This window comes from Rutidosis leptorrhynchoides, chromosome 6, assembly GCF_046630445.1.
Source record: "Rutidosis leptorrhynchoides isolate AG116_Rl617_1_P2 chromosome 6, CSIRO_AGI_Rlap_v1, whole genome shotgun sequence".
NCBI classification, from domain to species: domain Eukaryota; kingdom Viridiplantae; phylum Streptophyta; class Magnoliopsida; order Asterales; family Asteraceae; genus Rutidosis; species Rutidosis leptorrhynchoides.
Window position 1 is genome coordinate 3,748,625 of NC_092338.1, and position 72,089 is coordinate 3,820,713.

Sequence of the window (72,089 nt, forward strand, 5' to 3'; positions counted from 1 at the left end):
TCATTTTTCATAAACATACGTCCCATGCATAGAGACAAAAATATCATTCATATGGATTGAACACCTGGTAACCGACATTCACAATATGCATATAAGAATATCCCCATCATTCCGGGATCCTCCTTCGGACATGATATAAATTTCGAAGTACTAAAGCATCCGGTACTTTGGATGGGGCTTGTTGGGCCCGATAGATCTATCTTTAGAGTTCGCGTCAATTAGGGTGTCTGTTCCCTAATTCTTAGATTACTAGACTTAATAAAAAGGGGCATATTTGATTTCGATAATTCAACCATATAATGTAGTTTCAATTACTTGTGTCTATTTCGTAAAACAGTTATAAAAACAGCGCATGTATTCTCAGTCCCAAAAATATATATTGCAAAAGCATTTAAAAATGGATTAATGAAACTCACGCATATAAATATTGTAAAACAGTTAATAAAGCATTTGCATGTATTCTCAGCCCAAAAATGTAAAGAGTAAAAGGGAGCAAATGAAACTCACTATACTGTATTTTGTAGTAAAAATACATATGACGGCATTGAACAAGTGTAGGGTTGGCCTCGGATTCACGAACCTATATCATTTATATATATATATATATATATATATATATATATATATATATATATATATATATATATATATATATATATATTAAAACATATAATTTAACATGTAATAATAATCAACTTAGTATATATGTATTATTTATATAATATATTACTTATTTTAAAATAACAAGAAATTTGTTATTTCAATTGTTATATATATCTATATATCTGTTATATTAAAATAGTAAATTAAATATATCATATATTTTAGATAACTAATTAATATTTATTATAAAATTATAAATATAGTTAGATTATATGCATTAAATATATTTTTATATAACTAATAATTATTTGATAAAATTATATCAATAATAATAATAATAGTAGTAATTATATTAATGGTAATGATAGTAAAAAAAAATGGTAGTTTTACTAATAGTGAAACTTTTAGTAAAAATGATAATTTTACTAATCATGATAGTCTTAATAAAAATGATAGTTTTAATAACAATGATTATATAAAAAAAATGATATTTTTTAATAATAATATCGATAGTCATAATAATCTTCGTGCCAAATTCCTAACTTTTAAATATGAACTCGTTAGTTCTAATTCGTAATCATAATTTTCATCGTAGATGTGTTAATATAATTATAATCTTCTTCCGTATCATCTTTTACTAACATTTCCATATATTCAAATTTAGTCATAGTTAACCTCTTTTATATCCATAATAATAATAATAATAGTAATGATAATAATAATAGTGATAATAATAATAATAATAATAATAATAATAATAATAATAATAATAATAATAATAATAATAATAATACCTTGAATATTAAATATGTCCAATAATGTTTAAAGAGTCCAAAATTTTGACACATTTGTTTTGATAATTGGATCCCTAAAATAGCCCATCAAAGAGCCCAGTAAAAAAAAATACGGTTTTCTTTGAGTTAGGTTTATGTTGAAGTATAGGGGATCGAGCAAAGCACTCATCAGTTCAATAAATCATGGTTTCGATTTTCTTCTCTGCTCATCATCGATTATCTTCCATCATCATTTCATCATCATCGACCTTCTTTACCGTAATAGAAACCAACAGAAGGTTGCAGGAATTCGATGGTGATTGCCGATGGGTTTGATGAGGGTGTTGATTAATCATGCTTTATTTTCTCAAATCATAATCATCATCATCTCCATCAACAATCGATTTAAGGGTTCAAGGGTTTATTGATTCATAAATCAACAATCGATCGATCAAGCAGGAACCAGAAATCAACACAAAGGAAGGAAAATTATATAACTGTTCAAGGGTTCTTCGATTCATAAATCGACAATAAATCGAGCAGAAATCTTCAAGGTTTGGTAAGTTATCAATTCCTCCTTGTCAGTCTTTTATTATTTTCGGTAATCTTCATCAATCGATCAAACATTTTATTCAATAATTAAATCAAGTAGGTAATTGATTCAATGATATTTTTATTAATTTCTTAAATCTTTTTAAATGTCCCGCCTTCTTATTTTATCGAATTAAGGCAACAATTAATAGTGTTCTTGGTGGGTTTGATGATTTCATTCGAAATAAGAACAGGTAATATCAGTTGCAGTACACTGGACATCAAATAACAGGTTAGCAATTGAATAAATGATGTTTTGTCATTAGGAGATAAAATTTAACAAGTTACAGTTGTATTGTTTGGTATTGTTCGATGGTTTATGGAGTTTTGGTGGTGGAAACTAATTGACCAGAACAGATAGCAGTAGTAGTGAATGGTGATCTTGTAGTGGTGATGTTTGATGATTTCAAAGGTGGTCGTGGCTTGAGGTGGTATTCTTTGAAGGTGTAAAACATTGACCAAAGCGTTTGTAAGTTTTGAGAATTTGTTGTGATCGGACGATTAAACAGAAAGTAGTAGTCTAGTGACAGTTTAATGATGATGATATAAGGGTAGCTGTACTTTGCGATGAAGACGAGTTGATAACCGATTCCAGAGACAACGATGGTATATGTGTTTTCTACTCTAAACTAAATATGTTCATAAAATATAATTATTGCTTGTTTCATAGATTGTTAAATGATGGTGCAGTAGCTTACTTGTGTTTTATCGTAGATATAGCAGTAGAAGGTTGTCCGATGGTGGATTTCACGATGTGTGTTGGCGGTTTAGTGGTGGTTGTAATGGTTAAATAGGTGACGAGTTATGGTGGTAATGATATAATGAAGGTGGTTTTGATAATCGAACTTGGCGGTTTGTGGTGGTGATCACTAGTACCCGATGATAGTTGTGGTGTTGTGAGTACTTCCAAAACGGATAATAGCAAGAGATAGCAACAATGTTGATGTTGGTTTAGGAGAAGAGAAAATGTTTTTGTATCTTTATGTATATTATCTTTCCCATATCTATAGGTTATATGTGCATGTGATTAAATCTTAAACAGAAAGAAAGAAACATTATTAGTGCGAATTTTTCAAAACACATATAAAAATAATTGATTAATGAGTACTTTTCCTACTTTACAGAACATGCAATTTTAACTCTAGTTAATCGACAAAAATTCACAGAGAAAGATGGAAAGTTGATGTGGAAGTATAACATATACAATTCAATATTTGGTTTCATATATATATTTAATTAATTTAATATTAATCATTAATAAATATGAATACATTAATAATAATAATACTGTAATATTATTAATAATAACAAAATAATAATGCTATTAATATTAATAATAACTATTATAATAATAATAATAATTTTAATAACAATGATAATAATAATAATATTATTATTGATAACATTAATAAATTATATTATTTTTATAATAATAATAATATATAATAATAATAATAATAATAATGATTCTTTATGATAATACTTAAATATTTAATCTCATCATTTTTATATAAAATTTGTCACTAATGATTAAAGAAAAATTAATTCAATTATTAGTACTCATTTCCAAGTAAAATATAAAAAGTGTTAAAATTTAATAATTAGGTCCCTAATATACTTTTATTTATATATAGATATGTTTTAAATAATAATTATTATTATTATGATATCCTATTTTTATATTTTATTTTACATAATTAATTTTGATAACAACAACATATAATATTTTAAATTATATTTTCAATTATAATTATATATCCATATATTTAAATATATATATCTACTTACTAATAGTGGTTCGTGAATCGTCGGAAATGGTCAAAGGTAAATTGTATATATAAAATAGTTCAAAATTTTTGAGACTCAACATTACAGACTTTGTTTATCGTGTCAGAATCTTAGAAAGATCAAGTTTAAATTTGGTCGGAAATTTCCGGGTCGTCACAAAACACTCCCAACAAAGACACTCCTCCTTCCATTTTTTTATTTTCTTTTTGAATTATTTTATATTATCAAAAAATTACAATTATTTAAATAAAACTAAACTTTTATTAAAAATTAAAAAACATTACAATAATTAAAATAAAAAAGTACATTAAAATAAAAAATACAATTAAAAATAAAAATACAATTAAAAATAAAATTACATTAAAACATCAATTAAAAGACCTATTCTTCATCGTCGTCTTCTTGATCCTCTTCGTGATCTTCTTCATCCTTGTCATCGAGAATGTGTGAAGGTCCGGCGTCATCTTGGTTGTTTGGATTTCTTGTGGGATCATGTCGTATGCGATAATTTGGTGGAAGATTATGTATGTGTTCTACAAGCATATGTTTTAGTAGTTGATGAATGCCCGCATCTCTTATTTCCGCGTCCACTCGCAAATGCGTTTCAACCCTTTCTTGGAATGATCTCGGTGGTCGTCGAACCGGACGATAATTCTCCTCGAGTCCACAAAATGCACGGCCGTTGTCATCGGTTATCATATTATTTAATATCACACATGATAACAAAATCCTTCTAATTTTGCGGATATAATACGATTGTGCCGGACGTTGAACAATTTGCCATCGGCCTTGTAGTTTTCCAAATGCTCGTTCAATATCTTTTCTTGCCGATTCTTGATACCTTTTGAATTTTTTTTGTTTCGGGTCTATCGGATTTTTGAACGACTTAACTATTGTAGACCATTCCGGGTAAATTCCATCCGCCAAATAATAACCCTTAGTAAACGTACATCCGTTAACCGTATACGTACATGGTGGTGTATATATATAGTGTGAAAAAGGAAAAAAAAATTGTTTGGTGTGTATATATAGTGTTAAAAAGGAAAATAAAAAATAAAAAAAATAAACTAGCCGTTGAATGAGCCGTTTGGTTTAATTCAAACTTTTTTTTTCCTCACCCTTTTACGTCCACAAACATGCTCACATTAGACAATCGGCTGGACGAAATGGGCTGGGCGAATCGAGGGCGGTGGCTGGGCGGGGTTGGTGCCAACGGCGCCCAGGGTGGGCGGTTCACCTGGACGAACCGTTGGGAGAGCTCTTATAGCAACATACTAAAAGCCTTTTCTGTTGTAACTAAAACTATAAAATTAGATTGCTACAATAGTTAACAAAGTAAAAGTAAGTCCGTGTGATTGGTAAAATGGATAAAGTATCTTAGCAGTCTTAGCAACTAACCCTAAAATACGTAAAAAAAAAAAAATACTTATACAAAATGAATTCATTTTAAACCCATATAATTACGTTATAACGAATCAAAATAGGTCAATGATATGTAACGGGTGTGGTGGTGATCCGAAGCTTAATAGTTTTCATCTTAGAATGGGACCACCATGAAATCAACAACTCTGGTGATACCTTAACCACCAGAACACAGACAATGCCACAAACACCATCGGACCAACACCAACGATTGAATGAACGGCCCAGATGTCAACCAAAAAGTTCATATCCCACACTGTACAAGCTCATCAGGATAAGGTCGAGCTTTTGTCCAATCGAGTTCTATATTTACCATATCAACCTTGGTTAAGGGTTTTGATTGAACCCCGAGTGATACTTACAAAATCGAGTCTAGCCAAAGATAGTGAAGCGTCTGATATGCTATGTAAATAATTGAGCCTGGTTGTTGTTGGTCTTACCATGTTAAGCAGGTGAAGTATGCTTTCAACTAGCAAGTTTCTAGCCAACAGTACCACTGTAGCATTCATGGAACACATGAACTATACAAAATAATGATATATAGATTAATGATCAGATTAGAATCATATATAACGTAATGCTAGAGCAGCGGTATTTGGGACTGCTTATTTCAGAACATTTGTCTGCTTAATAATAAGCATGTATTATTAAGTGTTGATTCTTTTTTAAATTAGTTAATCGATAAGCAATTTTTTAAAGAGTGTTTGGATCCTTTTACATGATAGAATCAAGAATTTAAGAGTCGACCGAGAGTCTGTTGCTACTCAATCTTCATGAGATCCTAAGTGTGAAATATTTCCAACAATGCAAATCATAAATAAAAATTAAGCAACCTAAAATATGGCCCTTCACCAACAATTTTAGGCTATCAGAATTGATAGTTTTTCTACTGCTAGAAGATACCATATTTTTATCCATGGCGAAGCATATCTTATCCATATCCATATATATAAAAAAGACAGAACCGTACCTACAAAAGTGTGTGATATTCACCTGGCTCATACACTTATGGATCCATAAGCCTCAAGGCACCACTACATGTAACTTTTTTGACAAGTACAAGCTATATAATAAAAGCAAATCTTTAGTTGCACAAACAAGTTTTAATGGAAGACATTAAAAATGATCAAAAATAAGTGCATACCAAGGTTCCAATCACTAATAGAGTTGCTACCGAATTTTAGTAATGCAGCTTGATGGTTCTTTGTAGGGTGACCATTCACTTGAATTATTTTTCAGAATTGTGATTAGTTACATTTTATGTGCCGGTATAGGCTAATCTTTCTTCCATGTGGGGGCATGTCACATCGAATGCGCTTTGGAATGACGAAGGTAGCTCTGATTTCTCATAAAATACCACAAATCTGATGCAAAAAGATGACTGGAATTTTATAATAATAGGTATGGAAAATAAATATTGTACTAAACCATTTCTACTTACAAACTAATTGCTTGACCTGTCCTGATTGTAGACTTTTTCCTCTTTGCAAAACTTAAGTGCTAGTAAAGTTTGTGTGATAAGATGTTCTGCCTTCGCTGGAACTACCTTGACACATACAAAACAGAGACTTGACACAACAAAATTTCATACATCAGCTATATATATAAATCTATAAGATACTAATCCCTTCAAGATCATTAGCTTATATATTAGAAAATCACAGATCAAAACCTAACTTAGGAATCAAACACCAGATACTGATTTTAAAATAAAAAATGCAGCATCTAAATCAGGGCTTAAGATAACAAAGTATATAGATTCGCCGAAATATGTTAATCACACTAAAACCAAATTAATACAAATTGACGATATGTAAGTATGTAAATAAAAACGATGATGAACGAACACATAATTGAATCATTAATACACCCAAAATCATAACAATACACTCATGAGAAATTTACCTTGAAGGACTTATCTCTAATTTTTTCATCGGATTCGAACTTTCGGCGGGAGCATCATACAATATTGTGAAATTTTGGTCTTTTAGAACATTTGTGGTGGTGTGTGGTGTTTTGTTCATGTTGGTTGGTTTTTGGTGTAAGTGTAGTATTGGTGGTGTTGGTTTTGATGTGGAATAAGAGTATTGTGATTATGTGTTAAAATATAATTGGTTAAGTATTAAAATAGGATAAAAATTAATATTTTTAAATTAATAAAAAGTTAATATAATCAAACCAACGGACGTTGCCTTCTCCGTTGGATTGAAGCCAACGCCGCCCACGTGGCAATCGAACGCCTCGCTACGCCTCCTCCTCCCGTTGCTTTGCTGTCATGTTGGATCCAACTCGCGTTGCTTCACAAGATGGTCTTAGAGTCAAGGTTGCAAAACTAGGAAGTAATCGGTTGTAATAACATTGGAATGAGTAACAGGCGATTCGGAAATTAAGCGTGGATTAATAAAATTGCAGTATCTTTTATAAACTTAAATAAAAAATATTAAAAGTATTATGTGTAAATACAGAAGAAAATTATAAACATACACATAAACTAAAATATAATTGTGTAAAATCATTCATTCATTTTGTTAATTACAATATTTTTATAAATTGTTAAAAGAAATTACAATATTTTTTATAATAATAATATTTTTCCGACTTAAACCGTGAACTCACCTACGTGTATGGATTCTGAGAAAAAAACGTCACAAACCACGACGTACCCTAGTTAGAACCTAATTGATTGGATCGTCGTTCCCTCAAGTTACGCAGCTGGTAACTGAATACGAAGTGTCGCCCAAGTAATATAGTTTCATTGGTTGACTTTGACTTTTATAAGCATGTGCAAAATAAAGATCCCTTTATTAATTAAGGAGAATGCATTGCTATAAGTCAGTTCAGGTCTTCATGACTATTTTATTAAGATTTTTTTACAGATTGTATAAAGAAATTGTAAAATATAATTAGAAAAGTTAAAATATAAATATATATTGTGAATTACATTATATTGCCACAAAAGATAAACGGATTTCAGTTCGGTGTTACATATCATTAATCATCTTCGCATGTTGTGGCCGGTCGCAATTAAAATCCTTCTGACGGAGTAGCCCGCAATCATTATCATTATCCCACAAATATTCGTATGTGAAAGCTATGCTAATTTACATCAAAAGCAATTTAAAGGGACGCTTAGTTATTTAGATTTAGATACCTAAAATTTGAAGGTATAGTACTACAGTTTTAAGGGTATCTACAAGTTAATTAGTTCACGCATTTCATTTGCCCTTTTAACATCTATAAATAGGGACGCTAACATTGACAACAAACACAAACTCAATACATAGGATAACATTTCAGTAGATATTTATATTTTCATTACAAACAACTTATAGTTAAAAGTTTTTAAAGTTGTGTGCAGCTGCAAGTCTGATCTAGAATGGCTCGGTCATTGGTTGGTTATGTAACGATTATTTTAGTGTTGATGATGGTGACATTTGGTGAAACTGCGAGTACTCCACCAGCGATTGCTAAAAACCCTGTCCAAGGAAGTTGCACCAACGAAGAGTTTAAAGTATGTAAGAACTTGGTGCACGTGTGTCCCAAGTTTTGTCCAGATGGTTGTACCCATCATTGTCAATCCTGCAAGCCCATTTGCATCGGGTCTACTACACCATCACCTCCTGCGGTGGATCCTCCCATCGTTACTCCACCACAACCACAACCACCAACTCTGTTGTAGTATGGAGACGTTAAACAAACAAGAAAAACAGAAACTGATGATGATGCGGCGCATCATCAATGGATGCGGCGCATCATCAATGGATGCGGCGCAACCATGGCACGTTTTAGTCCGAAGGTTTTGGATGCGGGGTTTCAAACTGATATGACGCATCAAACAATGGAAAAGCGGCGCATCACTCCTCAGATGCGGCGCATCTGAGTCTGGGCATTTGAACCTGCAGTTGCAAACTTGAATCTGTCGTGGAAAAGCAAGGTGATGCGGCGCATCACCCATGAGATGCGGCGCATCGACCTGGAAATCAGCAAGTTGATCAAGTTGCTCAAATGGGTTCTGTATTTTATTGACTAACCTTTTGCTTCAGGTGCAAAGTGGGTACTTTACACCTTGAATTGAGGCTGTGATCATGCTAATTCAACGGTGTAAAGCATGGCTAGTTGGTTCTAAGTTGATGATTACTAGCACACTTGAAGATCAAGTTGTAGTTTGGTTGGTTTCTTGTTTGCTCTATATATAGAGCTCATTCATAGTCATTGTAACACACCACACACAAATTCTCAGTAATAAAACTATCTCTAGTTGGTCCGTGGACTAAAGCAATCACAACGATTGCATATAACCACGTTATATCTTGTGTCGTTCTTACATTTCGCATTTATATCTTTCGTTCATTAAGTGGGTTTGAGTGATCTTGATAGAATCACTACTCGGCTAGTAATCTTGTAGAATTACTAGCGTTGTTTGGGTCCTAATATCCTAACAACTGGTATCTAGAGCACAAGGTTTCGTTAAGGGAACGATGGCGGAAGATGGAAAGTTTAGAATCGACATATTCGATGGGAGAGACTTTGGCTTTTGGAAGATGCAAATTGAAGATTACTTGTATCAAACGAAGCTACACCAACCCTTGTTAGAGACCAAGCCCGAAAGCATGGACGATGCCGATTGGACGCTTTTGGATCGTCAAGCTTTGGGTGCTATTCGTCTTTCACTTGCTAAGAACGTTGCATACAACGTTGTGAATGAGAAGACGACGTTTGCTTGCTTAAAAGCACTCTCTAACATGTATGAGAAACCTACCGCTACAAATAAGGTATTTCTCATGCGTCAATTGTTCAATACTAAGATGAAGGAAGGTACGAGTGCAACGGATCATATCAATGAATTTAATAATATCGTTTCAAGACTTGAATCGGTAGTAATTAAGTTTGATGATGAACTAAAAGCACTTATCTTGCTTTCATCATTACCGGAAAGTTGGTCGGGTACAGTTACCGCGGTTAGTAGCTCTACGGGAACTACTAAGCTAGCGTTTGAAGCTATAAGGGATTTGATTCTTGGTGAAGATACTCGTAGGAGAAACTCGGGAGAATCAACGTCCGGTTCTTTGTTAAGTACCGACAACCGGGGTAGGAAATTTGAACGCGGTGAGAAGAACGGTAGGAAGAAGTCTAAGAAGAGAAATCCATCGAAAGATAGAAGTGAAGTTACTTGTTGGGGTTGCAATCAAAAAGGGCACTTTCAAAGGAATTGCAAAAATGGTTCCGCGAAAGGTGTGAACTTGGCCGAAGGGGATAGTGATGATGCACTTTTGTGTAGTGTTGAAAATTCTATGGAGTCTTGGATTTTGGATTCGGGAGCTTCGTTTCATGCTACTCATGTCAAAAGCATGATGAAGAATTTTCGTTCATATCAAGGCAAGGTGAGATTGGCGGACAACAAGCAACTCTACATAGAGGGCATTGGAGATGTTGTTTTGAAGACTACTCTTGGTTCTAATTGGACTTTGAAGAACGTAAGGTACATTCCTAAATTGAAAAGGAAACTTATTTCGGTTCGTCAATTAGATGATGAAGGTAATGCGGTTACTTTTGAAAACTGCCAATGGAAGGTGGTTAAGGGTAGTTGTGTAGTGGCTCGTGGACATAAAAGGGGAACTCTTTATATGGTTGAAGTGTATGATGAAGACACGGTGGTTGCTACGGTTAATGTTGAGTCCGAATCAACTCTATGGCACCGAAGACTCGGGCATATGAGTGAGAAGGGTATGAAGATGCTTGTTTCGAGTGGGAGGATTCCTGATTTGAAGAAAGTAGAACTTGGGTTTTGCGAACCATGTGTTTATGGAAAGCAAAAGAATGTGACTTTTGGGAAATCGGGGAATGCACCTAAGTTGGAGAAATTGGAGCTCGTTCATACGGATATGTTTGGTCCAACCAATGTAGAATCACATGGAGGTTCTCGTTATTATGTCACCTTCATTGACGATTCCACTCGAAAGGTATAGGTTTATTTTCTTAAAGCCAAATCCGATGTGTTTAATACTTTTGTGAAGTGGAAAGCTATGGTTGAAAATGAAACTAACTTGAAAGTCAAGTGCTTGAAGTCGGATAATGGAGGAGAATATGGTAGTCTTGAGTTTAAAGACCATTGTGCAAAGCTCGGTATTAGAATGTTGAAAACGGTACCGGAGACACCGCAACACAATGGAGTCGCCGAACGTATGAATCGTACGTTAAATGAAAGGGCTAAGAGTATGAGACTACATGCCGGTTTGCCTAAAATGTTTTGGGAGGATGCGGTTAACACGGCGGCTTATTTGATAAATAGGGGACCCTCAACACCGTTGGGTTTCCGAATCCCGGAGGAAGAATGACAAGGTAAAAAGGTGAGTTATAGTCACCTAAAGGTCTTTGGGTGTAACGCATATGTCAAGACCAGAGATGCGGATAGTGTAACAACCCAACCCATATGCAATCGAAATATGCAAAATAAAAAAAAATTGTACAGCATAGTGGCGCGGCGCGCCACTTACCTGCGCGGCGCGCCAAAATGGCATGTCCAACTTTTCCTTTTTTGTGAAAAAGATCGCCCACTTCCCGACATATTTAGACGAAAAGCTTTTAACAACATATTCCAATATGTAAAACTAACACGATTCAAACATAAAATAAGTTTTACAAAGCGGGGCCCACATCGGCCCGAATTAAGAGTTTAATACATAACGAGAGTTTCGATCACAAAAAGTTTAAATACCAAACGACCCTACGAGCATGGTGTTTGGGGTTAAACTACCCAAGTCTCGGTCAAACTCCAAAAGCTAATATCTCCAAAAGCGTCCCCTAACACAACGGGATCTCTACTCCAAACAAACGCCCTTACCCTTGTCCATACCTGAGCCTATAAAAAGGTAAACAACGAGAGGGTAAGCAAAGCTTAGTGAATGCAATAATTACACATACATATATATAACCCATTTATTTGCAATCACATTCCATAAATACCTCGTACGAACTCGTAACTCAATTAGCATGTCATCGTACCCAAAACACTTAACAAGTCGTACGTTATCACAAAACCGCATTAGCATATACTCAACACAATGTATATGTATATATATATATATATATATATATATATATATATATATATATATATATATATATATATATAAACAATATGCTAAATAATCGACAATCTCAATATGGTTAACCATAAACGCTATGGTGCTACCGGCTCGTGGTTCACACCATACGCAATTGAGTCATACTCTTTTATAGTGCTACCGGCTCGTGGTTCACACTCGATGCTACCGGCTCGTGGTTCACATCTTATTTTATAGTGCTACCGGCTTGTGGTTCACACTCGATGCTACCGGCTCGTGGTTCACATCTTATCGCACACATGTTATGGCACTACCGGCTCAATGGTTCATACCATAACACCCGCAAATAAACACGTCATATACACATACGTATAATTACTCCACTCACCTCAAAGTCTCTTGTGAAAGATAATCAAGCTCGGAAATCTTCAATGTAACGTACCTATTACATTATACATAATATCAATCACAAACTCAAGTTGGCCAACCATCTAAAACTCCATTCTAGTGTTATCTTGACCCATGGTGCAATTTCGACCCATTTGCACCCTTAACCCTAATATTTGGGTTAACATCCCCGAAACCCTAATCATTAGCCAAGTTAGGTTTAAAACACATTTCAACGCGAGGTTTATGCATTACACACAAACATTAACTTAAGTTAGGTTTAAAACACATTTCAACCCGAGGTTTATGCATTACACATAAACATTAACTATCTTAGGTCCATTTTAACCCATTTGACCAAATTAAGGTCAACACACCCATTTCGGGTCATCCACAAACCCACACAACGCCCATTTACTTATCTCTAGGTGTGCTAGTAATTGACTAACTAATTTAAGCTCGTAAACATCAATTAATACCTTGAAAAATCCTAGTTAGTCATCTTTGAGTCTACATGGCCCAAATTCACCCAAAACACCCAATTCACTAACAAATGGGTTTTAAGTTCATCACTTACCCCAAACCCTAAACCTTAATCAAATTAAACAAGAAAAATAAAGTTAGAACATACCACCACACTCAAAATGTAGCTAGGAAGTAGATGAACAACTTTAGAACTTGAGCTTAAGCAAGATTCCTTCTTCTTCTTCCCCAAAATGAGTTTTCCCTCACTAGAATATCACTCTCTCTCTAGAAATTAAATGGAGGTGATAAGGGTTGTTGAAGATGGAGTAAATGAAGCTCCAAGAGTGAATCAAGGCCTTAAATTCGGGCCCCTATGTGTAATTACCAAAAATCCCTCAAAATATCTAATTTAAAAGAAAGGAATCTGTCACAGACCAATGGCGCGGCGCGCCAAAGACCTGCGCGGTGCGCAGATTGCCCAGGTCAGATTCTTCTTTATTTTAAAATGTACAACGAAACCCCCACTTCAAGCATCTTATTTACACTTATGTACACAACAAATATTTGGGTCTTACAACTCTCCCCCACTTGAATCGGAGCGCGTCCTCGCGATCCAAGCCGCATGACAAGAGGGAAGATAAACCAACACGAATTCTTCGAGCTCCCAAGTAAACTCGGAACCTTTACTCCGACGCCATTGAACTTTAAAAGTTCTCACCTCTTTATTTCTCAACCTTTTGACCTTCTCATCGAGTATGGCAATCAGCTCCTCAATATATTCTAACTTGTTGTTTAGCTCAATTTCGTCTAATGGTACCCAAGATGAATCATCTGCAAGACACTTGCGAAGATGGGAAACATGGAATGTATTATGGATCCCCGCAAGCTCGTCGGGTAATTCCAAACGATACGCGACTTCAGCAACACGAGCTAAAACCTTAAATGGCCCAATAAACCGAGGAGCTAACTTTCCCCGTTTTCTAAACCGAATAATGCCTTTCCATGGCGAAACCTTAAGCATCACCATGTCACCTTCTTGAAATTTGGTCATTCGCCTACGCTTGTCGGCATACGATTTTTGTCTATCTTGAGCCTTTGTCAAATGATCCCGAATCATATCAATCTTGCTATTCGTCTCTAAAACCAAATCGGTACCCCCGATTTCCTTTTGTCCCATTTCACCCCAACAAATTGGAGTTCGACATCTTCGCCCATAAAGCATCTCATACGGTGGCATCCCGATACTAGTATGATAACTATTATTGTACGAGAATTCCACCAAAGGTAAGTGCTCGTCCCAACTACCACCAAAATCAATAATACACGCCCGTAACATATCCTCCAAAGTTTGGTTCGTACGTTCAGTTTGACCGTCCATTTGAGGATGATACGCCGTGCTCAATTTCAATTGTGTACCCATATCTTCGTGAAACTTTTCCCAAAACCGAGATGTAAAACGGGTATCTCGATCCGAAATAATAGATATAGGAACACCGTGTCAAGAGATGACTTCCTTGATGAACAACTTAGCCAAGGTCTCCGACGATATCGCTTCCCAAATGGGAAGAAACAAAGCACTATTCGTCAATCGGTCAACTATCACCCAAATTGAATCAAATTGGGTTCTCGCCGTCTTTGGTAACTTTGTGATAAAATCCATGGTAATGTGCTCCCATTTCCACTTCGGGATTTCTAACGGTTGTAATTTACCATACGGCTTTTGGTGTTCGGCCTTAACTTGCAAACACGTGACGCATTGCTCAACATACTTAACAACATCACGTTTCATGCCCGGCCACCAATACTCCTTCCTTAAATCAAGATATATTTTTGTTGCGCCCGGATGAATTGAATACTTTGACTTATGTGCTTCATCAAGTAGCACTCGTCGATAATCCCCCATCTTAGGCACCCACACTCTTCCTTGAAAAGACAACAAACCACGCGAGCCCATAGTAATGAACTCCGATTGTCCCATGATTCGTTCCGCATGCTTGTTGTGAACGTAAGCCTCTATTTGAATCACACCAAGTTTTTCAAGAAAATCGTTAGTAATAATCATACGTAACAATCCCAATCGTAACGCCGGGTGATGACTCTTTCGACTTAACGCATCCGCGACCACATTCGCCTTGCCCGGATGATAAAGTATTTCACAATCATAATCTTTCACCACATCCATCCACATACGTTGACGATAATTCAAATCTCGTTGATTAAAGAGATGTTTCAAACTCTTATGATCCGAATAAATCGTACTCTTGACACCATATAAGTAATGGCGCCAAATTTTCAACGCATGCACAACCGCCGCCAACTCAAGATCATGAGTCGGATATCTCGTTTCGTGTTCCTTTAATTGTCGAGAGGCATAAGCGATGACTTTACCTCTTTGCATTAGAACACACCCGAGCCCATTTAATGAAGCATCACAATAAACCGTCATGTCTTCCACTCCTTCCGGCAACACTAACACCGGAGCTTGACACAATTTCTCTTTTAGCAATTGAAAAGCAATTTCTTGCTCGTTCTCCCAATTAAATCTGGCGTTCTTCCTCGTCAATTTCGTCAACGAAGAAGCGATCTTAGAAAAGTCTTGGATAAACCGACGATAATAACCGGCCAATCCGAGAAAACTTCGAATTTCTGTAGGCGTAGTCGGTCGTTCCCAACTCTTCACCGTCTCTATCTTACCCGGATCTACTTGAATACCATTTTTGTTCACAATGTGGCCAAGGAATTGAACCTCCCTTAGCTAAAATTCACATTTGGAGAACTTAGCATACAACTTTTCCTTCCGCAATGTCTTTAACACACTTCGTAAATGATGTTCATGTTCCTTCATACTCTTCGAATAGACAAGTATGTCGTCAATGAACACAATTACCGACTTGTCCAACATAGGTTGGCACACTCGGTTCATAAGATCCATGAATGCCGCCGGTGCATTCGTAAGACCAAAAGGCATAACTACGAATTCAAAATGCCCATAACGAGTTTGAAAAGCCGTTTTCTCAATATCTTCCTCACGGACCCGCATTTGGTGATAGCCGGACAGTAGGTCGATTTTAGAGAAATACGTTGCACCTTGGAGTTGGTCAAACAAATTGTCAATCCGAGGTAATGGATAACGATTCTTAATCGTCACTTTATTTAACTCCCAATAATCGATGCACATCCGCATACTTCCATCCTTCTTTTTCACGAATAAAACCGGAGCGCCCCATGGCGAAGCACCCGGTAGAATAAAACCCTTCTCAATCAACTCTTGGGTTTGATTTAACAACTCTTGCATTTCCGTCGGCGCTAAACGATAAGGTGTTTTAGCAATGAGGGTAGCCCCCAGAACCAACTCAATGCGAAATTCAACTCGTCTTTCCGCCAGAACACCCGGTAACTCGTCCGGAAAAACGTATTCGAATTCACTAACCACCGGAATTTCACGAATGGGTGGTGGCTCATCACGAGTATCAACAACATGGGCAAGAAAAGCCATGCCACCACTATTAAGGAAACGACGTGCCCGTGCAAAAGTGCATATCGGCACAAGTCTTCTACGCTTATCACCGTGAATAATTAACTCTCCCCCACTTGGGGTCTTCACACGAATAAATTTTTCGTGGCATGCGATATCGGCCCTATTATGATCGAGCCAATCCATACCAACAACGATATCAAAATCACCCAAAGTCATGGGGATAAGATCTATCTTAAAGTTTTCGGCACCAAAAACGACATCACAATTTTTACACACATCAACCACTAGCACCGTTTTGCCGTCCGCTATTTCGACTTCAACCGGACGACTTAACTTAGCTAACGGTCTATTAAGTTTAGGCACAAATTTTGGAGATACAAACGAAAAATTTGCACCGCTATCAAATAGAATCATTGCCGGATTTGAGTTAACCATAAAAGTACCTGAAACAATTTCGTTGGATTGCTTGGCCTCATCATTGGTCATCAAGTAATTGCGACCCCTAGCCGTACCCGTCGCTCTCTCCAACTTCTTCACATGATCATTATTCAAATCGGGACATTCCAGCCTCTTGTGTCCCTCTTTACCACAATTATAACAAGTAAGCTTGGTCGACGCCTTGGTACAATCACGGGCTATGTGCCCTCTTTGATTACAATTATAACACGTGGGTCCGAAACCTCCGGAAGCACCCTTCTTCACACTATTAACGCTTTCGGAGCCTTTCTTGTTCTTTTTATTTGAAAAGTTTGAATAACTCGAACCTTCAAACTTTCTCTTTGAAAAAGTGAAATCGCTTTTTCTTGGAACCTCCGGCTCAAAACTCCTAGCCAATTCGTATAAATCTTCAAAAGACTTAGCCATACCCTGGCTAATCTTACCCTTCAACTCATCACCTAAAGTATGGTAGAAATCTAGCATCAACTTGTGATCATTACCAACATACTCCGGACAAAAACGAGTCTTTGCCAAGAAGGTAGACTTGAGAGTAACCAAGTCCATTGAACCTTGTCGCAAATTGTGCAACTCGTCCCAGATTTTATCAAGATTGGAAGAAGTTCGGTATTCTTGGGAAAATTCCTTCTTAAACTCCTCCCACGTCAAGCACATGCATTGCTCTTCACCATATAATTTGATTTTATCGTCCCACCATAACTTGCCCTCTTCGCACAACATGCTAGACCCATACCTTGTCTTCTTATCGGGAGGACACTCCGCGGTACGGAACGCCCCCTCGATATCGGAAATCTAACAAGTGCTTTTCAATGGATCCCTCACCCCATTAAACATCGGAGGTTGAGTATCCTTGAAATTTTTGTAGTGGAAGTCCCGCCTTCCACCCCCACCATTACCTTCACCCCCACCATTACCTTCACCCCCTTCGCCTCGAGGATAAATGTTTCTAGCCTCTAAAGCCTCCTCTATTGCGGCTTTCATTTGTTCATTGATCATTTCGGTCACTTGCCCATCAACTGACTCTTGGAAGACCTTTCGGACATCGTCAAGAAAATCCTTCTTTAGCCTTTTAAAGATGGCCTCAACCTTGGCCGTGAGTTCAACGTCCTCACTCGTACTTCCGTTGTTGGTGTCGTGTCCATTTCTCATCTTCATTCTATAAAACGAAGTAAATTAAGCAACAAAACGAAAGGGCTTAACACATATGTATATACATATACACCACACTACCCCATCTTGCTCAACAATCGCCGTACATCGCTTGTTTGACACGATTTGAACCCGTAACAATGGTAGCTAATCATTGTTACGCGATCACGTCGCATTAATTCGCTAGTACAACGTCTATCTCGCTTGATGATTGCTAAAACAACACAAAACAGTTAGTGCAAGGTTAATTCACATAAACACTAGCACTAGCAATTCCCGTTCCGACCCAAAGTCCTACAAGTCCCGCATAATGCGCACACACAATAAAGTCTAAGTCTAGGCACCTATCTCAAGTCGCCTAAATCCCTTAGACCATGCTCTGATACCACTTGTAACAACCCAACCCATATGCAATCGAAATATGCAAAATAAAAAAAAAAATTTGTACAGCATAGTGGCGCGGCGCGCCACTTACCTGCGTGGCGCGCCAAAATGGCCTGTCCAACTTTTCCTTTTTTTTGAAAAAGATCGCCCACTTCCCGACATATTTAGACGAAACACTTTTAACAACATATTCCAATATGTAAAACTAACACGATTCAAACATAAAATAAGTTTTACAAAGCGGGGCCCACATCAGCCCGAATTACGAGTTTAATACATAACGAGAGTTTCGACCACAAAAAGTTTAAATACCAAACAACCCTACGAGCATGGTGTTTAGGGTTAAACTACCAAAGTCTCGGTCAAACTCCAAAAGCTAATATCTCCAAAAGCGTCCCCTAACACAACGGGATCTCTACTCCAAACAAACGCCCTTACCTTTGTCCATACCTGAGCCTATAAAAAGGTAAACAACGAGAGGGTAAGCAAAGCTTAGTGAATGCAATAATTACACATACATATATATAACCCATCTATTTGTAATTACATTCAATAAATACCTCGTATGAACTCGTAACTCAATTATCATGTCATCGTACCCAAAGCACTTAACAAGTCGTACGTTATCACAAAACCGCATTAGCATATACTCAACACAATGTGTGTGTGTATATATATATATATATATATATATATATATATATATATATATATATATATATATATATATATATATATATATAAACAATATGCTAAATAATCGACAATCTCAATATGGTTAACCATAAACGCTATGGTGCTACCGGCTCGTGGTTCACACCATACGCAATTGAGTCATACTCTTTTATAGTGCTACCTGTGACGACCCGGGAATTTCTGACCAAATTTAAACTTAATCATTATATGAATTCGACACGATAAGCAAAGTTTGTAAAGTTGAGTCTCAAGAATTTTTGAACTATTTTTATGAATTCATTTGCCCTTCGACTGTTCTCGACGATTCACGAACAACTAGTTATAAATAGTTACATATATATTTAAATACATATATATTTAAATATATATATATATATATATATATATATATATATATATATAATAATAATAATAATAATAATAATAATAATTTGAAATATTATTTGATATATATATGAATTAAATATTAGGAAATAAATATATAATATATATATATATATATATTGAGAAATTGAATAAAAACAACTTGTTATATCCTTTATGTTACTTGTAATATCATTACATATTATTATTAACATTAAAATTCATTATTTTGTTAACCTTAATGATATGATCATTTACAACTTATAGTTATTATTATTACTAAGATTAGTGTTATTAATATTATTATCATTATTATAAGTTCTATTATTATTAGTTGGTATTGTTCTGATTAATAATATTATTAATATGTCTATTATTATAAATTATTGTATTTTTATTTTATATTATTAATATAATAAGTATTTCATAAATATTATTATTAATATTTGTATTTATAAAAATCAATTACAGAATCAGTTTTGTTTTACATTACTATAGTACAAATTAGTTATTGTTCTGTCACTAATAGATTCCAGCTGTGTTTTAAATCAAACACAAGTATCCAAATTAGTATCACATCAAAATAACAACTAAAGTTGAAGCTAACAACTAAAGTTGAGGGTGCATTTTTTTTCTTTATTATTATCTTATCTTTACACATCCAATTTCACTAAATTGTCTATCTCTATATTATTCATATGTATGAGATATATACATACACCTACACTAGGAACAAGAGTTCCGTTCATCACTCACTCTTCCCTTTTCTTGATCAACCATCCACCTACGCCACCGGTCACAACCATAATGACATAACCAAACTATTTTCTGTCTCCATCTTACTCGACCCATCACCATGACGAATTTCCCAAACTACAATTGAACCCTTTGCTTTGATTGTTTGTTTCTTGTTCGATTGACAATCCCATGAAAACTCGACCGCCACTGCTCGAAAGGAAAACCACAAAGGCAGCTGCTGTAACAGCTGCAGACTGTTTTCTGTTTTGGTCATTCGAAAGCTCACAACACAACCACACAACCTATCAAACACGTGCATTTACCTTCTTGTTTATTTCTCAAGTCGAAACCCACCCTAAAACCCAGTAAATCCACTTTTGTATCCAGTCCAAGAAATCAACAACATAAACCCCATATCGATCACCACACCAAATCATTCACCACTACAATATATACATATATCTTTTGACCACCATTTAATTCATCCACATATATTCTTTATCAATATATATATACCTATACACATACATAATACTTCACACTCGAAAACCATAAACAACCTGTAACTTATACCTGTTTCTATCCGAAACTCACCAAAGTGTCACCTATTCCTGTGATACTTAAACACCGCTACTCCTGCTGTCTTCAAGCCTGCAAACAACATTAAAACAACTATGAGTATGTATTTTTTTTCTGTTTTAGTTACGGTTCACTACCAATACTCAACTAAACCAGCAACGAACACCAACTAAACTCCTCAGTTTCTTTTTCTTTCAATCATACTTTGGAATTACAGTTTATTACTGTCTTATGCACTTTAGAGGCAGAAGAAGAAGAGCTGATACTGCAGCAGCTGGAGTTAACGAGTCCTTTGATCCAACCAAATCGGGTAATCAAACAGCCTTATTAAGTTCTCAGCCTAAACTCGTGAACCCACTACCCCCAACCGTGTCTGCACCACTGCCGTACCAACATCACTGGGTAGTGGCTATACAATGAAACCCATCTAATGCTACGACCGCCGTTCTGTTGGAGCTTGAATCAAAACCAAACGTCAATTTAATTGCTACTGCTGTACAATTTCTGATTACATGTCACCTGAAACTCGAACACCACAAATCCTTTTTATCTTATTCGATTACTATCAATAAACCCACCAAGAACATCATAAAATACTACTCTTGATTCGAATAGATGGGTATACAGAAAATATAGATGAATTTAAGAACTTAAGAAAATAATAATTGAATCGAATACTTACTTGAATCAATTGAGTAATCGATTACATAATAGATTGATGATGATAACGATTAAGGATGATTAAAAACAGAAAATGACCTTGAACGATGATGGTGATGAATCGGTGACTTGATTATACCTTGAGGATTATTGATTGATCGATTGATCGATTTGGAGAACCGGAGACTCCATGAAACAGGATTCTTGCTGCGTCTACTTTCTGCATTACTCGACCTGTTTCTGCTTTACTCGATCTGTTTATGATTAGGGTTAAGAACTACCCTATCAGTTTAATATTAAATGGATCACCTAATCTATTATTGGGTCGAACTTTGTTTGGGCTGAGATCCATTGGAAACCTATTGTTGGGCTGAGTTGAGAAGAGAGGGAAGTATAAAAGCGAGCTATATATTAGATATTGTGGTGTTTAATTCAAGATAAAATGTTATAGAGTAATGGTCTTGGGTGGTGTCGGGTTCCGAGAGGTCGCGGGTTCGAGTCACGCTTGGGGCTTAATTTTTACAAAAAGCTTTAGAAGAAGGGTATACACTTTATTCTTATTCTTTTTATTATTATTATTATTATTATTATTATTATTATTATTATTATTATTATTATTATTATTATTATTATTATTATTATCATTATTATTATTATTATTATTATTATTATTATTGTTATTATTATTACTCTCATTATTATTATTATTATTATTATTATTATTATTATTATTATTATTATTATTATTACTACTGGTATTGATATTATTTGTTGCGGTTATAATTATGATATAAAAGATATATATAAATAATGAAATATTATGATAAAAGTAATTATTGTTATATTTAATGATTATGAACATTATAGTATGAATAAGATAAGTTAGGATTATAAATACTTATAATATTATTAGAAATAGTAAATCATTATTGTCTAAATTATCATTTTAACAAACAAATCTTTTGTACACTATATATATTTATAACATATACTTGGATTTTATTAATAATTCACATAACAACTAATGATATTTCATAAATACAATACTAATCACATATATAGGTATATAGATATATTAATATCACTAGTTATATAAATATTAATAGTCATAATTATATATACACAAAATCGATATATATATATATATATATATATATATATATATATATATATATATATATATATATATATATATATATATATATATATATATATATATATATATAATATAACTTAAGATATAATATAACTATACGTTTTAAAATGGAATTTAGTATAAATTCTATATAACTATAAACATATATATAATACATATTAATAAATGAAATTTTATGATCTACATTATACGTATTAATAGATATACAATTGTTATAGGTTCGTGAATCCGAGGCCAACCTTGCATTGTTCAAATGTCATCATATGTATTTTTACTACAAAATAAAGTATTGTGAGTTTCATTAATCCCTTTTTAAATGCTTTTGCAATATATATTTTTGGGACTGAGAATACATGCGCTGCTTTTATAAATGCTTTACGAAATAGACACAAGTAATCGAAACTACATTCTATGGTTGGATTATCGAAATCGAATATGCCCCTTTTCATTAAGTCTGGTAATCTAAGAATTAGGGAACAGACACCCTAATTGACGCGAACTCTAAAGATAGATCTATCGGGCCCAACAAGCCCCATCCATAGTACCGGATGCTTTAGTACTTCGAAATTTATATCATGTCTGAAGGAGGATCCCGGAATGATGGGGATATTCTTATATGTATTTTGTGAATGTCGGTTACCAGGTGTTCAATCCATATGAATGATATTTTTGTCTCTATGCATGGGACGTATGTTTATGAGAAATGGAAATATTAAATCTTGTGGTCTATTAAAATTATGAAATGATTATTTATGTTAAACTAATGAACTCACCAACCTTTTTGATTGACACTTTAAAGCATGTTTATTCTCAAGTATGAAAGAAATCTTCCGCTGTGCATTGGCTCATTTTAGAGATATTACTTGGAGTCATTCATGACATATTTCAAAAGACGTTGCATTCGAGTCGTTGCGTTCATCAAGATTATTATTAAGTCAATTATAGTTAGATATATTATGAAATGGTATGCCTGCCGTCAACTTTCGATGAAATGAAAGATTGTCTTTTCAAAAACGAATGCAATGTTTGTAAAATGTATCATATAGAGGTCAAGTACCTCGCGATGAAATCAACTGTTGTGAATCGTTTATAATCGATATGGACTTAGTCTGGATGGATTAGGAAGGGTCTCTACAGTTGGTATCAGAGCGGTGGTCTTAGCGAACTAGGTCTGCATTAGTATGGCTAACTGATAAGTCGTTAGGATGCATTAGTGAGTCTGGATTCCGACCGTGTCTGCATGTCAAAAGTTTTGCTTATCATTTCGTGTCGAAAATTACCTGCTTATCATTCTTATAGAATCACTTGCTTATCATTCTTAGTCTAGACACATTTTACTGCATTGACTGCATGAATAGTGTATAGACAAAATTTATATCTTAGCAAATCTGTTACTGTAACTTTGCCTGACAACTTCCGTAGACTCCTCCGTAACTTATGGGATTTTAGTATTATATATGCATATGTAAATTATGTATTGTAGGGTACTAATCTACATCCTATAATCTATTTCTTATCGAAAATCCTTCATCTGATCGTATGAGATGAATCCTGCAACAAGTTCGAGTCCCTCAGATTCCGATAGCTATTCCGATAGTTATTCCGAAAGCTATTCCGACATAAATGTTCACCTAAGCTCCGAAAGCAGCGTCACCGGCATGAATCAACCAATCAACCATTATCAATTCATCTGATGGATTCGTAGTCGACTTAATTAATGGAGACGCGCAGAAGGCAATCCCTTCCACCAACCGAATTCACCTCTTGACAATGAACCTGAAGCGTTTACCGGCGAACCTGTTCGAGACAGCATTTTCAATCTCATTTCCAGGGTAACTCGGCAAGATTATATTATATCCACAATTTTGAACCTTATTTCATCCGCTCGTTCCGACCGACAATCATCCTGGAGTAATAAGTCAACGAACTTCGCGCTTGAATAATCAATTCGGAGAATATGGTGCAAAATGTACCAGCTTCAGCCACATCACCAGCACCAACAGTACCATCAATAATCCATGCTTCAATATCACTATCTGTACTTCGAGTATGATCTTCGTTCTACGTATCGTTCTACCTCATTTATCTTCGTTCGACATGGCGAATATGTAATCTCTAAAGTTTTAGAGATTATTTATTCTAGTTCCAACCGAAAACTAAATGAGTTTAATATATTATTGACTCATTAAATACATGCTTGCATCTGAAGAAAATATATATGTATATATGTTTTCATAAAGATTGTGATTAAAAAGTCTTTTGTACAAACTATTAATGATAAAAATATTTTAACGGGTAGGTAATACCCGAGGAATATTTAGATTTCACATTAATAAGTTACAATGTACATTCTTCGAATCTGATTCAACAGTCATTTACTATCCTACTTACTCCACAGATATACGTATCTGTTCACCAAAGAATAACTATTTTCATTCCAATTAAATTTCACATACGAGTTTCTGCCGATCAAAACCCAAGTCAAGATTTGACAAGTAGCATAATGAAGAAAATAATAAACAAAATAAAATTTATTAGTAACCAATTAATTAACTACGTAAAACTTTAAAACTATGTTAACTGTTCCCAGCTAACTGTTACTATATGACTATTTCCTTAAAATATACTAGTTTTGGTGGAGCTATTGAACTATTGGACTATTGGACTACTATTATGGACAATTAAAAATTATTAAAAGAGTAGAAAATATTAAATACAACACATTTCGACTTAAAAGATTGTAAATAAATTTCATCTTCTACAATTAAATAATTCCTCAAGTTGCCACTTGATTTCATCTAAAACCTCATTTGTATCTTGACGATTTTAATCTGCGTTCAAACCTTTCATGATTCTTGAAAACACCTCAATCGATAGGATGAATCAACCACACTTTATCTACGGAAGGAAAGATTTATGACTATAGTTATGCACCTGAGAAATTCTCGAAAACTGAGTAAAAGTTTAACACGTAGCCGCGTTAGATCCTTTGGCATTTATTAGCAAAAAAATAATAATAATAATAATAATTTTGCGATCCCTTTTCAAAGTAGCCAATTTTGTCACAGCTCCAGCAAGTCAACTTCGACTTTTCATTCGAAGTAGCCTTACTATAATCCTGATATATATACGATTACCCTTTTGATACCGGAGAATTCTTTTATATTCCACCATATTATTAGCAGACGTACCAGCAACCTCGTTACTTCTTGGCTTAAATCTCTCTGACAAATCATTATATTTATTCATTGAAACCCTATCATATACTCATTCGCATCTTGTAACAAGAACTGCCATACCAATTACCGGGAATCAGCAATCAGTATTTTAAAAACTCACATCATATCTACATCAACAGTTATATGTATAACATTTATCTCTTAGAATTATGATCTCACTCTGAAATTCTGAAAAGCACTCAGTCACAAATCAATACTATGAATGTTGAAAAAGTTGAATGAAGCAGCAGAAACCATAGACAACCGTAAACGACCTTAATCATCGGAAGTTTGATGATAAAGAATAGTATGTTGGAAAAGCTCAGAAAAGTTGGAACTGGAAAATGGATTGAGCTAATCACGAAGGAGACCAAGGACAAATACAAGGACCAAACCCTATATTCAAAGAATCTAGGTAATTCTGAATCCGATGAAATCTTTAGAGAATATCTTGCTCCAAAGTCATATTAAAATCTTGCGGAAAATATTTCTCCATCAACCATCAAACTTAGAAATTCCAAAATATCATCATCAATATCTTCGATATTTCTGAGGATATTTTCAAAAATATTCTCGTTCGAAATTGTATACCTCTTCGTGCTTCCTGTGTATCATTATATTGGAAACATTCAAGAGAAAATTTAGTACCGAAAACCAGATTATGCGAAACTATGAAGAAAGCCGTGGACAAATCACAAAGAATAAGTTTGACTTCAAAGAATCTAAATGATTCAATGTCTGCTGAAGTCTTTAGCGAATATCTTGCTCGTTACTCTAAACTCTTGCAGACAATAGTCTCCATCATTCTCTGATCTTAGATATTCAAAGATATTATCGTATCTTTCATTATAAATATCCTCCATATTTCTGAAGATATTTTTATAATTATTCTTATCTGAAATCATTAATCTTTTAGTACTATCAGTGTTACATCATATAGAAACTATTAATTTCTATATTCTGTAAACTTTCAAGCTTAAAATATGAATGTTATTGAAGTAATGTTGGGGACTGATGCATGAGTTAGTATAATATAATGACACTTGATCAACGTGATTATATTACAGTAAGACATGCTGAGTTTCTAAATGGGACATGATGATTCACAGATTATAACGTCATCATGTGCCATGTTACACGACTTTTACATTTTGTCTGATATATAAACATATCAAGAACATATTTTTCTTGATAGTTCTATCTTTTCCGAGGAATTCTGGTAATTTGACAAATCAAGATCGTGCCATTAAAATTTTCTTCCTGGAACATTAATCATATTCCTTCCGAAATTCATATCTACGAATTCTGGACCATATTTCGCTTGACTTAAAGTCGGGAGGAGAAAACAAAAGCACGAAGCTTCAAAATATCAATGGAAATATAAATCACAGTAAATTGGAGAGAGTATTAACTGTGGATGACAATGATTATAGAAGACAGAAGATGGAATTTCGAAATATAAAGGAAAAATATAAAGTCCGATAACAACACATAAATTACAAACCGTGTATGTCAATATTTATCGCAACATAAAGACACAGAAGAATTAAAAATACTATAACCCCAAGGGCGAAGTAGAAGAAAACAGATTCCTCCGGCGGTAGTAGAAAAAGGAGAATGATTGTTGCGATAGTAAGGATAAGGACAAGAATTAGAACTGGATTAAGCATTTTCAAAATCTTTGAATTTGGGAATTGAGTATAGAAGTGGTGAAAACTAATGGAACGGAAAAGGTAAATTTATAATGGAAATATCAGACGTAGTAATCTGGATAGATCATCGCATTAAATTAAAGAGATCCTAATTTCCTTAAATCTCGAAGAATCAGATCTTATAGATTTCCAAGATTTTCTTTTAAATCCCTTGAATTCCGAAATTCAACCATGACTACGTCACCGGTTAAGACGAATTTATATTTACTCATTTCACTCTTTTGTGATAACTTCAATCGTACACTTCAAATAATCGAATTGTTTTATCCATATTACTCAATGGTGATAAAACTCTACTTATCAACTCATATTCGTCATGAAAATATTTTTATTGTTAGCAATGACCTTCTCACTCAAATTTCGGGACGAAATTTCTTTAACGGGTAGGTACTGTGACGACCCTGGAATTTCCGACCAAATTTAAACTTAATCTTTATATGAATTCGACACGATAAGCAAAGTTTGTAAAGTTGAGTCTCAAGAATTTTTGAACTATTTTTATGAATTCATTTGCCCTTCGACTGTTCTCGACGATTCACGAACAACTAGTTATAAATAGTTACATATATATTTAAATACATATATATTTAAATATATATATATATATATATATATATATATATATAATAATAATAATAATAATAATAATAATAATAATAATAATAATTTGAAATATTATTTGATATATATATGAATTAAATATTAGGAAATAAATATATAATATATATATATATATATATATATTGAGAAATTGAATAAAAATAACTTGTTATATCCTCTATGTTACTTGTAATATCATTACATATTATTATTAACATTAAAATTCATTATTTTGTTAACCTTAATGATATGATCATTTACAACTTATAGTTATTATTATTACTAAGATTAGTGTTATTAATATTATTAACATTATTATAAGTTCTATTATTATTAGTTGGTATTGTTCTGATTAATAATATTATTAATATGTCTATTATTATAAATTATTGTATTTTTATTTTATATTATTAATATAATAAGTATTTCATAAATATTATTATTAATATTTGTATTTATAAAAATCAATTACAGAATCAGTTTTGTTTTACATTACTATAGTACAAATTAGTTATTGTTCTGTCACTAATAGATTCCAGCTGTGTTTTAAATCAAACACAAGTATCCAAATTAGTATCACATCAAAATAACAACTAAAGTTGAAGCTAACAACTAAAGTTGAGGCTGCATTTTTTTTTCTCTATTATTATCTTATCTTTACACATCCAATTTCACTAAATTATCTATCTCTATATTATTCATATGTATGAGATATATACATACACCTACACTAGGAACAAGAGTTCCGTTCATCACTCACTCTTCCCTTTTCTTGATCAACCATCCACCTACGCCACCGGTCACAACCATAATGACATAACCAAACTATTTTCTGTCTCCATCTTACCCGGCCCATCACCATGACGAATTTCCCAAACTACAATTGAACCCTTTGCTTTGATTGTTTGTTTCTTGTTCGATTGACAATCCCATTGACAATCCCATCACCATGTGTATATATACCTATACACATACATAATACTTCACACTCGAAAACCATAAACAACCTGTAACTTATACCTGTTTCTATCCGAAACTCACCAAAGCGTCACCTATTCCTGTGATACTTAAACACCGCTACTCCTGCTGTCTTCAGGCCTGCAAACAACATTAAAACAACTATGAGTATGTATTTTTTTTTCTGTTTTGGTTACGGTTCACTACCAATACTCAACTAAACCAGCAACGAACACCAACTAAACTCCTCAGTTTCTTTTTCTTTCAATCATACTTTGGAATTACAGTTTATTACTGTCTGATGCACTTTAGAGGCAGAAGAAGAAGAGCTGATACTGCAGCAGCTGGAGTTAACGAGTCCTTTGATCCAACCAAATCGGGTAATCAAACAGCCTTATTAAGTTCTCAGCCTAAACTCGTGAACCCACTACCCCCAACCGTGTCTGCACCACTGCCGTACCAACATCACTGGGTAGTGGCTATACAATGAAACCCATCTAGTGCTACGACCGCCGTTCTGTTGGAGCTTGAATCAAAACCAAACGTCAATTTAATTGCTACTGCTGTACAATTTCTGATTACAGGTCACCTGAAACTCGAACACCACAAATCCTTTTTATCTTATTCGATTACTATCAATAAACCCACCAAGAACATCATAAAATACTACTCTTGATTCGAATAGATGGGTATACAGAAAATATAGATGAATTTAAGAACTTAAGAGAATAATAATTGAATCGAATACTTACTTGAATCAATTGAGTAATCGATTACATAATAGATTGATGATGATAACGATTAACGATGATTGAAAACAGAAAATGACCTTGAACGATGATGGTGATGAATCGGTGACTTGATTATACCTTGAGGATTATTGATTGATCGATTGATCGATTTGGAGAACCGGAGACTCCATGAAACGGGATTCTTGCTGCGTCTACTTTCTGCATTACTCGACCTGTTTCTGCTTTACTCGATCTGTTTATGATTAGGGTTAAGAACTACCCTATCAGTTTAATATTAAATGGATCACCTAATCTATTATTGGGTCGAACTTTGTTTGGGCTGAGATCCATTGGAAACCTATTGTTGGGCTGAGTTGAGAAGAGAGGGAAGTATAAAAGCGAGCTATATATTAGATATTGTGGTGTTTAATTCAAGATAAAATGTTATGGAGTAATGGTCTTGGGTGGTGTCGGGTTTCGAGAGGTCGCGGGTTCGAGTCACGCTTGGGGCTTAATTTTTACAAAAAGCTTTAGAAGAAGGGTATACACTTTATTCTTATTCTTTTTATTATTATTATTATTATTATTATTATTATTATTATTATTATTATTATTATTATTATTATTATTATTATTATTACTCTCATTATTATTATTATTATTATTATTATTATTATTATTATTATTATTATTATTATTATTATTATTATTATTATTATTATTATTATTATTATTATTATTATTATTATTATTACTACTGGTATTGATATTATTTGTTGCGGTTATAATTATGATATAAAAGATATATATAAATAATGAAATATTATGATAAAAGTAATTATTGTTATATTTAATGATTATGAACATTATAGTATGAATAAGATAAGTTAGAATTATAAATACTTATAATATTATTAGAAATAGTAAATCATTATTGTCTAAATTATCATTTTAACAAACAAATCTTTTGTACACTATATATATTTATAACATATACTTGGATTTTATTAATAATTCACATAACAACTAATGATATTTCATAAATACAATACTAATCACATATATAGGTATATAGATATATTAATATCACTAGTTATATAAATATTAATAGTCATAATTATATATACACAAAATAGATAAATATATATATATATATATATATATATATATATATATATATATATATATATATATATATATATATATATATATATATATATATATATATATATATAATATAACTTAAGATATAATATAACTATACGTTTTAAAATGGAATTTAGTATAAATTCTATATAACTATAAACATATATATAATACATATTAATAAATGAAATTTTATGATCTACATTATACGTATTAATAGATATACAATTGTTATAGGTTCGTGAATCCGAGGCCAACCTTGCATTGTTCAAATGTCGTCATATCTATTTTTACTACAAAATACAGTATTGTGAGTTTCATTAATCCCTTTTTAAATGCTTTTGCAATATATATTTTTGGGACTGAGAATACATGCGATGCTTTTATAAATGCTTTACGAAATAGACACAAGTAATCGAAACTACATTCTATGGTTGGATTATCGAAATCGAATATGCCCCTTTTCATTAGGTCTGGTAATCTAAGAATTAGGGAACAGACACCCTAATTGACGTGAACTCTAAAGATAGATCTATCGGGCCCAACAAGCCCCATCCAAAGTACCGGATGCTTTAGTACTTCAAAATTTATATCATGTCCGAAGGAGGATCCCGGAATGATGGGGATATTCTTATATGTATATTGTGAATGTCGGTTACCAGGTGTTCAATCCATATGAATGATATTTTTGTCTCTATGCATGGGACGTATGTTTATGAGAAATGGAAATATGAAATCTTGTGGTCTATTAAAATTATGAAATGATTATTTATGTTAAACTAATGAACTCACCAACCTTTTTGGTTGACACTTTAAAGCATGTTTATTCTCAGGTATGAAAGAAATCTTCCGCTGTGCATTGGCTCATTTTAGAGATATTACTTGGAGTCATTCATGACATATTTCAAAAGACGTTGCATTCGAGTCGTTGCGTTCTTCAAGATTATTATTAAGTCAATTATAGTTAGATATATTATGAAATGGTATGCCTGCCGTCAACTTTCAATGAAATGAAAGATTGTCTTTTCAAAAACGAATGCAATGTTTGTAAAATGTATCATATAGAGGTCAAGTACCTCGCGATGTAATCAACTGTTGTGAATCGTTTATAATCGATATGGACTTAGTCTGGATGGATTAGGACGGGTCTCTACACTACCGGCTCGTGGTTCACACTCGATGCTACCGGCTCGTGGTTCACATCTTATTTTATAGTGCTACCGGCTCGTGGTTCACACTCGATGCGACCGGCTCGTGGTTCACATCTTATCGCACACATGTTATGGAACTACCGGCTCAATGGTTGATACCATAACACCCACAAATAAACACGTCATATACACATATGTATAATTACTCCACTCACCTCAAAGTCTCTTGTGAAAGATAATCAAGCTCGGAAATCTTCAATGTAACGTATCTATTACATTATACATAATATCAATCACAAACTCAAGTTGGTCAACCATCTAAAACTCCATTCTAGTGTTATCTTGACCCATGGTGCAATTTCGAACCATTTGCACCCTTAACCCTAATATTTGGGTTAACATCCCCGAAACCCTAATCATTAGCCAAGTTCGGTTTAAAACACATTTCAACGCGAGGTTTATGCATTACACACAAACATTAACTATCTTAGGTCCATTTTGACCCATTTGACCAAATTAAGGTCAACACACCCATTTCGGGTCATCCACAAACCCACACAATGCCCATTTACTTATCTCTAGGTGTGCTAGTAATTGACTAACTAATTTAAGCTCGTAAACATCAATTAATACCTTGAAAAACCCTAGTTAGTCATCTTTGAGTCTACATGGCCCAAATTCACCCAAAACACCCAATTCACTAACAAATGGGTTTTAAGTTCATCACTTACCCCAAACCCTAACCCTTAATCAAATTAAACAAGGAAAACAAAGTTAGAACATACCACCACACTCAAAACGTAGCTAGGAAGTAGATGAACAATTTTAGAACTTGAGCTTAAGCAAGATTCCTTCTTCTTCTTCCCCAAAATGAGTTTTCCCTCACTAGAATATCACACACTCTCTAGATATTAAATGGAGGTGATAAGGGTTGTTGAAGATGGAGTAAATGAAGCTCCAAGACTGAATCTAGGCCTTAAATTCGAGCCCCCATGTGTAATTACCAAAAAGCCCTCAAAATATCTAATTTAAAAGAAAGGAATCTGTCACAGACCAATGGCGTGGCGCGCCAAAGGCCTACGCGGCGCGCAGATTGCCCAGGTCAGATTCTTATTTATTTTAAAATGTACAACGAAACCCCCACTTCAAGCATCTTATTTACACTTATATACACAACAAATATTTGGGTCTTACAGATAGAGACAAGCTTGAGGCTAAGTCGAAAAAGTGTACTTTCATTGGCTACGGGTCGGATGAAATGGGCTATCGTTGTTGGGACAATAAAGCTAGAAAAGTAATTCGTTCGTGAGATGTTACTTTTGATGAAGATTCGGTCTATGGCAAACCAGAAACGGGGAGTCCTAAACCGAGTCAAGTTACTTTTGACGATGTTTCTATTGATGATCTTGCAGGTTCTAGTGGGAGTTTGGGAAACAATGAATTGCCGAATGACGGTGAGGTGTCGAAAAATGCTAATGATGGGGATGATTCAGAAAGCGGTGATGATTTTGAACATAGTGCGAGTTCTAGTGATGAGGAGGACACAAATGAAACCGGTCCAACCATCCCGATTACTCCTACACCAAAACGCTCGACTAAAGTGCCCAAACCTAATCCTAGGTATTCTCCATCAGTAAACTACTTGCTCTGTACCGAGAATGGTGAACTCGAAAGTTACTTTGAGGCAAGAAAAACCAAAGAATTTATACAATGGGAGCTTGCCATGAAAGAAGAGATGGGATCACTTGAGAAGAACAAGACTTGGTCACTAGTGAAGTTACTTCATGATAAAAGGGCATTGCAAAGCAAATGGGTGTACAGAATCAAGAATGAGTTAGATGGCAAGAGAAGGTACAAGGCTCGTTTGGTAGTCAAAGGCTTTCAACAAAAGGAAGGGGTTGACTACAAAGAGATATTTTAATCGGTAGTTAAAATGACTACTATCCGTTTGGTACTTTCTATGGTTGCATTCGAAGACTTACATCTTGAGCAACTAGATGTAAAAACTGCATTCTTACATGGTGATCTTGTTGAAGAGATCTACATGAGGCAACCCGAGGGCTTTGAGGTAAAGGGTAAAGAGAAGTGAGTTTGTAAGCTAAAGAAAAGTTTGTATGGATTGAAGCAAGCACCTCGGCAATGGTACTTGAAGTTTGATGATTTTATGAAGAAGATTGGTTTCTTAAGATGTGAAGCGGATCACTGTTGCTACTTGAAGAAACTCAAGTATTCTTATATAATCTTATTGTTGTATGTTGATGACATGTTACTTGCAGGTTCTAACATGTCCGAAATTAACAAGTTGAAGGGATTACTTTCCCGTGAATTCGAGATGAAAGATCTTGGTGGTGCTAAGCAAATACTTGGCATGAGTATTGTGCGTGATTGTGTGAAGGGTACTCTATACTTGTCTCAATCCAAATATATTGAGAAAGTAGTAGAGAGGTTCAATATGGAGAATTCAAAGGCTCGTTCTATGCCTTTGGGTAGCACGATTAAGTTATCGAAAAGTCAATCACCAAAGACGGTAAAAGACAAAATGGATATGGAAAAGGTTCCATATGCATCGGCCGTGGGTAGTATTATATATGCCATGGTTTGTACAAGACCCGATATTGCTCAAGCAGTGGGAGTTGTAAGTCGTTATATGTCTAATCCGGGGAAAGAGCATTGGGAAGCGGTCAAATGGTTGCTTCGTTATTTGAAAGGTACTTCTAATATGGGATTGTGTTTCTCTAAAAACTATCTCATACTTAGAGGTTATGCGGATGCTAATTTGGGTGGATGTGATGATTCGGGGAAAAGCACAACGGGTTATGTTTTCACAATGGGGAAGACGGCGATTAGTTGGTTAAAAAGAGTGTTGATTTGTCAACCACCGAATCCAAATACATGGCTATTGCGGAAGCTTCTAAAGAGCTAGTGTGGTTGAAGAACTTCTTAGGCGAGTTGGGTAAAAGACAAGACTAATGCGTCTTGTATTGTGATAATCAAAGTGCGGTTCATCTTGGAAAGAATCCGGTGTTTCATAGTCGAACGAAACACATCAAGATAATGTATCATTTTATTCGACAACATATAAATGATGGCACTTTATTCTTGGAGAAAATCCTTGGTACGAAGAATCCTGCCGATATGTTTACTAAGGTAGTTACGACGGAGAAATTGAGGTTTTGCATTACCTCAATTGGTCTTCTCATGAATTTATGAGAGAAGACCCCAGCTAGAGATGTGAATGGTGTTACACGTTTAACAAGTAGTATTGAAGACCTTTTATCGAAAGTCTACTCATCCGAAGTATGTGTTGAGCGCGCGTGTCCCAAATGGTATTTGGCGGTGATCGAAGGTGGTTCAATGTTCTTGGTTAATTCATTGATATGATTGGAGTTTTGTTCAAAGTCTCCAAGTGGGAGATTTGTTGTAGTATGGAGACGTTAAACAAACAAGAAAAACAGAAACTGATGATGATGCGGCGCATCATCAATGGATGCGGCGCATCCATGGCACGTTTTAGTCCGAAGTTTTTGGATGCGGGGTTTCAAACTGATATGGTGCATCAAACAAGGGAAAAGCGGCGCATCACTCCTCAGATGCGGCGCATCTGAGTCTGGGCATTTGAACCTGCAGTTGCAAACTTGAATCTGTCGTGGAAAAGCAAGGTGATGCGGCGCATCACCCATGAGATGCGGCGCATCGACCTGGAAATCAGCAAGTTGATCAAGTTGCTCAAATGGGTTCCGTATTTTATTGACTAACCTTTTGTTTTAGGTGTAAAGTGGGTACTTTACACCTTGAATTGAGGCTGTGATCATGCTAATTCAAGAGTGTAAAGCATGGCTAGTTGGTTCTAAGTTGATGATTACTAGCACACTTGAAGATCAAGTTGTAGTTTGGTTGGTTTCTTGTTTGCTCTATATATAGAGCTCATTCATAGTCATTGTAACACACCACACACAAATTCTCAGTAATAAAACTATCTCTAGTTGGTCCGTGGACTAAAGCAATCACAACGATTGCATATAACCACGTTATATCTTGTGTCGTTCTTACATTTCGCATTTATATCTTTTGTTCATTAAGTGGGTTTGAGTGATCTTGATAGAATCACTACTCGGCTAGTAATCTTGTAGAATTACTAGCGTTGTTTGGGTCCTAATATCCTAACAAACTCCTCAATCACCTCCAACTCTGACCCCTTCACCTCCTGTATGGTACCCTACCCCACCTCCTCAGCCAATGAAAGCCAAGTGCATGAACAAAGGTTATACACAATGTTACGCCACTGAGCATGTATGTCCCACATCTTGTCCTAACCAATGTGAAGTTGATTGTGTTGCATGCAAGCCAGTTTGCAGTAACTACTTCATAATTAAACCCAAATTCTACTTTTTCATATCGTTTGAGCACATATCTTGGGGTCGAAGCACTTATTTATAGTTTAAAACATAGTTTGTGTATAATAACGCACAACAATCCATATATTCATTCCCCATTTCTAAATGAACAGAGAAATAGTAGAGTTTAAATGACCTTTAGCAAAATTTGATTGTGTAATTAACTAGTCCATTTATTACTACTTAATTCATATAATTGGGAAATTAGAGTTTTGAACCTAGGCATCAACTTTAATTGCAGATTGTGATATGCCGGGAGCAGTGTGTCAAGATCCTCGTTTCATTGGTGCTGATGGCATCACTTTCTACTTCCACGGGAAGAAGGATAAAGATTTCTGCTTTGTTTCTGATAAAAACCTTCACATCAATGGTCACTTCATTGGAAAGAGGAACAAAAACATGGGTAGGGACTTTACTTGGGTTCAATCCATTGGTGTTCTCTTCGACAACCACCAAATTCAAATCGGTGCTCAAAATACTTCCACTTGGGATGATGCCACTGACCGTATCTCCATCACGTTTGATGGAGAAACCATCCTTCTCCCAGAGACCGAAGGCGCATAATGGCAATCTTCTTCCTCATCTGCATCGATCACTAGGATCCAGGACACAAACAATGTCGCTATGGAAGTTAAAAACCTCTTCAAGATCACTGCCAAAGTGGTCCCAATCACAAAAGAAGAATCAAGGATCCATAACTATGAAATCACGGATGACGATTGTTTTGCTCATCTTGACCTTAAATTCAAGTTCTTCTCTTTGAGTAAGGAAGTCGACGGAGTTTTGGGACAGACTTACAAGAGCGACTACGTGAGTAAAGTGAAAATGGGAGTTCTAATGCCAGTGATGGGAGGAGATAGAAAGTTCAAGAGTGGGAGTTTATTTGCAACTGATTGTTCAGTCGCCAAATTTAACGGAAACCATGAACAACAAGTAGAAAGTGGTTCTGTTTTGAGCTTGGAGTTGCCAAGCTTGAAGTGACAAAGTGGATTGGATGGGCGAGGTGTGGTGTGCAAGAGATAGATAGCTTCTTAATTAATTAAGTACTCGTATTTTATATACTTGTATGTATACGTACCTACATTTTACTGCATTTAATTTAACTATTACCTAAACGTGTAATAAATGATAAAGCACCAATAAGGAACTTAACCTAGGTTCCAAGTGAAGGGATTTGTATGAAATTTCATAAAACTATTTAGCAGCGGAAGCATGTACAACAATTTTTAAACCTTTCAAAAAACTTCCCACCAAGGATCCAATTGCATGTTGTTAAGAAAACTAAATAATAAATAGTGAGTTTAAAGACTACAACCTTTGAAGACTTTGAACTTGAGAAGTTATGGATGCTAAGAATACTAAGAAGCCAACGTAGCCTTCCTCTATCGGTAATCCACACGAAAACAAACTCCAATATCAACCGGATGCTAGTCCTTCACAACCCTTGAAAACTTAATTTCAACTACTAACTCTTTTACTTACTAAAAGACTTTCTTAGAAGTTATTTTCATGAGAAAAAATGAAAGCACATGGAAGCCTTTCTTTTCAATTGTGTATCTCCGTATATCTTGCAAATGTATGTTCTCATACATTTTAAAGAAACACAAACAAGTCATAAAAGGTAATGCTTAATCATTTCATTATAAACAATTAATCATGAAAGATAATGCTTCATCATTTCTCTTTTACTTTTCTCCCACTAATATAGTGCAAGGTTATCATGAATTCCACTATAACTATAATATAGTTATACAATGTATACTTTTACATTACATAATCAATAATTAACAAGATATAAACAAGTAACTAATATACTTGTTACTTACATATATACATGTTTATACATATGTATGGATATTCATTTATATACAATTGTAGTATTATTATTTCAATTAAATAACAATGTCACAATATGTATAATAAGGTTGTAATATAAGAATCATATTCAAATATGTAATTGATATTTATTTGCTCATATTGTGTGACCCTATAGGTTCAAATGTTATTAGTAGTATAGACATAAGTTGTGTCTTGGACATTAATAACTAACACCAAGATCGTGAGGATTTTACACTAGGTGCCTCCAACGGTTGAAAGATAGTATATGAATCAAATGATGAGTCTTCATTGCTATGTTATTGGATCAACAAATTGTGCTTGAAAACTATTCACAACAAATTGTTCTAATTCCTCATACAACATTATGTACTTTACTATTGGATCAACCTACCTTATTCTAATCACAATTACTGCTTCGTATGAGGTGGCTAGCTTGTTTTATTATGTTATCGTTAACATTCATCAAGTATTATATAACACAAATAAAAAAATATTTAAATTCGAATAAATAAAAAAAAAAGTTCAAAAGTTAAAATTAGAAAGTTTTTTTAGGAAGGAAAGAGTAATAAATAGTTTGAATAATTTCATCCGATCCAACCAGGCCTACTTGATTTATGACCCAGTTTGACCCAATAAAGCATTAAATTGCGCTCATCTCACCAATCACTTGTTTAACAGTTTATGTAAACCACGTTAAAGAGAGAGTTATCGAGAAGCATATCAACAAATAAAAAGTGCAAATAAAACATCAATATAAATATACGTTGTATATTACAAATTAAAAATAAATTGTGCTTATTACTCGTAAAGAAACTGAGCAAGGTAGAAATAATAGAACTTGTCGATAAAAAGTGTTCATTTTTCCAACTTATACAATACATACAAATAATTAAATTAAATATTTAATTAAGACACAGGTTTAACATCACTCACAACAAGTCTACATCAATAAGGTGGGGGAGGATACATTCCTGGGTATTGAGAACCTGATAATGAAAGCAATATCTAGATTTGTTAGTAAGGTTTAATGATACTAACATTTTGAATATAATAATAAAAATATATACTTACGGAGTAACAAATAAAATAGGAGGTGATGATAATGAATCATTTGCCCTTATTTACTTTATTCAGGTCTAGCTTTGATGTTAAACAATAATAGTATAAGATCATGAAGGGTAGTTTACCTGCAGCAGCAGGGGGATAATGTGATCCATTATAAGCCGGATTTGGTGGATACGGTGAAGGAGGATAAGTAGGTGTCTGATGAGGTGGATATGGAGCCGGTGGTGGATAAACACTTGAATTGTGTACTGGGTATGGAGACTGAGGATACGCTCCACCTGCTGGTGGATAAGATGTTGTCGGTGCAGGTGCAGCAGGGTACGTGGGGCCGGGTGGTGGTGCATAGTACATGGATGGCGGAGGTGCATTATGTGGAGCCGCATATGATGGAGCTAAACCTTTTGATGGTTTTTGAGCATAATTATGTGAAGGATTCTGCACAAGAATGTATATACTACTGTATTAATTAACGAAAATAATCTCAAGTTTGTTTATAATTTTTAATGACAACAGAATAACATTTATATATTTAGTTAGTAATATATATATATATATATATATGAAACAGTGAAACACCACTTACATTGACGTTAGAAAAATGCATTATCAATCGAACCTCTCCAGCGTGCCTGCATGTACAAGTTCAGATTTTGAGTACATAATCATAACCAAACATCAATTTATTGATAAGTAACAATCTGGCTAATAAGGTTTGTCAATGGTCAGATCAGATCTTGTTGATCAGTTGACTAATGTATGTATCTATGTAACAAAGCTGATTGATGCATATATATCCGGATATAGAAATCTGTAACACCGGAAACAAAATAAAATAATTCAAAATTTTAGGCTTTTAAACTGGGAGCAAAATAAAATAATCCAAAATTTTAGGCTTAAAACTTGATGGTCCACTGGGGCACCTGGCACCCCTTGCCTGCATATCTCATACTTACAGTATTATATTCTCAGTTGACCAATGATAGAAGACCGATATGCTCGAATAGGTCTTTATCATTGGAGTTAGCGGTCGACTTGAATAAACCGTATCAACCAATGTCTTATGTAAATACAAATTACTTACATACCTGCCAGATTTAGTCTGTAATGGCCAGCTACTATCATCAAATCCTTGAGCAAGAGCCTTTGTTATAGGAATCCTGTTATCAAAAATCTTTTGTTTCATTACTAGTAAATATGGAGTACTATCTTTTTATGTCATGTTAATTACTTGAAAGTTGAAACCTAAAGTTATATAAAAACAAAGTCTATTAATTGATTAATTAAGTGCTAAATATACTTACTTTCCACCACCAATGTACTCATCATGTGTGAGCATATTGCTGTTCCAGACACTAACATTTAGCTCCCTTATTCCTTCAATTAAGTTATACACAAATTTCTCTTGGAATCTAGGGTTCTTTCCTCCATCTATATATATCCATCCATTCCATTTTAAAGTTTAAATAAAACTAATAAATCATTTCATATTCATATCCATATACAAATCAAGGATCAGGTTATTACCTACACAGGTGCGCGTAGAGGATTTATTGCTACCATATTCGATACTGACAAAAGGATCTTGCCTTGAGATCCATTCGGTATCTTTCAGTTTATTGCACCCAACAACTAATAATAATATATTCCACACATAAATAGCTAGGTATCAGATTTAATCCATAAGATCGAAAAATTCCATATCATCAAAGTAATATATACCTTACAAAGTACACGACTTTCGGGTGCTATAATAACAGAACACGAAACCTACACTACTACACAAATGGAAATAGAAACACCTAAAAGAGACCGTATTTTTTTGATGATTCTTAAAAAAATATGGTTTCAAAAGCCAAAAAACCGGTTTATTGTAGAAAACCAGCTCTATGTTTAGGAACCAGTTACAAAACCGGTTCCAAATGGTCAAAAAACTGGTTTTGATTCCCCTTTTTTGTAGCATGGCCATTAGTTACATCGATACGCATATAGTGATAATGATCACTAGATATGAGAATGTATACCAGTAACTAGTAAACCGTGAGGGAGGAATGCATGTGAATACATCAAATTTAGGATATCTCAAATTTATTATGATCTATTGTGGTGTATCAAACTTTAAATTTTTATCTAGAATCTATCATATGTATATGTATGTATCAGGTGATTTATTCAACCGGTACGGTAGCCAATCATTTTGATGACATGAGAATTGTATATAAGTCATTACATCATCAGACGAAAATCAAACAAAGGGCTAAACTGAAAGTTTGATACATACACAATAGACCGAAATAAAGTTGTTACTGGTGTGTATCGCCTCCCGTCTTCTAACTCACATTGAGTCGATATATCGACCGTTGAAAATAAGGAAGAAAATGGACGTACCGGTTACTTCAAGAAGATTGCCATGGATGCCCTGATTAGCCATTGAGGAATATGTAGTGAATTAAAAGTTGATGAATATACTTAAGAATCTGTAATTGAAAACTATAATGTATGTATGCAATTTCTTTTTATATATAGGAATATAGGATTGTAAGTACTTATCTATATTACGGAGTATATGATACAATTTCTGTTGACTTTAATCTACAGCATATTTGAACAAATCAACGCATTTGTCAGCCACTTATTTCTTAACATGTTTTCAAAAGACAGAATAACGATGGGCCATTCCTCGACTCCATTTTTCATTTTCCATCCCCTTAAATGGAATAAATATAATATGGAGTATAAAAAATATAAATTTAATAAGTAAAATATGAGGAATATTCATTTGAGATCTAAGGGATCAATGAGATCGTGATATGTGGCGCGAAAATTACATATTATTGGGAAAAAAAACTTTTTTCAAAAAAAAAAAAAAATTGAAAAAAAAAAATATGTTTTTCAAATTTTTTTTCAATTTTTTTTTTACAATTACATTTGATTGTAAACCCAATCACATGTGATTATGCATGTCTAATTCAATCACATGTGATTGTATAATTCAATCACATGTGATTGTGAAGGTAAACCATATGTGATTGTAAAAAAAAATTTGAAAAAATTAATGCTATGCATTTTTTTTTAATTTTGTTAAATAGCATATTCTTGGATTTATGTTTAAATTTGATACATGTGCAAGTAGAATAATAGCTGTCAACGGACATAATTTTATAATTATAGAAATAAAAAACTTCCTAAACATTATACTTGCTCTTAGAATTTAAATACCTTATGTCAACTCCCATGTAGTTTTTTTAAAATTATATTGTGGTACGAATACATTTTGTAAAGCTGGTCAAATCGCTGACTTTATACTATGGAGATTGATGAATACGTTTCTATATAGTGGACTTTGTTTATGTTTTCGACGACTTCAGCACGTTGACTTTTCACAATCATGTTCATCTCGATCATCAGAATCTGAGTTGAATATCTAAGAAATTATGATCAGCACTTGCTACTTAGAATAACTTCAAATAATCATCTTAAGTTATATTGTTACTATTGTACGGTCTTTTTAAATATAAAAAAATGGACTTTTTCTAGCATACACAAAAAACATGCTAACGAGTAAAGGACATGATCAAACCAAAATCGTCTGGTGTGAGTAGATTTCGGGCTTGATTGTTTGATTTGGGAAAAATAGTAAGTCGAATGTTTTAACTTCAATAATTGTACGAACCCCGATTTGGAATCTGGATTCCAAGGGCGTAAAACAATCGATTGAATTAACCTTATTCGATCGGAATCGAATAAGTTAATATCTAAGAGTGAGGATTAATTCCGACGATGATCGGAGCAACGGCCGGAATTGATTTAACGACTGGAGTAATGCTATCGCAATTGATTTGGGCAGAGTAACATTTAATGCATCCAGTGTTATCCGAATGAAAGATCTTGTTTACGTATTTATAGATGTTTTTAGAGGGAATGGTGACGTGGCACATGTTCCTTTCATGGTTGTAACGAACTTTGTCAATGCCGAGGGGTGACGTGGCACCTGTCCATTTCATGAGAATAACAGATCCTAACAAACTTCCCTAGATTCGCGGGCTGACGTGGCATGCAACTTGCTTGAATGCTTGTTCCGTTGTCAGGTACTCGTTCCGGGATGAAGTGCCTGCTCCGGGATAATGTACTTTCTCCGGGACGTCGTGCTTGTCCCGGGAGAGTACCCTAGTGTCAGGTTTCAATGCCGTGACGATGCTGACGGCATGTTGGTTCTGGCTAAGGCATCACGGTGCTCTCAGTCTAGCCGGGAAGGTTTTGCTCTCTATTTGTTCCAAGTGTTTCTTCACGGTTATAGTTATCATGACTGGCTGCATGACGCTGGTTACGTGTATGTCATCCGAGCTCTCAGTCTAGCCATTCGCCCGGCGTGGTAAAGTTGCCGATATGTCGTCGGATAGGTGTGGGGAAAGGGTCCGTATTTCGGGACGTGCGGTGCCGGGTAGGATCTTTGCCGAGATGCTTGCCTGTTTTTGAGACGGATCATTATGCGTATCATTAAGTCCCCCCAGTTTGGTGGTGGTAGCCGGAACGGTTACCGTCGCCAAACTTAGGAAATTGTGCCAAGCGCTTGAGTGGACGTGCATTAAATGCGTATGTCTCCTGAAAAGACGTTTTTCTTTGCAACTGTGTCGTTTTTAGTGATTACGTTCGGTTTATCGATATCTTGAAACATTTTCCAAGAGACAATTGTATGCTACTTTCATCATTGCTTCTTGTATACTTTGTGGCTATAAATAGCTTCGTTTTTCTCCTTAGTTTTTCACCTTTTTTACTTCCAACTATTCTACATTTGTGTTTTCAACACTGCCTCACTTTAAAAATTCTCAGCCTTTAAAATTGCCGTTCGATGTTATGAATAACCCCTTTGCTTGATTAATCATTGTTGTTGTTGTTGTTGTTGTTGTTGTTGTTGTTGTTGTTGTTGTTGTTGTTGTTGTTGTTGTTGTTGTTGTTGTTGTTGTTGTTGTTGTTGTTGTTGTTGTTGTTGTTGTTGTTGTTGTTGTTGTTGTTGTTGTTGTTGTTGTTGTTGTTGTTGTTGTTGTTGTTGTTGTTGTTGTTGTTGTTGTTGTTGTTGTTGTTGTTGTTGTTGTTGTTGTTGTTGTTATTGTTGTTGTTGTTGTTGTTGTTGTTGTTGTTGATGCTCGAAAGATGGGGTTGCCGTTATTCGCTGAGGCATTTTACTCACAGTATTGGTAAGTGTTTGTGTCTTTCCTTTTCTGTCTTCTCTTCTTGTGCGGCCTTCTTATTGCTGTTTTTTGTTCTGTTTCAGGCTTCGATTTGGATCTGAAGATTTGTTTCGAATCTTTGAATTTTTTCGAACGTATTCCGCCCTCAACTGTGGATAGATTGGAAATTGCTGAACACCGATGGTAGTTCGATGTATCTTATTTCATCCGATTGGTCGCCGCGTTGTTGGATCTTCCGGACTCGAGGAATACGATTCGTTTGCGCTCGGATAACGATGTGCTATGCGCATCTCTTGCGAACGAAAGTTGTTTCTTGTGCTTCCGGTTGATTTCGAAACTCGAATCACGGCCAGTGGGGCTGTCGGACATTTGTCCGTCTTGCGATCTTCCTAATACCAGCCGGGCCATGTTGGTGATTGCTAGTTGAGAGCTTTTGATTTCTTTCAACATATGTGCCCATTTTTACTTCTTTTTGGGGGTGAGCTTTGACAGATCATTTACGAGGGTTTCCTTTTGTTTGTATAAGATTTGATAATATTTTTGTGCTGAAACCATAGGTTGTTAGGGTTTCAGCTTTTATACATGTAGCTTTCGTGCTTAGTAATGAAATGGACCGCGTTTGTCTTCTGTCTTGAAATAAACTTCTATACAGGATATTGGTAGCACATACGCTTGATGAACTGCTTTTATTTTTGTCGTTGTCTTCGTACTGACATATTCTGTCTTGAAAAGAAAAAAAATTGTAACCGTAACTGTGGAGTTATCCGTGAATTCCCTTGACTTCCATTACTGTGCTTTAAAAGAAAAACCCGTCATAATATGCTCGTACTTTCTATAGTGTCGGGTGGCTCTTGTAAATTTAACCTTGAAGATTTAGCCGAGGGCAGATTTGAATTTATCGGGAGAGACGGGTTTTTCCGATCGTTCTCCGAGTTTGATGTCAACTATGATGCCCACAAAGGTATCAACTCTAAAGGGTTCTTTCCGGATATGTTGGGATTTGTTTCCGCCCTATTTGTTGATAAGCCGTGAGCTGCTCGGGTCTGAGCTCCTGCGGCTTATACCACTTCTTTTCTGGTCAGTTTTAACCATGGAAAGCAGCCTGTCATGACCCAGGAGTCCACTGCTCGGGATCTGTATGTGACGTTGAAGGCTGCTTTTGGAGAGCCTGATCGGTTGGGATCTGAGTTTCCGTCTTCCCTAAAAAGGTGTATGGTCTCGTCGTAAGAGCCATTCGGTGTTTTCACAAAGTGGTTTGGTGCCGCCGGCGCGTCTGATACGTTTCAGCTTATATGGAGGCATTATCTCGGATCCGACTTTGTTCTTAATCCGGAGATGGTTGAAAAGGTCAAGGTGAATGCCTTTAAGGAGATTTGTACGGCGCAGGCAGCGGTGAATATCCAATTAAAATAATATAGTGATTTGTATGCTGAGGCATGTATCTTGGATGCCAATTTTTGTAGCGGTTGCCCCGTTGTGGTTGTGTAATCATTAGAATGTTTATGCGATTGTCATGCTTTCTTGTTGAACTAATTCATATCTTCGTATGTTGGTCTAGACTACATTTGTGTTAGTTTTGGCGTGTACACCGTGCAGTCACGCGTGTTTATGCCATCTACTCATTGGCCGTTTATCAGTATAAACTTGTACCGACGAGGGCTAGACAATCACCTCTTAAGGGTGTACAAAATAACGTGCATGGGACTTATGTGGATGCCGGAATCTGTCTGCCGCTAGCCAGTTATAATTATTTGAACATCGTAATGACAAAGTTAATGTAAACGGTAGAATGCTTTTATTAGTTCCTTAAAAAGGAAAAACATACATGAGTTCTTTATTAAAAAGAAAAAGACAAACATCAAGATAACCATGGGTTGAAGTGATCAGTTTCAATCACGGTATCTATCTAAATTTTAGTTGCTCCATTTAGCCACTTTCGTTTTCTTCAACAGCTATCCTGTCTCGGTTGGAGCTTTTACAACTTTCAGTCCTTGAACGTTTGAGTGTCGGATTAAGGGGTTTAGCCTTTTCGCGCACACTGTTAAATGATTTCTCCCATCTTGGCCGGCGATGTCTGCCGGCAGCTGCCTTCCCTGCTGCATTAATCATGACTGAATTTTTGCTACCGGGGTGTTCCGGTGGGGAGAAGAAGGTTAGCCTTTTGAGGACAGAAACACGCTTTTCTATCATGACTTGTGGTGCCCTCCATGATTCGGCGTAGTGTCCATCTCGAATGGCTTCATTCCCGGGAAAAGGGTGTTGGATGGATTGAACTGTGGCCACGCCTTGCCGGGTTGGTAGCTTGAGTATGCCATGAGAGGTAGACGCTATTGCACAAAACTTCTTGAAGAATTGTCTTCCTAGTATCATGTTTGTAGCAGTCGCAGATTTGACGACATAAAAGTCGATGACTTCGCTACGGAGGTAGGGTTGAACGCCCCCCGTGACCGTTGCCTTGAGCCTACCAATTGCTTCTTCAGTGCAACCTGAGAATCCAGAGATGACGGTGTTAGATTGTCTCATCTTCCCTCCGATACATTTTGGGAGCTGGGAAAGGCAATGAGCATACAAGACTTCGACTTCACTTCCCGTGTCGGTGTACATTTCGCTCACAGGGAACCCATCTAACAGACCGGTAATGACTACCGGTTCATCCCAAGAGTATCGTGGCGGTATTCCCGGGAATGTAATGGCAGCATCTTTCCAGGAGCTCCGCGGGACAAACAAGTCCTTCTCGACGTTGATCATGTTGATGACAACTTTATCTTTCGCCTTCTCACGTTTCTTACCGTCTTTCTTCTGCCAACTGAATGTTTTGTTAGGATCGGCCTTTTTGAACTTCCGTCCTGACAACAAGTGATTGAGTTCACCTGCCTTGATTTTGGCGATGATTTCGCGTATTAGCGCTTTGCATTCATCAGTGTCGTGGCCGTTGTCTTCGTGGAACTCACAATACTTGTAATGTAGTTTGCATTCATAAAAAGATAGCGTTTACAAAAGATAATGTGACACAAAGGTCGTTACAAAGTCATTATTTGAAAATAACATAAGTTACGAATGCAAGATAAAAGTTCCATGATTGAGACATCTCTAAGTAATGCAGCGGAAATCTAACACAGCAGGTCCATAACAGCAAGTCTAAAACACCAAGATAGCAAGTCTAACAGCGGAAGCAACATCGTCTAAGCACCTGATAAATACACGCTTAAAAGTCAACACGAATGTTGGTGAGCTATAGTTTGTAATCAGTAAAGTAATGTAGACCACGAGTTATCGTATTCAAAACAGTATGAAAAGTATATGCTTATCCGTGGGCACCCTGTAACTAACTTAACGTAATAGTAATACCCCCTAAAAGTACACTTGGCGAGTGCGTATGTCCTCGAAGTATCAAACACCCGTTAAATGCTAGCACGACTAGCCCGAGTGGGGATGTCAAACCCTATGGATCCATATCTAATATTCGCGTTCACCGGTTCAAAACCAATGATTAAACGTTACCTTGTAAGGGGAATGTTTATGCCGTTATATAACCCACACATATGTAAACTTTAAGTTCTCGTGTCAAGTAAGTCAAACATAAAAAGCGCATGTATTCTCAGTCCCAAAAATAGTATAATTAAAAAAAGGGAAGCTATAACTCACAGTGATAAAAGCGGTAAAGTAGATAATGAAAGTATGCAAGTAGTAAGTCGGTCCGAAAGGTCGTCAACCTAAGTCAAAGGTCACTAGGTCAGTATGTGTAACGTCCTCCCAATAGGGTCTGGAAGGAACATCACTAATATCAAAACATACCAACATATTATAATAAACGAGAACAATACTAAATGATGAATTTAACTTTAATGAGTAAGCAGCGGAAAATGAAATGTCGTTACAACGACATGAATAACAATAACGTAAATGTTCACATGCAGAAGTAATAAATTCGATATCTCTTGATCCTATGTCCAAGTAGCATCACATAAGCAGTAAGTATAAGAGCTTGAATCAAACAGCACCTGAGACAAAACATGCTAAAGTATCAGCCAAAAAGGTTGAGTGAAGTTCATAGGTTTAACAAAAAGTTTGTCGTTGTTTTAGACCACAAGATTTAGTTTGTAAAGTTGATCTCCCGCAGGATCAAAAAGTTATGCCAATGCGTGATATTTAGACTAAACGTTTAAGTTTGCCCCATGACAAGTTGTGTGTGTCCTTGTCGGTTTAATTTCATTATTAAGTAATACAAAGACTTAGTCAAATGTATCGGGGACGTTACTCCCGATAGGCCTACCCCCAATAATTAAGCATGCATCAGCAATTAAAAATATCCCTGTAGGGACTTAGTCAGACATAGCCGGGTATAGCATAGTTTAACAGTTTGGTACTTGTGTCTAAATTGTAAAAAGTAAAACCAGCATGTGTCTCACCCCAAGTAAAGTAAGTAAGTTTGCTAGCAATAAAGAGGGGCTATGAATTCACCTTAGTAAGTAGAGAGAGGGTTATTCCTCGGAATAGAGAGTTGAACGAGTGAGCAGGAAAGTCAACCTATTGACATTTAAGAGTAGTTAAGTGTTTTGCCCATGTTTAAGTTTAAGTATGTGTTTAAGTATAGTTTGTTTTACTAAGTTTCTATTCCTAGTAAGTTTCTACTTTTAGAAAGTTTCTTATTTTAGTAGGTTCCTTATTCTAGTAAGTTTCTATGACTAGAGAGTTTCTACTTAAAGAGTGTTTTCCATTTTAGGATACTTGTCGTATTAGATAAGCTTCCAATCACCCCTTTCCCTTCGAATGGCCAATTCAGATCTAGGGGCTTGAGCTATAGGACCCTTTAAATCGGAAATCCAAACCCTCTGCCTAGAATCTCGTAGAAACCATTCGTCAAGAAAGTTCGAAGATCTATACATCTCTAATACATATCCCAAAATGTTTTTATGTTACAATATAAGTAGTAGGTTATAGGTGCTAGTAATAGTAATAGTGTATACATATTATTTATTTTATTTTTAATTGCATATAATTTATAACATTATTTACATGTTTCGGTAAAAATAATAACTGAAGTAAAAAGTAAAAAGTAAAAAGTAAAAGTAAAAAGTAAAAATAAAAAGTAAGAAAAGAATACTTACTAGTAGTAATTCTTCAAAGAGAGAATGAGAGAAATTTTGGTGTGAGTTTGAATGAGAAATGAGGGGTATTTATACTTGAAAAAATTAGGTAAAAAGAATAAAATAATTAAAAGAAAAAGAAATATTTTAATTTTTAATGGGATTTTAAAATTCAAAAGTATTAAATGTTAGGTAATGGGATAATGCACAAAATAAAATAATAAAAGTAGTTTTTCCATTATAATTTTTAATTAAAAAGTAATTTATTTATTTATTTATTTTTTTAATTCATTTATTTTAAGGATTTATTTTTTATATATAAATAAACAAATTGATTTAGTGCTTTTTCCAAGAGTATTTGTTAATAATATATTTTTTTAATAAATACAAATTTTGCATAAAAATAATAAATAATTCGGTATTTTGTATTTTTAATAATAATTATCATAATTATTAAACTATAGTTTTAGTAAGTTTGTAAATATTATTACATTTATATATAATTGGATTTATTATATAGTTAAATATATATTACATTAACTAAATAATAAAAGTGATACAAAGTTTATATACTTAGTTAAATTATGTCAAATTATATAAATTAATAATATATTATTTATTTAAGCATACATTGTTGACTAAAAATTACTATTCGGTCAATATTTAATTGTATATGACAACCCTTAATACATATAGTCAGACAAATAACCCTAGGGTTAATTCAGTAAATTTAGAAGTCGAAAAGTGAGGGTTATTACAGTATGTTGTCCCAATAAGTTTAAAAATGAATAAATTAAGTTTAAGTGTCATCATCATCATCATTCATCATCATAAAAGCTAAGTAAGTTTGACAAGAATAGAGATTGAAACAATAGGCTGACTTCGGTCAGCTTCTACGACCTCTATACAAAATGAAAAGACGCGTAGTCAGTGGAAATGGCTCAGTATATGAGTCCTCTAACCTCTGACCAATTTTCAGAACCTAACTCGTCTTCGTTTGACCTTGGCGACGGTTTAAGTGCGAGTAGGTCAGAAATTTCAGCACAACGTTACAAAGGCGTAGTAACTTTCGGAGGGCTATAAATCCTAAACCGTATATCGGATTAAGACGAGGCCTAAACGAAAAGTCATCTACTCGAAACGAACTAATTGAAAATCAGTTTTCCAGACGTCCAGGAATCTTATCAGATCCCGAAAAACAGTAAACCAGTGCTCCGGTGGGGTTCTTGATACTTGATGCTCATCACGGTTCTCATACTTGATGCTTGTAGCTTCAAGTGTACAACTCATTGATGGGTTAGCATCACGTTGATTAAGATTCTACCATCAACACACAATATGTTAAGACCAAGTAAGAACACAACTCATTTAAGAGTCTTAGATGGATGATGAACCAAAGTTACATCATATCCTTAGTCTTAACACAATTACAAGTTCTGTTTACAATGAATGCTACAAACTTTACTTCAATCAAACAAGTATGAACATAATATAAATCAAATAAAGTGATGGAACCCTAAGCTAGAGAACTTGGATCCTTTCCACACAAGTTATAAGATTACAAAGCTAGAAAGCTTGAACCTTTACAAGATTAATGAGACCATAAGCTATAAAGCTAAGATCTTTAACAAAATAATGAAAGTAATGAGACCATAAGCTAAAAAGCTAAGATCTTTAACATAATAATGAGACCCTAAGCTAAAAAGCTTGGATCTTTAGTGTTCTTGAAGATCTTGAAGCATAAAGCTTGGATCTTTAAGATACATGAAGATTACAAACACAAGTTTGAATCTTTATAACAAAATAACAAGATTAAAGCTAAAAGATTTAGATCTACAAAGTAGGTGAAGATTCAAAGCTAGAAAGCTTGAATCTTCCATGTTCTTGAAGGATTCAAATCCATGTTTGAATCTACAAGATGTAATCAAGATCAAAAGCTAAAAAGCTAGACCCATGATGATGATGATTTCGTGAGAGAGAGAGAGGAAGAAGAAGAAGAAAAATCAATACTTACACTTTTTAGAGAGAGAAAGAACTAGAGAAAGAATTAGAGAGTAAGTGTGTGTAAATTACAAATGAAAGCAAGTGTAAAATGGATGGAATAAGGCTTGTATTTATAGGTGGTGAGGTGAGGGAGGGGGTGGGTTGGCCGTGGGTTTACATGGGGGACAAGGGGGACACCTTTTTGCTTTTTGGTTAATGGTTGTCTAAAGTTGGTGCTTATGTTAGGATCCCATGCAACATTAAGGATAATACTTGATAAAAATGCTAGTATGTTCCCTCTAATAAATGGGCATTTGTCTTACATATTAATGGGTCACTAGTTACTTATAGTTGGGCTAATTAAATAGTCCACTAACTAGTGTAGTGTGGGTTAAGGTCCAACAAGGTAGAAAGTCCAACAAGACTAACTAGTGTGCTCTAGTAAATTACTAAGCGTAATTAAGCATCCAAAAACCCAAGTAATTGTTATTATAAAATAACAATTAGTATGTCGTAGTCATAATATTCCGATTACGACAAAAGTTAAACGTGTACACAATACGCAGTTTGTTAAAAACGTCAAGTAACACTAACGGTCATAAAGGCTTTCGAGGGTTGAGTTAAGTATCCTACGTACTTAATGATACATTTTAACATATTAACGAAAGTAATCAACATGTAGGGAGTCCCCAGAGTATAATATAGCTCAGTACGCACAAATACGCAGTTTCATGAAAATACAAAGCACAAAAGCAAGTCGAAAAAGTCGGGTCGTTACATTACCCACCTATTAATGAAAATTTTGTCCCGAAATTTTAGGCTGAGGTAGACGGTAGAGTCGGGAAGAGGTGAGGATACTTCTGCATCATTCGATCCTCTTGCTCCCAAGTAAACTTTGGTCCTCGTTTTGCATTCCATCGTACTCGGACGATCGAAATCTTGTTGCGTTTCAAGGTCTTGACCTCACGGTCCATAATTTCGACAGGTTCTTCTACGAAATGAAGTTTGTTATCAATCGTAAGCTCCTCACGTGGTATGACGAGTTCTGGTTCCGCAAGACACTTCTTCAGATTTGATACATGGAAGGTAGGATGAACGGAGCTCAGTTGAGTCAGAAGATCCAAACGGTAAGCAACGGGTCCAACACGTTCCAAAACTTCAAAAGGACCAATGTATCGCGGGTTCAACTTCCCACTCTTTCCGAAACGAATTACATCTTTCCAAGGAGTGACTTTTAACATAACGCGGTCGCTGGTTTGAAATTCGCGATCCCCGCGTTTAAGGTCGGCATAACTCTTCTGACGATCACTGGCCGTCTTGAGCCTCACTTGAATTTGAAAAATCTTCTCCATTGTCTCATGGACTAACTCGGGTCCGGTGATTTGCTTATCACCTACATCAGCTTAACAAATAGGAGAGCGAAACTTGCGGCCATACAACGCTTCGAAAGGTGTGGAATTAATGCTCGAATGATAGCTGTTGTTGTAAGAAAATTCGGCTAGCGGCAAATGCTTTTCCCAAGCTTTTCCGAAATCAATAACACAAGCATGCAACATGTCCTCCAAAGTCTAAATCGTTCGTTCGCTTTGTCCGTCAGTTTGCGGGTGATATGCGGTACTCATGTCGAGACGTGTTCCCAAGGCTTCTTGCAAAGAATGCCAAAATCTAGAAGCAAAACGGGTATCGCGATCTGAGATAATCGATAAGGGTACATCGTGGCGAGATACAACTTCTTTTATGTATAGCTGCGCCAGTCTCTCCATCGTATCAGTTTCCTTCATGGCTAGGAAGTGAGCAGATTTGGTAAGACGGTCAACGAAAACCCATATGGTATCATTACCTCCTACCGTCTTCGGTAGCTTCATGATGAAATCCATTGTTATTCCTTCCCACTTCCATTACAGGATTTCGGGTTGTTGGAGTAATCCATACGGCTTCTGATGTTCGGCTTTGATCTTGGAATAAGTTAAACACTTTCCAACATAAGCTGCAACATCCCTTTTGAGGTTCGGCCACCAATATTGAACCTTGAGGTCATGGTACATCTTACCAGCTCCTGGATGAATCGAATACCTTAACTTGTGGGCTTCGTCTAGAATAAGGCTCCATAAATCCCCATAACTTGGCACCCAAATTCTTCCGGCAAAGTATCGGAGTTCAGTCTCCTTAACCTCGAATCGAGAAACGAGAATGTTCAAGTGCTCTTGAGAAATATTCTCCTCCTTGAGAGCCTCATCTTGAGCTACGCGGATCTGGTTATTGAGATTCATCTGAATGGTGATGTTCAAGGCACGGACACGAAGAGGTACCGTTCTCTCCTTTTGGCTCAAGGCATCAGCTAAAACATTTGCCCTTCCGGGATGATAACGTAGTTCACAATCATAGTCGTTCAATGTCTCGATCCATCGTCGCTGTCTCATATTCAGCTGCTTCTGGTCGAAAATGTGTTGGAGGCTTTTGTGATCGGTGAAGATGGTACTCTTGGTTCCATAAAGGTAGTGTCTCCACAGTTTTAGTGTAAAGACAACGGCTCCAAGTTCAATATAGTGCGTTGTGTAATTTTTCTATTGAATCTTCAGTTGTCGAGAGGCGTAAGCAATAACCTTCGTTCTTTGCATCAATACGCAACCAAAACCATTTTTTGAGGCATCACAGTACACAACAAAATCATCACTGCCTTCGAGAAGTGATAAGATAGGTGCGGTGGTTAACTTCTGCTTCAGGGTTTGAAATGCCAACTCTTGCTCGGCTTCCCAAACGAACTTCTTCCCCTTATGAGTTAATGCAGTCAAAGGACGTGCAATCAGAGAGAAACCTTCAATGAATATTCGGTAATAACCGGTGAGGCCTAAAAATTGGCGGATATGAGTAGGAGTAGTGGGAGTTTCCCATTTGTTGATAGCTTCGATCTTTGCGGGCTCAACTTTAATACCCTGGTTGCTCACAATATGACCCAGAAATTGGACTTCCTTCAACCAAAACTCACACTTAGAGAATTTGGCATAAAGTGGCTCTTGTCTCAAAAGTTTCAACACTAGTCGAAGATGTTGTTATGTTCTTCTTCACTTCTGGAATAGATGAGGATATCATCTATGAAGATGATAACGAACTTGTCCAGGTAGGGTTTGCATACTCGATTCATGAGATCCATGAATACAGCAGGTGCGTTGGTTAAACTGAATGCCATCACGAGAAACTCATAATGACCATAATGGGTTCTGAACGCAGTCTTCATCACATCGCTCTCCTTCACCCTCAACTGGTGATATCCTGATCGCAAATCGATCTTAGAGTAAACACTTGATCCTTGCAGCTGATCGAAAAGATCGTCAATTCTGGGAAGAGGATATCGATTCTTGATCGTCAACTTGTTCAGCTCATGATAATCGATACACATGCGGAAAGATCCGTCATTCTTCTTCACAAACAAAACAGGTGCGCCCCAAGGTGACGAGCTTGGTTGGATAAATCCACGGTTTAGCAATTCCTGCAGTTGACTCTGAAACTCTTGCTGTTTGAAAGGTGCTAGTCGATAAGGTGCGCGATCTACAGGTGCAGCTCCTGGTACTAGATCAATCTGGAATTCCACTGATCGCGGTGGCGGTAATCCAGTCAACTCTTCTGGGAAGACGTCAGGAAATTCGTTCACAATTCGTACATCATTCCCGCTTTTCTCTTCAACTTCTAGCTTGTTTACATGTGCCAGAATAGCAAAGTGTCCCTTCTTCATAACCTTTTGTGCCTTCAAGCAACTACTAAGGTTCAACTTCGGACTACATCTATCTCTGTAAACAATCAGAGGCTCACCATCTTCGCGAGGTATTCGAAGAATCTTCTCACCACAGATAACTTCGGCTCTTACCTTGGACAACCAGTCCATACCGACAATCACATCAAAGCTTCCCAATTTGATGGGTATCAATTCAATCTCGAAATCTTCACCAGCTAAGTTTATTATACCTCATCGGCCAATTTGGTCGACTTTCTCAAGTTTTCCATTGGCTACCTCAACAAGCATACTCTCCTCCAAAGGTGCCAACGACCAATCTATCTTAGAGAAAAAGTGTCTATCTACATAACTCCTATCGGCACCCGTATCAAATAAGACAGAAGCAAGTAGATTATTGACAGTGAATATACCTGTGACCAAATCAGGATCCACACGGTCATCCCTGGCCTTCAAGTTGAAAACTCTCCCACGTGCTGGTCCGACATCCTTCTTCTTGTTCGGGCACTCATTCTTGAAGTGGCCCTATTGACTGCACTCAAAACACTTTCTTGGTCCAGTAGGGTTTGTCTTCATAGCTGGGGTGGTAATCTTGTAGTCCCTGCCAATGTGTCCAGTCCTTTTACACTTTTCACAGACCACGTTGCAGTACCCTGTATGATGCTTGTAGCATCTCTTGCACTGCGGAAGACTACCCTTGTAGTTAGGGTTCGAGCTAGGGTTCGGGTTGGGGGTTCCTCCAGTCATTGTTTCCCTTGAAACCCTCATGCCTCTTAGCTGGGTTATGATCAAAGACCTTCCCTTTGTTGCTCTCCCACTTACGCTTCTCATAACTAGCTCCTGATTCTGGTTTCGCTTTCTCTGGTTCCTTGCGGATGATCTGGTTCATCAGTGTGTGCGTCATACGCATAGCTTCCGAGACATCTGCTAGTTTCGAAGAGGTAACATTTCTCTGAATGGTCTTGGGAAGTCCCCACAAGTATCGTTCCATTCGCTTAAATTTAAGGGTAACCATCATGGGGCATATTAAAGCTAACTCCAAATACCTTCGGTTATTGCCATCAAGGTCAGTTCCCACAACCTTCAGCTCCCAAAACTCAGCTTCCAGTTTTTGAATTTCGGTTCGGGGGCAGTACTCCTCGATTATAGCACTCTTAAACTCCTCCTACGGGGTAGCATAAGCCTCATCAATTCCTTTAGCCTGAGCAAGCGTGTTCTACCAGGTTAAAGCGCCGTCCGACAGAGTACATGAGGCGTACTTAGTTTTGTTCACTTTCGATGTAACAACCCTCACTTTTTTACTTCTAAATTTACTGAATTAACCCTAGGGTTATCTTCCTGACTATATGTATTAAGGGTTGTTATATACAATTAAATATTGACCAAATAGTAATTTTTAGTCAACAATGTACGCTTAAATAAATAATATATTATTAATTTATATAATTTGACATAATTTAATTAAGTATATAAACTTTGTATCACTTTTATTATTTAGTTAATGTATTATATATTTAACTATATAATAAATCCAATTATATATAAATGTAATAATATTTACAAACTTACTAAAACTATAGTTTAATAATTAAAATTATAATTATTATTAAAAATACAAAATACCTAATTATTTATTATTTTTATGCAAAATTTGTATTTATTAATTAAATAAAAAAAATATTGACAAATATTCTTCGAAAAGCACTAAATTAATTTGTTTATTTATAAAAAAAAATCCTTAAAATAAATGAATTTAAAAAAAATATAAATAAATAAAATACTTTTTAATTAAAAATTATAATGGAAAAACTACTTTTATTATTTTTTTTGTGCATTATCCCATGACCTAACATTTAATACTTTTGAATTTTAAAACCTCATTAAAAATTAAAATATTTCTTTTTCTTTTAATTATTTTATTCTTTTTACCTAATTTTTTCAAGTATAAATACCTGTTGGTCCCTTGATAACAACAGGAGTATTGTAGAGGGGGGGAGGGGGGGGGGGGTGAATACAATTTCTTTTCAATTAACTAAACAGTTAAACTCGATTAGTATTCAAGCATGCAAATAAATAGAGTCACAGGTAATTTTCAACAGTTATTCTTTATTGATTGAATCACAAAGAATCACAACTATCCTTGGCGGAATGATAGTTGGTTGATACAGATTACCTAGATTATAGCTAAGAGGTAAACTAATAGCTATTACACGTTTTGACTCTATAAAATAAACCCACACCACTAGTTGTAACAATAGTGGATACAACAATTTATAGTAGTCCTATTAACCGTGTAATGGTTCTATTGTCCACTGGTACATAGCATGTCTGTACTTGTGGAGACAACTATATCAGAGAGCATGCTCTCTTCTTTCCTCTTTGGTAGCTATTTGCAGAAACACTCCAATTCGGTTTGGCACCACTATTTGATTAAATAAATAGAATGTTGTGTTCCCTAGGTGATGACAAAGTATAACCCATGTCTGCACATGCGTTAACCTTCTGCATTCCCACGTGGTCTTGTAAGGTCACTTGTCAGCCGCCGACACGTGTCCTTTTTTGTTCAACTTTGTCTTTGACTTTTGTTGAATAGTACCATTGATGTAGACCACTTGGGAAACGACTATGCTTATAATGAAGCATAGCTATCTTGTGTAGTGAGCTGCATTCTAGCTGTGCTGGTTCTTCATTGCTGAGCCACTTCATGTTCTTGATTTGCTGAGTACACATCCTGTGCTGATTGAAGAACACTGTCTACCTTGTGTTGGTAGACTGAGCAGCAAACTAAACACTCGACACAGCAATATCTACTGTCTATACATAAACAAACTTGTGCTGACTGCACACAACACTTTAGTGCAAATAAATTACAGTTTTGTCATAATTAAATCCTTAATTATTTTGGGGACTCAACAATCTCCCCCTATTTGATGATGACAAAACCTATGACAAGTAGAGAAAACACTAAAGTCAGCACGGAGGGACAAAAAAAAAAATAGGCAGTAAATTTGTCCCTTTTTAAGTTTGTTTTGGGATCTTTTGCTGAGTTATCCATATCTTATAATTTGATATGATTTTGAAGATAAACTCATTTCACTTTCATTGCAACACAATATGTACAGTAATTACAACAACAGCAGAATGAAAAGTGAATTAAACAAAAGCTACAATTTGAGCACATAGGAGACTATGTATCTTTATCTTTTTCTCGTTCTTCTTCAGATAGCTCCTCTTGTTTGATTCTCCAGGCTTCAGGGAACAGATAAGGTACATCAACAGGGTCAAACACAGGGATATGAGGAGGTAGAATGATGGGGCCTTTTCCGGTTGGTCCTTCACCAGTGGATTGCTTTCCTTTAGGTTTTTGAGAGAGGACTTCATCTACATTCACTACTGGTGCATTCCCAAACCTTGTTGCTTTCTTGAAGAGCTGTTAGAGTTCATATTTAAGTGTATTTTTGATAGCACTTTCACCTTTACCAATGAAATACTTCAAGATCTCTATCCATTCACTAAATCCAAGGGATCTTAACTCATCATAGTTTATTCTTTCTTGAACTTTATTCTCCCTTACAATATTGAACGCTCTTTTTGAACCTATGTTTACTTTGATGATCCTGCTGGGATTGGATCTTCTATTCATCACATCATCATACCTACTCCTATAATAATGATCAGGAAATTCACTGGAATGAACAGATTCTATAGGAGCAGTAGCAGGTGCTTTCTCAGCAGCTTCAATCTTATCAAATGCCTTATCCTGTTCTTTGACAATGGCTTTGGCTAATTCTAGGGACTCAGCCTCTTGATTTCTATCAGCAGCCAATTTGTCTCCTATATCCTGAAGCCTTACCCTCTCAGCGAGTTCAGCATCAGCAGCCTCCCTTCTTTGAATTTCAGCTTGTAGACCCAACAAATACTCGTCGGCAGTGATTTTCAGGGATTTTGCTGTTTCAATCATCTTTCTACCCTCTTCAGTTCTAAGGGCAGCACGATACTCCCTTAGATCCATACCCAGCTGGTGAGCCTCTTGAAATTGAGCTTTCTCCTCATCAGTAGAGAGCCTTTGACCACTGTTGTTTAAGTATACACCAATTTCAATGCCATAAGTCAAGGCAGTTATGTAGAGTGGCTAATCAAGGGGATGATGCAGCAATCTAACTTGGCGTATCCTTTCATTGATAACAGCTTGTCTTTACTCAAGCAATACCTGTACAGTGATCTCCAGCCGGTAAGCATCTCTTTCATCTGGATTTATTTTAAATAAGTCTGGCTCACCACGGGTAACTGAATCATCTTCCCAAGATCTGTATTTACCATGGCGTTTTGGGGAAGATGGAGGATACATGATTGATTCACCTATGCCAGATGAACTCACTGGAAACTAATTGACACGATTATCCTTAGTTCTGTTAAAATAGGTGAGGGTCTGGAGAGAGATAGGTGATTGAACAAATAAATGATCTCCACTACCCCAGACTGTAAAGTCAGCAGGATTAACCGTATCATCATCTTGATTAGCACCCAGCTCAACCACCTTGGCTGGGTCTTCAACACTTGTAACACCCAGCAGCACACTTCTGGCTGGGTCTTCATTCACATCACTCCTTGCTGTGTCTTCAGTACCAGCTGACTGATTAGTATCAGCTGGTACAATCACCTCAGTATCTTCATCAGCTGCCTCAAATAAGGGTCCTTTCCTTAGGGGCTGATTGTCCCTAGGAGCAGATTTCACCCTTTGTTTATCTATGGGAATGGATTTAGCTGATGGTTCTTGTGTTGATACTGGCTCAAGTAGAGGCAGGTAGGGAACGATAGCAAGATGCTCCCCCTGAATATCATCATCATCATCATCAAGATTGATTGTTTCTGCTGGCTTATGTTGTATAGCTGGCTGTGCAGAAGATGTTGGGCGGAAAGATGAACTGGTTTCTAACATAGCATCTAACCACTTCATAAAAATGTCAGCTCTAACTCCTCCCCCTGACTCAGTAGATGCAAGATAATCTTTCATTTCTTCTGGAGTCATTCGTTTGATCCTATCTGCTCGCTCAGCATACAGTTTTGCCCTCCTTTTATCGTATTTGACCATGAATTTGGCATTTCTTTTTCGTGCATCCTTTTTGAATTTATCAATGCCAATCAGGTCATCATCAATGTCCCTCTTTTTTGGGATCAACCATCTCCTATGCTCAATTCTGTGGTGTTTAAGTGCAACATAGGCATCCCATTTGACATTGAAGGCATCATTTAATTCTTGCTGTCTCTTCTGATGTCTCTCCAGTTTTCTTTTCATTCTTCTTTCAATAGTTTTAGAAACAACAAAAGCTTCAGCAACAGCCAGTGCAGAAACATCACTGGGCTTACTGCTAGAACCAATATCATCCACTGATGTGGCAGACACACTGGGTTGAGATTCACCAGCTGCCTGTACACCAGCTTCAGTATGAGCGTTGCTGGGCTTAGTGCCAGTGTCTTGGCCAGTAGAATCATCACCACCATCACCATCACCATCTCTCCTTGGTTGTTTTGGAGCCTTTTCATGCTCATGCTCTAAAATGTCCCGTTCATATTGATTATAAACGTTCCATATTAATTGATTTCGTTGCGAGGTTTTGACCTCTATATGAGATGTTTTTCAAAGACTGCATTCATTTTTAAAACAACCATAACCTTTATTTTATCAATAATGGTTTCAAAAGCATTACGTAGATTATCAAATAATGATAATCTAAAATATACTGTTTACACACGACCATTACATAATGGTTTATAATAGAAATATATTACATCGACATATGTTTCTTAAATGCAGTTTTTACACAATATCATACAAACATGGACTCCAAATCTTGTCCTTATTTTAGTATGCAACAGCGGAAGCTCTTAGTATTCACCTGAGAATAAACATGCTTTAAACGTCAACAAAAATGTTGGTGAGTTATAGGTTTAACCTATATATATCAAATCGTAACAATAGACCACAAGATTTCATATTTCAATACACATCCCATACATAGAGATAAAAATCATTCATATGGTGAACACCTGGTAACCGACATTAACAAGATGCATATATAAGAATATCCCCATCATTCCGGGACACCCTTCGGATATGATATAAATTTTGAAGTACTAAAGCATCCAGTACTTTGGATGGGGTTTGTTAGGCCCAATAGATCTATCTTTAGGATTCACGTAAATTAGGGTATCTGTTCCCTAATTCTTAGATTACCAGACTTAATAAAAAGGGGCATATTCGATTTCGATAATTCAACCATAGAATGTAGTTTCACGTACTTGTGTCTATTTTGTAAATCATTTATAAAACCTGCATGTATTCTCATCCCAAAAATATTAGATTTTAAAAGTGGGACTATAACTCACTTTCACAGATATTTCCTTTCTCGGAAATAAGACTTGGCCACGTATCGATTCACGAACCTATACAAATATGTACATATATCAAAGTATATTCAAAATATATTTACAACACTTTTAATACATTTTGATGTTTTAAGTTTATTAAGTCAGCTGTCCTCGTTAGTAACCTACAACTAGTTATCCAACGTTAGATGTACAGAAAAAAATTGAAATATATTATCTCGAATCAATCCACGACCCAGTATATACACGTCTCAGGCTAGATCACAACTCAAAGTATATATATTTTTGGAATCAACCTCAACCCTGTATAGCTAACTCCCACATTACTGCATATAGAGTGTCTATGGTTGTTCCAAATAATATATACACATGGGTCGATATGATATGTCAAAACATTTGCATACGTGTCTATGGTATCTTAAGATTACATAATATATTAGAATACATGTATAATACAATATAAGTTAGATAGGATATGATTAATATAGATTTGTTACCAATTTTCACGTTGCTACAACAAGAAAAATTATCCAATCTTGTTTTACCCATAACTTCTTCATTTTAAATCCGTTTTGAGTGAATCAAATTGCTATGATTTCATATTGAACTCTATTTTATGAATCTAAACAGAAAAAGTATAGGTTTATGGTCGGAAATATAAGTTACAAGTCTTTTTTGTAAAGGTAGTCATTTTAGTCGAAAGAACGACGTCTGGATGACCATTTTAGAAAACATACTTCCACTTTGAGTTTAATCATGATTTTTGGATATAGTTTCATGTTCATAAGAAAAATAATTTTCCCAGAAGAACAACTTTTAAATCAAAGTTTATCATAGTTTTTAATTAACTAACCCAAAACAGCCCGCGGTGTTACTACGACGGCGTATGTCCGGTTTTACAGTGTTCTTCGTGTTTCCAGGTTTTAAATCATTAAGTTAGCATATCATATAGATATAGAACATGTGTTTAGTTGATTTTAAAAGTCAAGTTAGAAAGATTAACTTTTGTTTGCGAACAAGTTTAGAATTAACTAAACTATGTTCTAGTGATTACAAGTTTAAACCTTCGAATAAGATAACTTTATATGTATGAATCGAATGATGTTATGAAATCATTACTACCTCAAGTTTTCTGGATAAAGCTACTAAAAATGAGAAAAATGGATCTAGCTTTAAAGGATCCTTGGATGGCTTGAAAGTTCTTGAAGCAGAATCATGACACGAAAACAAGTTCAAGTAAGATTTCCACTCGAAATAAGATTGTTATAGTTATAGAAATTGAATCAAAATTTGAATATGAGTATTACCTTGTATTAGAAAGATATATTACTGTAAATAAGAAAGATTTCTTGAGGTTGGATGATCACTCTACAAGATTGGAAGTAAGCTAGCAAACTTGGAAGTATTCTTGATTTTATGAAACTAGAACTTGTAGAATTTATGAAGAACACTTAGAACTTGAAGATAGAACTTGAGAGAGATCAATTAGATGAAGAAAATTGAAGAATGAAAGTGTTTGTAGGTGTTTTTGGTTGTTGGTGTATGAATTAGATATAAAGGATAAGTAATTTTGTTTCCATGTAAATAAGTCATGAATGATTACTCATATTTTTTGTAATTTTATGAGATATTTCATGCTAGTTGCCAAATGATGGTTCCCACATGTGTTAGGTGACTCACATGGGCTGCTAAGAGCTGATCATTGGAGTGTATATATCAATAGTACATACATCTAAAAGCTGTGTATTGTACGAGTACGAATACGGGTGCATACGAGTAGAATTGTTGATGAAACTGAACGAGGATGTAATTGTAAGCATTTTTGTTAAGTAGAAGTATTTTGATAAGTGTCTTGAAGTCTTTCAAAAGTATATGAATACATATTAAAACAGTACATGTATATACATTTTAACTGAGTCGTTAAGTCATCGTTAGTCGTTACATGTAAGTGTTGTTTTGAAACCTTTAGGTTAACGATCTTGTCAAATGTTGTTAATACATTGTTTATTAAATCAAATGAGATGTTAAATTATTACATTATCATGATATCATGATGTATTAATATATCTTAATATGATATATATATATATATATATACATTAAATGTCGTTACAACGATAATCGTTACATATATGTCTCGTTTCAAAATCATTAAGTTAGTAGTCTTGTTTTTACATATGTAATTCATTGTTAATATACTTAATGATATGTTTACTTATCATAATATCATATTAACTATATATATATCCATATATATGTCATCATATAGTTTTTACAAGTTTTAACGTTCATGAATCGACGGTCAACTTGGGTGGTCAATTGTCTATATGAAACCTATTTCAATTAATCAAGTCTTAACAAGTTTGATTGCTTAACATGTTGGAAACACTTAATCATGTAAATAACAATTTCATTTAATATATATATAAACATGAAAAAGTTCGGGTCACTACAGTACCTACCTGTTAAATAAATTTCGTCCCGAAATTTTAAGTAGTTGGAGGTGTTGACGTATCTTCTGGAAATAAATGCGGGTATTTCTTCTTCATCTGATCTTCTTTTTCCCAGGTGAACTCGGATCCTCTACGAGTATTCCATCGAACCTTAACAATTGGTATCTTGTTTTGCTTAAGTCTTTTAACCTCACGATCCATTATTTCGATGGGTTCTTCGATGAATTGAAGTTTTTCGTTGATTTGGATTTCATCTAATGGAATAGTGAGATATTCTTTAGCAAAACATTTCTTCAAATTCGAGACGTGAAAAGTGTTATGTACAGCCGCGAGTTGTTGAGGTAACTCAAGTCGGTAAGCTACTGGTCCGACACGATCAATAATCTTAAATGGTCCAATATACCTTGGATTTAATTTCCCACATTTACCAAATCGAACAACAGCTTTCCAAGGTGCAACCTTAAGCATGACCATCTCTCCAATTTCAAATTCTATATCTTTTCTTTTAATGTCGGCGTAGCTCTTTTGTCGACTTTGGGCAGTTTTCAACCGTTGTTGAATTTGGATGATCTTCTCGGTAGTTTCTTGTATTATCTCTGGACCCGTAATCTGTCTATCCCCCACTTCATTCCAAAAAATCGGAGACCTGCACTTTCTACCATAAAGTGCTTCAAAAGGCGCCATCTCAATGCTTGAATGATAGCTGTTGTTGTAGGAAAATTCTGCTAACGGTAGATGTCGATCCCAACTGTTTTCGAAATCAATAACACATGCTCGTAGCATGTCTTCAAGCGTTTGTATCGTCCTTTCGCTCTGCCCATCAGTTTGTGGATGATAGGCAGTACTCATGTCTAAACGAGTTCCTAATGCTTGCTCTAATGTCTGCCAGAATCTTGAAATAAATCTGCCATCCCTATCAGAGATAATAGAGATTGGTATTCCATGTCTGGAGACGACTTCCTTCAAATACAGTCGTGCTAAATTCTCCATCTTGTCATCTTCTCTTATTGGCAGGAAGTGTGCTGATTTGGTGAGACGATCAACTATTACCCAAATAGTATCAAAACCACTTGCAGTCTTTGGCAATTTAGTGATGAAATCCATGGTAATGTTTTCCCATTTCCATTCGGGGATTTCAGGTTGTTGTAGTAGACCTGATGGTTTCTGATGTTCAGCTTTGACCTTAGAACACGTCAAACACTCTCCTACATATTTAGCAATATCGGCTTTCATACCTGGCCACCAAAAATATTTCTTAAGATCCTTGTACATCTTTCCCGTTCCAGGATGTATTGAGTATCTGGTTTTATGAGCTTCTCTAAGTATCATTTCTCTCATATCTCTAAATTTTGGTACCCAAATTCTTTCAGCCCTATACCGGGTTCTGTCTTCTCGAATATTAAGATGCTTCTCCGATCCTTTGGGTATTTCATCCTTTAAATTTTCCTCTTTTAAAACTCCTTGTTGCGCCTCCTTTATTTGAGTAGTAAGGTTAGTGTGAATCATTATATTCATAGATTTTACTCAAATGGGTTCTCTGTTCTTTCTGCTCAAGGCGTCGGGTACCACATTTGCCTTCCCTGGGTGGTAACGAATCTCAAAGTCGTAATCATTCAACAATTCAATCCACCTACACTGCCTCATATTTAGTTGTTTCTGATTAAATATGTGTTGAAGACTTTTGTGGTCGGTATATATAATACTTTTGACCCCATATAAGTAGTGCCTCCAAGTCTTTAATGCAAAAACAACCACGCCTAATTCCAAATCATGCGTCGTATAATTTTGTTCGTGAATCTTTAATTGTCTAGACGCATAAGCAATCACCTTCATTCGTTGCATTAATACACAACCGAGACCTTGCTTTGATGCGTCACAATAAATCACAAAATCATCATTCCCTTCAGGCAATGACAATATAGGTGCCGTAGTTAGCTTTTTCTTCAATAATTGAAATGCCTTCTCTTGTTCATCCTTCCATTTAAATTTCTTCCCTTTATGCGTTAATGCAGTCAAGGGTTTTGCTATTTTGGAGAAATCTTGGATGAATCTTCTATAGTAACCAGCCAATCCTAAAAATTGACGTATATGCTTCCAAGTTTTTGGGATTTCCCACTTTTAAACGGTTTCAATCTTTGCCGGGTCCACCTGGATACCTTCTTTGTTCACTATGTGACCGAGGAATTGAACTTCTTCCAACCAAAATGCACACTTTGAAAACTTAGCGTACAGTTTTTCTTTCCTCAATACTTCTAACACTTTTCTCAAATGTTCTTCGTGCTCTTGATCATTTTTTGAGTAAATAAGTATGTCATCGATGAAAACAATGACAAACTTGTCAAGATATGACCCACACACTCGGTTCATAAGGTCCATGAACACAGCTGGTGCGTTAGTCAATCCAAACGGCATAACCATAAACTCGTAATGACCATAACGTGTCCTAAAAGCAGTTTTTGGAATATCATCCTCCTTTACTCGCATTTGATGATATCCAGAACGTAAATCGATCTTCGAATAAACCGAAGAGCCTTGTAGTTGATCAAATAAGTCGTCAATTCTTGGCAGTGGATAACGGTTTTTAATGGTAAGTTTGTTCAACTCTCTGTAGTCAATACACAACCTAAATGTACCATCCTTCTTCTTGACAAACAAAATAGGAGCTCCCCATGGTGATGTGCTTGGTCGAATAAAACCACGTTCTAATAGTTCTTGCAGTTGGCTTTGCAGTTCTTTCATCTCGCTGGGTGCGAGTCTATAAGGAGCACGAGCTATTGGTGCAGCTCCTGGTACAAGATCTATTTGAAATTCAACAGATCGATGTGGAGGTAGTCTCGGTAATTCTTTCGAAAATACATCGGGAAATTCTTTTGCGACAGGAACATCATTGATGCTCTTTTCTTCAGTTTGTACTTTCTCGACGTGTGCTAGAACAGCATAGCAACCTTTTCTTATTAGTTTTTGTGCCTTCAAATTACTAATAAGATGTAGCTTCGTGTTGCCCTTTTCTCTGTACATCATTAAGGGTTCTCCTTCTTCTCGTGCAATGCGAATTGCATTTTTGTAACATACGATCTCTGCTTTCATCTCCTTCAGCCAGTCCACGCTAACTATTACATCAAAACTCCCTAACTCTACTGGTATCAAATCAATCTTAAATATTTCGCTACCCAGTTTAATTTCTCGATTCCGGCATATATAATCTGCTGAAATTAATTTACCGTTTGCTAATTCGAGTAAAAATTTACTACCAACGGCGTCAATGGACAACTTAATTTAGCACAAAAATCTCTACTCATATAGCTTCTATCTGCACCCGAATCAAATAAAACGTAAGCAGATTTATTGTCAATAAGAAACGTACCCGTAACAAGCTCCGGGTCTTCCTGTGCCTCTGCCGCCTTAATATTGAAAACTCTTCCGCGGCCTTGTCCATTCGTGTTCTCCTAGTTCGGGCAATTTCTAATAATGTGGCCTGGTTTTCCACATTTATAACAAACTACATTGGCATAACTTGCTCCGACACTACTTTCTCCGCCATTACTCGTTCCGACATCATTTGTTCCTTTCGTTCTATTAACCCCTGGTCCGTAGACCTCACACTTCACCGCGCTATGACCATTTCTTTTACACTTATTGCAAAATTTGGTGCAGAACCCCGAGTGATACTTTTCACACCTTTGGCATAGCTGCTTCTGATTGTTGCTGTTGTTGCGGTTGTTATTGTTGTTGGGATGATTGTTGTAGTTATTGTTGTTGTTGTTGTTGTTGGGCCGTTTGTTGTAGTTGCGATTGATGTTGCGATTGTTGGGATAGTTGTTGCGATTATTGTTGTAATTGCTGTTGTTGTTGTATTGGTGATTCTTATCACCGTTTTCCTCCCACTTTCTTTTGACTTGCTTCACATTGGCCTCTTCAGCCGCCTGTTCTTTAATTCTTTCCTCAATATGGTTCACTAGTTTGTGAGCCATTCTACATGCCCGTTGTATGGAGGCGGGCTCGTGTGAACTTATATCTTCTTGGATTCTTTCCGGTAATCCTTTCACAAATGCGTCGATCTTCTTTTCCTCATCTTCGAACGCTCTCGGACACAATAGGCACAATTCTGTGAATCGTCTTTCGTACGTGGTAATATCAAATCCTTGGGTTCGTAACCCTCTAAGTTCTGTCTTGAGCTTATTGACCTCGGTTCTGGGACGGTACTTCTCATTCATCAAGTGCTTGAATGCTGACCACGGTAGTGCGTAAGCATCATCTTGTCCCACTTGCTCTAGATAGGTATTCCACCATGTTAACGCAGTACCTGTGAAGGTATGCGTAGCGTACTTCACTTTGTCCTCTTTAGTACACTTACTTATGGAAAACACCGATTCGACCTTCTCGATCCACCGTTTCAATCCGATCGGTCCTTTGGTTCCATCAAATTCCAAAGGTTTACAGGCAGTGAATTCTTTGTAGGTGCATCCTACACGATTTCTTGCGCCGTTAGCTGCATTGCTAGATTTGGAGTTATTGTTGGTATGTAGCGCAGCCTGTACTGCGACTATGTTTGCAGCAAGAAAGGTACGAAATTACTCTTCGCTCATATTCATGGTTTGTCGAGTAGTCGGTGCCATTTCTTTCAAATAGTCAAATGAAACAAGTTAATTATACAGAATATTAAGAGTAGTCAATAGTATCTCGTAGCATAATATGAACTCATTTATAAAAGCTTTTTCTTCATATTAGCGTTTTATAAGTTTAAATTCGGGTAGTACCTACCCGTTAAGTTCATACTTAGTAGCTAATATACAATTCAACTACTATAATTCTATATGAAAAACTGATTATAATAATATTTCGCGTTCAAACTTTAAACAATATTTTACACACTTACAATACCGCTTATTTTACATATAGCATGAAATATAGCACACAATAACTTTGATACAAGATAGTTGTGAAGATAATTCTAGCTAGTACACAAGTCGTTCAGCAAAGGCAATAAAGACACGTAATTCATACGTCCAGAAACAAGTCATGCATTCTGGTTTTACTAGGACTACTTCCCATCCTTGGTCTTGTGGAACATAACCGTTATGGCCGTTGATAAGACAGCGTGTTGTAATGTCGTCAAAGGGACGAGGGTTACGTAATGTCCAACAGTCCCGTAACAATCTAAAAACCTCATTTCTTACCCCAATTACCGACTCCGTCACTTATGGGAACGTTTTGTTTAATAGTTGTAGCCCGATGTTCTTGTTCTCACTTTGGTGAGAAGCAAACATTACTAACCCGTAAGCATAACATGCTTCTTTATGTTGCATGTTAGCCGCTTTTTCTAAATTACGAAGTCCTATATTCGGATATATTGAGTCAAAATAATTTCTTAACCCGTTGCGTAAAATAGCATTTGGGTTCCCCGTAATATATGCGTCAAAGTAAACACATCGTAACTTATGGATTTCCCAATGTGATATCCCCCATCTTTCGAACGAAAGCCTTTTATAAACCAAGGCATTCTTGGAACGTTCTTCGAATGTCTTACAAACTGATCTTGCCTTAAATAGTTGTGTCGGGGAATTCTGACCGACTCTAGACAAGATTTCATCAATCATGTCTCCGGGTAGGTCTCTTAAAATATTGGGTTGTCTATCCATTTTGTGTTTTTATACTGTAAAATAGACAAGAGTTAGATTCATAAAAAAAATACTTATTAATACAAGCAATTTTTACATATATCATAGAGCATAAGCACACTATATTACATATATTACACCACACGAATACAACTATCTTATTCCGACTCGCTCGTTTCTTCTTCTTCAATTTTGGTTCGTTTTGCCAAGTTTCTAGGGATATATGATGTTCACCTAATACGAGCCGTCGTTTTCCACATTGGTTTAGAAAAACCTGGTGGTTTAGAGGTTCCCGGGTTATTGTCACAACTTAAGAAATATGGGTGTTGACGATACATATAAAGTTCATCTGGTTTGGAATCAAATTTCTCTATTTTTATGCCCTTTCCCTTATTGTTCTCTTTTGCCTTATTAAATTGTGTTGGGGTAATTTCTATAACATCATCGGAATCCTTGTCAGAATCCGATTCATCGGAGAATTGGTAATCCTCCCAATACTTTGCTTCCTTGGCGGAAACACCATTGACCACAATTAACTTTGGTCGGTTGGTTGAGGATTTTCTTCTACTTAACCGTTTTATTATTTCCCCCACTGGTTCTATGTCTTCTTCCGGTTCCGATTCTTCTTTCGGTTCCGATTCTTCTTCCGGTTCCTCTTCGGGAACTTGTGAATCAGTCCACGAATCATTCCAATTTACATTTGACTCTTCATTATTATTAGGTGAGTCAATGGGACTTGTTCTAGAGGTAGACATCTATCACATAATATCAAACACGTTAAGAGATTAATATATCACATAATATTCACATGTTAAAAATATATAGTTTCCAACAAAATTTGTTAAGAAATCATTTTTCAAGTAAACACGGTCGAAGTCCAGACTCACTAATGCATCCTAACAAACTCGATAAGACACACTAATGCAAAATTCTGGTTCTTTAAGACCAACGCTCGGATACCAACTGAAATGTCCCGTTCATATTGATTATAAACGTTCCATATTAATTGATTTCGTTGCGAGGTTTTGACCTCTATATGAGACGTTTTTCAAAGTCTGCATTCATTTTTAAAACAACCATAACCTTTATTTTATCAATAAAGGTTTCAAAAGCATTACGTAGATTATCAAATAATGATAATCTAAAATATAAAGTTTACACACGACCATTACATAATGGTTTACAATAGAAATATATTACATCGACATATGTTTCTTAAATGCAGTTTTTACACAATATCATACAAACATGGACTCCAAATCTTGTCCTTATTTTAATATGCAATAGCGGAAGCTCTTAGTATTCACCTGAGAATAAACATGCTTTAAACGTCAACAAAAATGTTAGTGAGTTATAGGTTTAACCTATATATATATATATATATATATCAAATCGTAACAATAGACCATAAGATTTCATATTTCAATATGCATCCCATACATAGAGATAAAAATCATTCATATGGTGAACACCTGGTAACCGACATTAACAAGATGCATATATAAGAATATTCCCATCATTCCGGGACACCCTTCGGATATGATATAAATTTCGAAGTACTAAAGCATCCGGTACTTTGGATGGGGTTTGTTAGGCCCAATAGATCTATCTTTAGGATTCGCGTCAATTAGGGTGTCTGTTCCCTAATTCTTAGATTACCAGACTTAATAAAAAGGGGCATATTCGATTTCGATAATTCAACCATAGAATGTAGTTTCACGTACTTGTGTCTATTTTGTAAATCATTTATAAAACCTGCATGTATTCTCATCCCAAAAATATTAGATTTTAAAAGTAGGACTATAACTCATTTTCACAGTTTTTTACTTCGTCGGGAAGTAAGACTTGGCCACTGGTCGATTCACGAACCTATAACAAATATGTACATATATATCAAAGTATATTCAAAATATATTTACAACACTTTTAATACATTTTGATGTTTTAAGTTTATTAAGTCAGCTGTCCTCGTTAGTAACCTACAACTAGTTGTCCAACGTTAGATGTACAGAAAAAAATTGATATATATTATCTTGAATCAATCCACGACCCAGTGTATACACATCTCAGGCTACATCACAAC

The 72,089-nt window shown here is 35.5% G+C and overlaps 2 protein-coding genes and 2 long non-coding RNA genes across 5 annotated transcripts; 2 read left to right on the top strand and 2 right to left on the bottom strand.

Annotated features, from left to right (window-relative positions):
* Positions 1-6,152: 6,152 nt before the first annotated feature.
* LOC139851592 (uncharacterized) lies at positions 6,153-6,811 on the bottom strand. 2 transcript variants are annotated; one of them, XR_011760666.1, is made up of 3 exons: positions 6,619-6,811; positions 6,322-6,541; positions 6,153-6,240 (listed from the first exon to the last, which is right to left on the bottom strand). It is a non-coding gene; the product is annotated as an uncharacterized lncRNA (long non-coding RNA). The 2 variants fall into 2 exon arrangements; XR_011760665.1 differs by having other exon boundaries at positions 6,322-6,558.
* Positions 6,812-36,503: 29,692 nt separating this feature from the next.
* On the top strand, positions 36,504-37,225 carry LOC139852193 (uncharacterized). Its single transcript, XM_071841419.1, has 2 exons — positions 36,504-36,621; positions 36,903-37,225. The coding sequence occupies exons 1-2, from the start codon at positions 36,504-36,506 to the stop codon at positions 37,223-37,225; spliced, it is 441 nt and encodes a 146-aa protein (XP_071697520.1).
* Positions 37,226-37,285: 60 nt separating this feature from the next.
* On the top strand, positions 37,286-37,642 carry LOC139852195 (uncharacterized). Its single transcript, XM_071841420.1, has one exon. It carries the CDS (start codon positions 37,286-37,288, stop codon positions 37,640-37,642), a length of 357 nt encoding a protein of 118 aa, XP_071697521.1.
* Positions 37,643-40,614: 2,972 nt separating this feature from the next.
* Positions 40,615-41,283, bottom strand: LOC139851398 (uncharacterized). The gene is made up of 3 exons (XR_011760609.1): positions 41,090-41,283; positions 40,867-40,993; positions 40,615-40,722 (listed from the first exon to the last, which is right to left on the bottom strand). It is a non-coding gene; the product is annotated as an uncharacterized lncRNA (long non-coding RNA).
* Between the last annotated feature and the right edge of the window lie 30,806 nt (positions 41,284-72,089).

Excerpts from the sequence above, each read along its gene's own strand:
- LOC139852193 (XM_071841419.1), top strand. The coding sequence starts at position 36,504 with ATGAAAGCCAAGTGCATGAACAAAGGTTATACACAATGTTACGCCACT. Across the intron at positions 36,622-36,902 it reads TGCATGCAAGCCAGTTTGCA|ATTGTGATATGCCGGGAGCA; the intron begins GTAACTACTTCA and ends CTTTAATTGCAG.
- LOC139852195 (XM_071841420.1), top strand. The coding sequence starts at position 37,286 with ATGGAAGTTAAAAACCTCTTCAAGATCACTGCCAAAGTGGTCCCAATC.